The sequence below is a fragment of the Gigantopelta aegis genome, chromosome 9, assembly GCF_016097555.1.
Source record: "Gigantopelta aegis isolate Gae_Host chromosome 9, Gae_host_genome, whole genome shotgun sequence".
NCBI classification, from domain to species: domain Eukaryota; kingdom Metazoa; phylum Mollusca; class Gastropoda; order Neomphalida; family Peltospiridae; genus Gigantopelta; species Gigantopelta aegis.
In genome coordinates this window covers 22,792,488-22,864,576 of record NC_054707.1, presented here as the reverse complement: position 1 = coordinate 22,864,576, position 72,089 = coordinate 22,792,488, and the positions used below count along the sequence as shown (strand labels likewise).

At 36.9% G+C, this 72,089-nt stretch overlaps 3 protein-coding genes across 4 annotated transcripts in view; 2 read left to right on the top strand and 1 right to left on the bottom strand.

Moving 5' to 3' along the window:
- Window positions 1-16,540, top strand: part of LOC121381282 (carboxy-terminal kinesin 2-like) — a 26,076-nt gene extending 9,536 nt beyond the window's left edge. Inside the window, exons 9-18 of the mRNA XM_041510529.1 lie at window positions 299-466; window positions 2,502-2,669; window positions 4,360-4,503; window positions 6,659-6,775; window positions 9,522-9,695; window positions 10,174-10,335; window positions 11,085-11,223; window positions 11,928-12,067; window positions 13,605-13,754; window positions 14,658-16,540. Coding sequence (XP_041366463.1) covers window positions 299-466; window positions 2,502-2,669; window positions 4,360-4,503; window positions 6,659-6,775; window positions 9,522-9,695; window positions 10,174-10,335; window positions 11,085-11,223; window positions 11,928-12,067; window positions 13,605-13,754; window positions 14,658-14,672 — 1,377 coding nt within the window. The 3' untranslated portion in view covers window positions 14,673-16,540. The remainder of the gene's footprint in view (window positions 1-298; window positions 467-2,501; window positions 2,670-4,359; window positions 4,504-6,658; window positions 6,776-9,521; window positions 9,696-10,173; window positions 10,336-11,084; window positions 11,224-11,927; window positions 12,068-13,604; window positions 13,755-14,657) is intronic.
- Window positions 16,541-25,507: 8,967 nt separating this feature from the next.
- Window positions 25,508-45,587, bottom strand: LOC121381291 (KICSTOR complex protein ITFG2-like). Of its 2 annotated transcripts, none has more exons than XM_041510538.1 (12): window positions 45,379-45,587; window positions 42,640-42,735; window positions 41,612-41,653; window positions 37,372-37,443; window positions 35,418-35,508; window positions 34,769-34,908; window positions 33,120-33,232; window positions 31,547-31,704; window positions 29,427-29,515; window positions 28,202-28,319; window positions 26,937-27,113; window positions 25,508-26,266 (listed from the first exon to the last, which is right to left on the bottom strand). In XM_041510538.1, the coding sequence occupies exons 1-12, from the start codon at window positions 45,406-45,408 to the stop codon at window positions 26,199-26,201; spliced, it is 1,194 nt and encodes a 397-aa protein (XP_041366472.1). In that variant the 5' UTR covers window positions 45,409-45,587; the 3' UTR covers window positions 25,508-26,198. The 2 variants fall into 2 exon arrangements, with proteins under 2 accessions (XP_041366472.1, XP_041366471.1); XM_041510537.1 differs by lacking the exon at window positions 45,379-45,587 and adding an exon at window positions 45,060-45,224.
- A 91-nt stretch (window positions 45,588-45,678) lies between these two features.
- LOC121380613 (vesicle transport protein GOT1B-like) lies at window positions 45,679-61,706 on the top strand. Its single transcript, XM_041509512.1, has 7 exons — window positions 45,679-45,826; window positions 49,729-49,820; window positions 50,787-50,965; window positions 52,185-52,266; window positions 53,836-53,868; window positions 59,448-59,462; window positions 61,446-61,706. The coding sequence occupies exons 1-6, from the start codon at window positions 45,802-45,804 to the stop codon at window positions 59,457-59,459; spliced, it is 423 nt and encodes a 140-aa protein (XP_041365446.1). The 5' UTR covers window positions 45,679-45,801; the 3' UTR covers window positions 59,460-59,462; window positions 61,446-61,706.
- The last annotated feature ends 10,383 nt before the right edge of the window (window positions 61,707-72,089 follow it).

Below are 72,089 nucleotides of genomic sequence, written 5' to 3'. Positions count from 1 at the left end.
CTAACTTGAAAAGTGTCATCATTTTGAAACTGTTATTGCTAACTAATTAATGGTACTGTTTCTTAAACCGTAATCCTTTATTACTTTGCTGTTTTTCAAATGTGTGCATTCTGTGAAGTCATTTATTCTTGTCTTTGAAACTAACTTTGAAATGAAAATATTATCTAAAACTGGCTGATTTAGTTTGTTGTCAAGCCACAGATGAAACCGTGCAATCTACAGTATGATCTGTACTACATGAAACAACCAATCCTCAAACTAATGGTAGGATTCTTAGCATCAACTGTTTTACTTTTAGCAAAACCTGGCTAGTGCTAGTCAGCTAATAGCTACCCGGGAAGGTGAGATTTTGCAACTGAAAGCTAACATCAAATCTGTGGAGCGAGATATTGAAGAATCTAACAAAAGGGAACAAAAATTCGACTCTGAAATCCAGAAATGTAACACAAATATTGAAACACTGGAGGTATGACATATTAACGTACTTGATTGTTAAACTTCACTTTCCAAGTAGAAGTTGGATGTACATGTAGCTGTAACTTAACTCCACTGCCAGCCCAAACCCCCCTCAACCCCCCAAAAAACCCCCAACAACATTAATATCATCTTCTAATAAAATATGTAGGCCTCTTATTTTAATAATGGGATGATGCTACTTTTTAATATGCTAACAATTTAGTAATGTTGCTACAGACCACTGTTGTATTCAGCCAGTTCATTTGATACTGTAGCATTTTCAACCTTTTAAGAAGAGTTTAAGCTGTCAGTTGACAAATACAAGTTAACCTTTAAATTTCCATATATAGATATGTTTCCACACAAAAAAAAAGTTTGTTTGAGAATTAATATGCTAAAAAGAATCTGAATTTGGCTATGCACTTTCAAAACAAATTTGCCACATGTGGCTTAAACACTTTTTTAATAACTTAACGGTCAGGCATATGTTATTTGTTTGATTACACATGAGTGAGAAGGATCACAATTTAACAGTTTGGATTTCAGATACAAGTTGCTAAGTTTTCAGTTATAAAGCTTTGACATATGGTTTAATTTGATTGGTCAAAAGTACTGAGTGAGCCTCCATCATTGTGAAAAACTATTGTCTCCATGGTTGTACAATCGGTTAACACAGTTAAATTGTAGACAGGCCTCGGTGGGGCATTGGTTAAGCCATTGGTTGGTAGGTACAGGGTTCATAGCCCGATACCGGCTCCAACCCAGAGCGAGTTCTTAAGGGCTCAGTGGGTAGGTGTACGGCCACTACACCCTCTTCTCTCTCACTAACCACTAATCAACTAATCCACTGTTCTAGACAGACAGCCCAGATAGCTGAGGTGTGTGGCCAGGACAGCATACTTGAACTTTAATTGGATTTAAGCATGAAAATAAGTTTAAATGAAATGAAAAATGTGGTAATAGATAAAATAATTTATTACCCCAGCAGGCACTCGTAACGGGGGAAATAAAAATCATAATTTCTCACTGAGAAATTATCATGCATTGGTTTAACGTACACTACTATTGGACGATTTGACGTCAACAAATGCATTTCATTATAGATTTTTTTTTACAGAGTATATAGAAGTTTTAAAAATGATGTGTGAACCGTGAATAAAATACAAAGTTAAAGCAATACCCAGAACAGTAAAGTAGTTGACGTCGTTTCTATATAGTCTACTTGGACGTGTAGCTGATGTAGGCTATATTGAAAATAAAGGCTTTTAAAAATCCCAAATAGCTGGGGTAATAAATAGAATAACAAACTCGGTACCAGTTATTATCAAATTTATGTCCTGCGTGAAATAATTTTCACTAGTCATTCGTTGAAGCTCATGATAAGTGAAAATTATTTCACTTGGGACATAAATTTGATAATAACTGGTAACTCGTTTATTATCCTCTATATACTGATATACTTTTTATGAACTTGTATAATAAAAATTAAAATTAAAATTAAAACTGAAAAGAGTGTAGCATTATCTATATATAGAGAATACTACATGAGTGGCTGTTTGATACCATTTATCTCACAAGTTGTTTTAAAATGTATCTAACGAGCGAGTTTGATACGTTTTTAAACAACGAGTTGTGAGATAAATGGTATCTAACGGACACGAATGTATTATTCTATTTCTTACATGTCCTCAAAAACTAAATTTTAAGCAAATTTTAACATCTTTTTCGTCAAAAAGTTATTTACAGCCGTTGCACTTGTAGCTGATTTACGAGTAGCAGATACATGAATGTCAGGTTAACAACCATGTGTAACCAAACATAATGCATGGTGTTCTCACCAACGTGTGTGTAAGAAAAGTGTTTTATTTGGCCACATCTAATAAGCAGCAACCATTCTTCACGGTCGTGCTTATTTCATTAGGTGGTATGGCGTTCATGTTTGGGAGCAGCCAATGAGATGTCTTCAAATTGATTTCCCACCAGTGGGAGATCATTATGTCATACACTCCAATGGGTGTGTAAGAAATATTTGTTCTATTTACTAGAGGAACCTGGAAGAGGCTAAACAAACAATTGTCTCTAGGAATGATAAAATTACGGGATTGGAGGATACAGTCCAGATGATGCAAGATCAGATCAACGAATTCAAGCAGAATGAACAACTCCATGAAGTGGAGAGACGACGTCTGCATAACATGGTGCAGGAACTCAAGGTCTGTCACTGAGATACTGGGTGTGATTGGGTGTAGGGGGAAGACGGTAGCCTTCTGGCTATGTGTGTTATATGACAGACATGCTCAAATCTAGTCTTAAGCCAGTGATGTGTCCGCATCTTTCTCAGTCTATTGTCCATTTGTGATGGAGCAGTGATGGCAGACATCCCCACCCCTTTATAATTTGTGTTCTGCCTCCTTAGCCCTATTGTTATTGTTCCTTTACTGAGCAAAGGTATGAACCAGGGCCCAAATTTTCAAAGCTATCTTAGAGTTATGAAATCGTAAAACCATCCTAAGCTATGATGTGACTATCAAGGATGTGATTTTTCAGCTTTTTATCTGATTTCAAGGGTTTTTTGTGCAAACATACAGCAGGGCTAGAAATGAAAAAAAAAATCTACATGCACCAGGTGCATGCTGAAAAAAAAGTTGCATGCACCAAAAATAAGGTAAATTGGAATTATTCGGCAATACCTATATTTATTTATTAACAGCACTGGAATGTTATACAACTGCGTTTATTACTGATTCTTGATCAAATTTGAAAATTTCACCCAACGTAAACACCTTACAGAAATCTATAATAGGCCTATTACAAAAACGTACGAATATTTGTGTTTTGTATTAAGCAAGTTGTCAACTTTTTTAACTCGATAAGATCTGTTGGTATAATATAAATTAGCCTACGGAATTCAACGAGAAGTTGCGATTGAAATAATTACTGGCTGACTTCGAGTCAACTACGCGAGTAACGCACCTGCACGTTCGCAATCATCTGATCAAGTGCCCATATCTGAGGTCGAAAATGTTCAAGGCAGTTACGGTACTTTGTATTGATCACAGATCTGGCGGAGTTCAATTTGTCAGAGACGACAACAACTGTGTAATGCGCGTGGATACCCCAAAGTCGATCTCGACCACCTTCCCTAACACCGTTGACGGATATTACCGGCAATTTTCGCAAATATATTTCACGGAAATGACCGAAAGGGCGCCATTTTTGTGAGTAGTATTATGGGATACAAAATGGATGCGCCCATAAGATAAAAGTGTGGCGAACAGATTACGAAATGCATACGCAGAGTTCAACAACTTGAGTCTGAATCTGGTAGACAACAGGATAGTAGTATACGCAATACACAGTACTTGAAAAATATTAGCATGCACCGCGTGCACCCAGTTTTAAAAGTTACATGCACACGCAAAAATCAGCATGCACCGGTGCATGTACTAACACTGCATTTCGAGCCCTGTACAGTCATGTATTTTCACAAAGTAGATTGGATTTGATCTGAAATGCTGATAAATGACCTTTATTCAGGTGGAGTATAAAGGTTTCAGCTTTTTCAGAATCATTTCAGCTCATATTTCTTAATGGGTATCACATTTCTGTAGTTCAATGGACGTCAAAGCCTACGATGGTTTCTGATTTCGTAGTGCTAAGATAACTTCGGAAATCCGTAATCTGACTATTAAATATTTAAACCATACAGCCAGATATGATTTACTTTTAAAATGACTTGAGGCATATTTAGATTACAGATATTGAAAGATTGTAAAACATATGTCTATATGTAGGCAATGAAATTGTTGTAATTTTTTTCCTACCAAAGAATAAGGAAATTATAGCTAATAAATTTGAAAGAATACTGATAAAGCAAATGTGAGAATGTAATTTTTCTTTCAGGGTAACATCCGTGTGTTTTGTCGAGTGAGGCCATTGCTAGAAAATGAAACTCTAGGCAACAATGGAGTAATTCCACACATGAACTTTCCTGATGTTGACCACAAGTATTTGGAACTGGAAAAACTTGATTCTTCATTGAATGAGGTTTGTATAAACAAATGAACACCATTTAAATCTGTTTAAAATTATTGTAGTTGACTTCAGGATTAAAAAAACATTTTGGAAGTAAAAAAACCACTTTATTTTGCAATAGTAATACTGCGTGTAATTTTTAGGATTTTCGCATTTTTTTTATTTAACTGCGAAAATTACACTTAAATGAATAATTGCCAGAAAAAAACATTTTAAAAAACGAGACAAGGGTAACACTGTACATTACTCACAAATCTTGTACTTCCAATATGGCAAAATATTAAAGAAAAATAACAACCAACTGCTCTGGAGCAAATTAACAAAATGGCCAAACCCTTTTGCTCACTAGACAAACCCAGCTCCTGTTTTCTTTTCATAAATGGTACAACGATAGTATCGACATAATGTATCATTGAAGCAGCATTACTTCAATACCTTTTAGTATGATGGATGTCTCATTCATCCGGAAATTCCACTGCAGGATGACACCAATTCGTCTTGTTGCCATACAAAATTTGTGGAGGGAAAAACTCGCCCATCATTGACATGGCTAGCAGTGACGTAATTTGTTGCTTGTCGTCGGTGCCGGTTATATTCACTTGTTTACTTCCTCTTTCATCGATGGTCCATTCCCCTCCTGGTATTGGAGGGATGCCTGTCTGGTGCCAGTTGATCAACATGTTGTCGTCGGCAGTTGTTCACCCTTTTACAAAAGTTGGACTTTATGCTGTCAAATCCTCTGGCAGTTTCTTAGAATCTTTTGTTCCTTTTCTTTTCACAAATCCCATCCTGTTGAGAATTTATTTTGCCAGGGTTAGTTTGATATCAACATGACCTCCATATTTCAATAATTTGTTTCGATGCTTCCATGACAGTTCTCAAATTGACGATTCCACCTGATAAACAAACTTTTCTTATCCAGTCCTGTACTTTGCTATCTAGTTTTCACCCAACAGTGGGGGTCCAGCACATTTCCCTTTTGATAGTGACGATACAGGACTGCTGTCATCAGCTTGCTTCATCTTCTGTTGTTTCCCCACCCCCCACCCCAGCACTGCGAAAATTAAAAACTGCGAGATTGCTGTATTTTTCATATCGCGAAAGTTTACCCCTATGAATAATACCCGTTATACAATATAATATGTTTAAAAAATAACTAAAACATTTTTGTCTGAGAATAGTAATAATAATAAATTTTTGTGTTCTTTGTAAGGGACCGTGAACATGTAAACATATCATAGTCATTTATTATGACCTTTTGTCTTCATAGCTTCAATTCTAGTTGTGTCTGGATATAGCGGGTTTCCTCTCTAAGACTGTGTGTCAAAATTACCAAATGTTTGACATCCAATAGCTGATGATTAATAAATCGGTGTGCTCTAGTGGTGTCGTTAAACAAAACAAACTTATAACTTTTCAATTTTAGTTGAAAAAAAAGTCGTATGGGCTTGGAAAAGGTTGCTGAAAATTAAAGTTTAAAATCTTTAAGTATAAGCTGGAAATGAGAATCCCCTGATTATTGTAAGTATTAAAAAATTCCATAAAATACATGCTAGCTTTGTTTTTTAATCCACAGTATTAATTTTCACCTTTTACTTTGTTCCCTTGCGTTACAACAAAAGGAAATATAAATTAACATATGAACTTTGTAAAACAGAGTGTAGTTTAAATTTGAATTATTATTAAACACCTTTTGATAAGCAACATATTTTACTATTATGACGGCACATTATCAGCCACCAAAACACTGATCTGTCCAAAAACCCGATCTGTCATTTTACTCAGACCGATTCATTCATGATGTGACTCGAAAGACCCACTAACCATTGATTAGATGTGCTACAGACCCAGTAACCATTAAATAAATGTGCTACAAACCCAATAGCCATTCATACCCAGTTAATATTTTAAAAATTTTAAAAATCGAATGGTGCTTCATGTTCATGCAAGTTGGTAAGTGCATAACTAGAAAACAATGAAATTGTATGCCATGCAATCAACCCTCTACATGGCAGCCATTTTTTTCATCTGGCAGCTAAAACATTTTATACTATCAATATAAAAAAAGTAGAAGTAGGTGGCATCTGGCTCCTAGATGGAAAAGATATCGTAGATGGCTGTCTGTAACATAACACAGTATTGTTTTCACTGTTTTGTTCCTCTCCAGAGTATGCTGTCAAGCAGTCGACGAGGACAATCAAAGCATGAGTTTCAATTTGACAGAGTTTTCCAGCCCGAAGCCTCGCAGGCAGAGGTGTTCAGTGAGATATCACAGCTTGTGCAGGTAAGACCACATTTCACTGGTTATTGTACTGGTCTAAACGTGATAATTAACAGGGGTGTTCAGTGAGATATCACAGCTTGTGCAGGTAAGACCACATTTCACTGGTTATTGTACTGGTCTAAACGTGATAATTAACAGGGGTGTTCAGTGAGATATCTCAGCTTGTACAGGTAAGACCACATTTCACTGGTTATTGTACTGGTCTAAACACAATAACTAACGGATGTTCAGTGAGATATCACAGCTGGTACAGGTAAGACCACATTTCACTGGTTATTGTACTGGTCTAAACATGAAAACTAACAGAGGTGTTCAGTGTGATATCACAGCTTGTACAGGTAAGACCAAATTCACTGGCTATTGTACTGGTCTAAACATGATAACTAACAGGTGTTCAGTAAGATATCACAGCTGGTACAGGTAAGGCCACATTTTACTAGTTATTGTACTGGTCTAAACATGATAACTAACAGAGGTGTTCAGTGTGATAACACAGCTTGTACAGGTAAGACCACATTTCACTGGTTATTGTACTGGTCTAAACATGATAACTAACAGAGGTGTTCAGTGTGATATCACAGCTTGTACAGGTAAGACCACATTTCACTAGTTATTGTACTGGTCTAAACATGATAACTAACAGGTGTTCTGTGAGATATCACAGCTGGTACAGGTAAGACCACATTTCACTGGTTATTGTACTGGTCTAAACATGATAACTAACAGGTGTTCAGTGAGATATCACAGCTGGTACAGGTAAGACCACATTTCACTGGTTATTGTACTGGTCTAAACATGAAAACTAACAGGTGTGTTCTGTGAGATATCACAGCTTGTACAGGTAAGACCACATTTCACTGGTTATTAATCCCCTACCGGTCCAAATAATAGGTTTCATCTCTGTCCTTCTATCTGTCTGTCTGTCTGTCTGTCCATATGCCTCGAGTAATTGAGCTGAAACTTTGTATTTAGCTTTTTCCTATACTATTACAGATCACGATTGACTTTTATGACGATTTACCCATTTTGTTTAGCAGATACAGAAATTTGTTTTCCTGATGTTTTTTTTACCCAATTGTTTAAGATATTGAGCTGACATTTTGTGTTTTGTTTAGCTTTATCATGTACTATTACAGATCAAGTTTGACTTTCATGATGATTTACCCATTTTTGTTACAGAGTTATGGCCCTTTTTTACTAATCCTCAAGATATTGATCTGAAATTTTGTATATAGCTTTATCATTTACTATTACAGATCAAGTTTGACATTAATGATGCCATTATCCATTTGTCAGTTATGGGCCCGTGCTTATAAACCTTAAAGTCTAGACTTTAATAAAGTCCAGACTTTAACGTAATGCTATTTGAATGGTGTTGCCATGCCGTTAAAGTCTGGACTTTATTAAAGTCTAGACTTTAAGGTTTATAAGCACGGGGCCAGGTCCTTGAATTTAGGAGATACGAAAATTTGTTGGACCCTGTAGGGGACATGTATTGCTTTAACAGTACTCTCAGAATGCTTGTTGCACTGGACACTGTTTCACGAAAGGATTGTAGCTACGGTTAATTGTAGTGACTTACGGTGAAGTTTAAGGCTAGCACACGTAAGCTTTAGACCTGTTCCACAAAGCAAACTTACGGTAAACAACTAAAATCTTCTTTATGAAAAAGTGGAAATTAGTTTAATAATAAATTGGTTACCAGCTTTTTGGTGGTTTTCATTGGTATCAGACATCCATGAAGTAATTTTGTCAATTTATTTGCTAAGCGATAATTGCTGAATGCATAAGACATGAGTTATCTGCCGTATTTTCGTGTGAAGGTCATATGGCCAGAGCTTTAGATTGCATCAAAGTCGAGGTGATAAATACTGTGCCCAAAATATTCACACCCAAATTAAGTACAAACATGCTGACCGCCATATAATTTACCTGAAAAACACTGAAATGTTAAGTCTAATTACATATTAAAAATAACTTGAAATGCATTTCTGAATATTGACAACTCTATAGCTGTTAATGACAGTACTGAACTAAACCAGCCTTCAACCACTTGGAAAAGACTAAAGTCCTCGTTATGCCCAAATTAGTGAGATCTAAAGATCTGTATGGCCTAGAATGTTTTTCATCGAACGCCAAGTTTCATAAAAGATATTTTTATACAAAAAGTTAATATCCTTAGAAAAAGATCAAATCATCATCTAACTGCCAATTGACAGCTTGTACAGATAACTCTGCATTTCGCTGGTTATTATACATGATAACGACTAGAGATGTTCACAGCTTATACAAGTAACACCACGTTTCTTTGGTTTTTGTACTAGTCTTAACATAGTAATTGAAAACTGGTTTTGAGTCGTATCTCCCGGAACTAGCACAGAGCTCATTAAAACAACAATGACAACTTAACTCTCAATAACTGTTGATCACTGTCATAGACTGACAGTCCAGATAACAAATGTGTGTGCCGAGAACAGCATGCTTAAACCTCCACTGGGTATAAAGATGAAAATAAGTGAAATTAATTATTGAGGTATCTATATATATGTTGGTTATCTGGTACAACAAAAAGTTGGCACTGTTTTTACTCACATCGGACAAGCAGTTAATACCCTGTTGAAGCAGTGTATACACCACAAAATGTCACCAAACCCCTTGAGTTTCATGAAACCATTTTGTGCTCGACTCTTATTTGTTTGGGCAGAACTCTAGTAAACTAGTTGTAACCATGGTATTTTAATTTCAGAGTGCACTTGATGGCTACAATGTATGTATCTTTGCGTACGGCCAGACTGGATCGGGAAAGACGTATACGATGGAGGGGCCATCTGTTGATGACCGTATTAACTGTGGAATGATATCCCGGGCAGTCAAACAGATTTTTGAAACTGCAAGAAAACTGGAAGAAAATGGATGGCAGGCAAGTTCTGACGAGTAATTTCACAATCACTGTAATGTTTGTTGGAGGCAATGTGTTTTTGAATGTAACTATAATACCATACAGTATGTTACAACATCAAATATTTCACACCATATCAGTTTTTATGATTGCTTACAAAGTTGCTTTACATGTTAATTAATTAATCCATAATCTCCCGATAAAGTTTATAGGAAGATGTCGATGCACAAGCTATAGCCATGACCGACCACATCTCTTTTTTAAAAATCTTTTATTATACGCCCCCACTTTTAAACAATATCACAACCCTTGTAAAACATGGGACCTAACACTTAAACAGTTTGGGTGGCCCCTTCCAGTATAAAATTCTGGCTGTGCTAATGGCATATAGAAAAGTACACACCTTTAAAGCGTTGAATATAAATGCTAGTTGAGGAAAGGTGCACTAGATTACTGTCCATGCTTATGCTTTTCATGTAGTTATTTCTGTTGTTTTTAGTATGAATTCAAGGCTTCAATGCTTGAAATCTACAACGAAACAATCCGAGATCTGGTGGATTACCGTGCTGACAAGAAACACGAGATTCGACTTGTAGGAAAAGACAACACAGACACTGAGGTGACAGATCTGTCAGTGCTAACAGTCACCTCTGAACAACAGGTAACTATTACAATATACAAGGTCTATCAGAATTTAAGCTGGTCACTAAACATTAAATTATAAGCTTGACAAATTTGGTCCAATAATCTTTGGCCAAATTTAACTTTTAATTGACAAAACAAAATGTTTCAAAATAAGGCTCTTAAAGAATTGCATTTAAATGATTTTTGAATTCACTTCTTTTGTGATTTACTAATAAAATATATTTGCCAAATTCAATGTTAATTCACATTAGTTAATTTGGCAACTGACATCATAAAACTATTTTATTTTAAAACATGTAGCCACAGAGCTTTGGCCTCACTCTGGGTTGGAACCTGTATTGAGATGCTTACCAGAACCTGTGGCTTAACTATTTTATCATTTCAGGCCAGTTGACCAGGGCCCCTGTTCAACGAAGCGATCTTAGCCCTAAGATTACCTTAAGCGCATAACTACCCTATGCACTTAAGTTGATCTTAGGGCTAAGGTCGCTTCGTGGAACGGGGCCCTGGACCCTGTTCCATTGGTAAGATCACCTTAAGTGCACTTACGGTGATCTGAGTGCATTTTCGTTTGTGTTTGTAATGATGATATTTAACAGAGATAACTTTGTTCGTATAAATGGATATGGTACATGTGTGTGTACTGCAGAGTAGTCACCTGAAACTGACAGGTGTATTGCATAGCAATGTCCAGGCCAGTCCACGTTTAACAACATTGGAATTATTTTATTTCTACTAACCATAAACACTTTTAACTATGTCCAGGTACACAAACTTTTGAAGAAGGCATCGGAGAATAGAGCCGTCGCGGAAACAAAGTGTAATGAACATTCTTCACGGAGCCACTCTGTGTTCCAGCTGAAGTTGCATGGCACAAACAGCATCACCACAGAGACCTGCTCGGGTATATCTCTCATGTTGTCTTAAGTGCTTCTTGTTTTCCTAATGGCAGTTTTATGTTCTCTGTGTGGCACGCATACAAATTATATTTCTTGGTTAGAGATCTGCAGCAGGAAAAGATGTATACACTAATTCGTTTTGTAAATGAAACAAATTAATTGTAAACCTATTTTGAAGCAAATACTTTAAAATTAAATTTTTGAAACTGTTTCAAAATAAATATTTGATTTAAATTTCAGTCAATGTTGTGGTTATAAAGTAGAATAAATTAATGTTTTGTTTGTACAAAAATGTTTTTAGCATTTTGGCAAATTATTTTAAGAGTGATTTAAGTATGGTAGTAACTGAATTGTTTTTTCTCCATTGTGAAATCCAGTAGTCGATAATGAATAAATCAGTGTGTTCTAGTGGTGGCACTAACTTTAACTTTAACTCTACTGTGAAATTGTTTTTGTTATTATTTTGTATTCGCTATTAAAAAGTTCAGGGTTTTTTCAGTTTAAATAAAAATTACAATTTATCAGAAATTGAGCTTTCAAATAAATATTTAACTGCAAACTATTTAAAATATGTAATGTCATCAAAACATGATGACATCATATTCAGTACTAGCGCATAATCACAAGAGTAAAGCTGAATTTTCCTGAATCAAATGAATGTGATAATTGTTTTTAATGAGAAAACAATAACAAAAACTATTTTTTACAGGTATTCTCAGCTTGGTTGATTTAGCAGGCAGTGAAAGATTGAAAGAATCGCAGTCAGAAGGCCAGCGACTCAAGGAAACTCTGAGCATCAACAAGAGTTTGAGCAATCTTGGAAATGTCATCATGGCTCTCGGAAATAAGGTCAGCTGTCCGGCATGTTCAGCATTCATTTCCCACAGCATATCCACCTTTCTACTGCAGATTCCCTAATTGATCAAACATTATGCGGGCGTGTAAATAAATATGCCATTTCTTTCCAGCAATTTGTAAGGTGAAACTTCTTTTTTAATATTTTATTTTTTGGTTTGTTCATTTGCAACATTGTGTCTTTTGCAGCTGTAGACACTATTCTATTGTTAATTCTGGAAATTTTTATGTTAATTTTAGTTTACCTTTAAACATGCTGGGTTGCTGTTAAAATTCAATTTACATTGTAAAAACATAAAGATACTGAACGGACAAAAGGAACATGAATATGGCTTTAAGAAGTTGAAAAACACCTGAAAATTAACAATAGGTAGTTCGTAAAAAAAAATCCTGTTTTAAAAATAGTACCATATCAGAGTTCGACAAATACGCTAGCCCGACGCCCGTGGCTAGTGGTTTTTAAGTTCGGGCTAGTGAGAAACGCAAAACCACTAGCCTGCAGGGAATAATATCAACAACGCAATCAGTATATAATAATAATCCACTTGAATTAGGTCTGCAAACTGCAGTAACATGCTATCTCTACATCGCCACAGTTACAGCATGCATTGTTAAGTTTTGCCCTTTCAAATTTCTGGCACAGGAAATAAGTCTAATGACATGCATGTTTTGATTGGTTGGACACATCACATGGTAGTTAATCTCGCACATATGTTTTAGGCCAAGAACTTGGAAATCACCAATCGCGACGACAGGTTAATCTCAATCAAGTAAACCCCAGTCATGCTTTGAATTTCAGTTTGTTTTATTTACCTGTTTTCTAATTTAACACTTCGCTGACATGTGGTTATCGGCAATCAGGAAAACAATTTACTTTAATGGTAACCGCACATGCAATGACTCTGCTTGGCCTATTACGTGTAGCGGTCTGGGTAATGCGTCACAGCTGCCGATACAATATGATACCTTTTTTGTTCATCAATTAACAACGGATTAGATGTCGCCGTTATATTCTTTTGATATCGGTCTGACACAGGATAATGCCCTGTATTTGAGCAATTGGCATCACCGTCCCTGGCGACATAAATAGTAGGGCCCTAAATGTATAACCCACTACCGAATACACTGAACCATCTATTACCGTGTGTCACACTGTCGTACCCTCATTTAAATTTTATTATTTTGATAGTGGTTTTAGATATCAACCATGAGTTTGCTCAATTATTTTTCCCCAGAGGGAGGGCAAAAGCGAAAACGGAACAATGACAATGGATCACACTTGACAAAAAAACCAAACGTACAACACGACAAAAAAATGAAAGTTAAAACATGATTTAAGTGTTTGTTTTATTTTACTGTTATACTCGAAAATGTGTTATGTTAAAAAAATTATATAAAAATCCAACTATAATTGATCAGGAATTTGGGCTAGTGCTTTATCTTGGTGGGCTAGTGGTTTTCACAAACCCACTAGCCCTGTGGCTAGTGACTTTTAAAAATATTTGTCATACTCTGCATATTTTATTTGCAGGACAGTCATGTTCCATACAGAAACAGTACTCTGACGTATTTGCTGAAATCTTCGTTGGGTGGAAACAGCAAAACCCTGATGTTTGTCAATGTTTCACCAAAGGAAGAATGCTTTCCCGAAACTCTGAACTCACTCAGATTTGCTACAAAGGTATTAAAAAAGCCAATCTTGCCTCTTCATATCATTTGATAATCAACATAAGTAATTTTATTCGATTTTTAACTGTTATACATTCTTTGAATAAATTACTCCGATTAAAACAATTCTTATATATTCTGTTGTGTATGCTTTTCTTACTTATGAATAGATGAATAAACATATGACCATGTTTGCGATAGTGGGTACAGTTGAGGAAAAGTGACGATGGTTATAAGTGTGCTGACAACATATTTCAAGGGAAAGACATAAAATGTGACAGCTGAAATTTTGAATATATATTGATTATGATACAGGGTTTTATTTCAAAAATTTGACATGATACGCATGGCTTTGAAACTGGGAATTTTATTGAAATAAATGTATCTATTGTGCTTTACAAAACGTTATTGGAGAGGGAAGGTTTGTCAAGTGAATGAGATTTACATTCAGATTGGGAAATATAGCCTCTGTAGAATGATGGGGAATGGTGCCCATTATCAGTGTCTAGAAACATAGTTCACTCTCTTTTTAAAGGTTAGTGTGTCAATAGCTTTATGATTGTGTTTCAGGCAATTGAAATATAGACAAAAAGTTATTTTATAATTAAATTATACTAAACAGTTAACACAAACACTCTTTGCTTTTGAGGTTTATATCAAATGCTTACATGTTGATAACATTTTCAACAAACAGGTGCCTGAACATTTTGCTCGTTGAAATTCCACATAGCTTCATTTTGAATGGTCTTATTCTGCTGCATTGTACTCTTCTTTTCTTTTTTCACAGACGTGGTCATGTGTATATAAGAATATCATGTATGATGTTTCCAAAATAATTAAAAACAACCATTGTCATTCGCAGACTACACGGACATCTCATTTTTGCCTCTATGATTAAAATATTAATTTTCTGCAGGTGAAACCAGTGTAACATCGGCACAGCCAGGAAGAAGATGAAGTGAACAGGGTCTTCAGAGCAGATTTCACGGTTATCGAAACGAAATACGAAGGCAGCAAACGGCGACATGTTTACTTGCATGAACTCTGGGAGTAACAGGAAAAGATGAACTCATTGTTTTAGGACATGTATATACTGACATGAATTGTTTTAGCAAGTCATATCTTGAGGTTTTAAAGCTACAAAAAGGAAATGCTAATTTAATTATATTTCCACTGACATTTTAATCCATGTCTGCTCTCCCATGTTTATTCAATGGAAAATGATACAAAGCACTTTGAAAATGAGAACAATGTACCACCAAAAAATCATGGGATGTGAAAGCAAAGCCACATGCCAATTGGAAAAAACACAATTAAAGTAAGATTGTAGAAAAATGTATTAGTCTTCTAAGATAAAGAACATGTTGGCGGTGATTTCCCCCCATAGATTATTATATTTTTTGCAATTGGAAAGACACATGTAGTTTATTCCTGAGTCTTTGCCTTTGATATGCTATGCACTTAAAAAATTCAACAGTAGAGAGAGAGATGACACTCTGGCACACTATTGACCATCATTAAAGTCGTTTCATTCATTCATTCATGTATTCATGTATTCATGCATTCATTCATCTATTCATGCCTCCATCGATTCATTCATTCTTCATTAGACCCTGTAAGGACACAAGGGATGAGTGAGAGTGTAGTTTTTAAGTTGATACATAAAGTTTTGGCCTTTAGTTAAAGACAATAGTGCAGGGATCATAGGCCCTAATGCTAATGGTGGTAGTTTTTTTTCATTCGAGACACCACACATTCATTACTAAATGAGGGGTGGGATGTATCCCTGTGGTCTGCGGTCTGCTTAGGATCAATCCCCATCGATGGGCCCATTGGGCTATTTCTTGTTCTAGCCAGTACACCACGACTGGTGTATCAAAGGCCATGGTATGTGCTATCCTGTCTGTGGGATGATGCATATAAAAGATCCCTTCCTTCTAATGGAAAAATAGTGTGTTGCCGTTTGACATCCACTAGCCAATGATTAATAAATCAATGTGCTCTAGTGGTGTCATTAAACAAAACAATTTTTTTTTTACTAAATGGGTTGGGATTAACTCGGTGGTATTTTATTGGCCTGAGGTGTGATGGGCCAGAGGCTGGAACATCAAAGGCTGTGGTATGTACTACCCAGTCTCAAGATTCCCTATAAATATCACTTGCTGTGTTTCTTGGTTAGAGTAGTCTACATCACAACAGTGGGTTTCATTTCCAAACCAATTGTCGAAATGACCATTATATTGTTAGAAACCAGAGAGACTTAGTTTAAAATGTGCTGGGGTGCGAAACCGATATTCCATTCCTTGTCTTCTTTTCTTTCTAAATAGGATAGTGTGTCTCCATAATGTTAATTTATTAAATATTTAAGAGCTTTGTATACGCAATTTCATTAATTTATCCGCCCACGGCTGATAAATGAAAAGCCATAGTATGTGCTGTCCTGTCTCTGGAAGTGTACATAATAGATTAGAAGATTATGTCAAAATTACCAAATTTTCAATAGCTGATAATTAATCATTGTGCTAAATTGGTGTCGCAAACAAATGTGTTTGTCATCTGTTCATCCATCCATCCATGCATCCATGCATCCATCCATCCATCCATTCATTCATTCATTCAAATTGTAAACAGTATCCATAATAGTGTGGGTGCTAAAAGTACCCTTCATAGGAAATTTGACTGGTCTTCAGACACCTTTTCATTAACACCTGTAATAAATGGAAATATTTTTATCTTGTCATTGTTTCCTAGAATTATTATCAAAAGAACCTATATTATTAAACTTTTGTCGTGGCGGAATAATATTTCTTTTTTTATTATTTGTTTTGTATTTATGAATCCTGACATTTCAGACTGAACTTGGAAATATATTTGTTTTAGAAAGGATATCTTGATGCTTTTTAAATGTGTTTATGGTTTTCGGTTTAGAAGCTAGGTATGGGACATTTTAATCAAATTGTACAAAGATTGTCAATATTTGTAAATTATAACTCATAAAATGAGTTTCTATATTTATATCCAATGTTGTCCAACTTTTCTGAAACCATGTTGACTGCAGGCATGCAGCTCACTAAAAGATTTGTATCCTGGCATCTGGGAGACAAAATGGATGTAATGTATGTGTGAAAATTTGAAGGAAAATCAAAGATTTTTAAAGCATAGCAGAAAAGCTTTTAAAAACGTTGAGTTTAGCACTAAGTCATATCAGCATGGCAGCTTGCCAACCTGGTTACAGAGTTGGATGACACTGGGTATTGTATGCCTTGTTTTAGGAAAGAAAACATGGTCTTGTCTTATCTTTACATTGTCCTACACTGTTGGTATTCAATGTCATATCGGTGCTAGAAACTTAGGTGGTTTTTGTGGAAGAGTACTTTTGTTCACTTTTTATTTGTTCACTCACAATGACAAATAATATGATCTCTTGAGGACAGCAGTGATGCAACTTTTGAGGAGTAGTGGAGCGATGTTTGGTCTTGTTAGTTGATTAGCTAAAATTTGTGTTGGCCATGTTCTCAACAATAAACTACAGAGTAGTAAAGAGTATACTAGAGTAACTTCTTCATGAACGACCTTTGAGCTTCGATTTTTGAAGGTACCTACTCTCTTAACATTGTCAGAATCAACCATTACATTATGTAAGAAATCTTAACAGATTTCATTTCATTTCATCTGGATTTTCAATTAATGTTCAAGCACGCTGTCCTGGGCACACACCTAAGTTATCTGGGCTATCTGTCAGTGACAGTGGGTTAATGGCTAATGGTTAGTAATATTAAGAGAAAAGATGGTGGTGTGGTTTTACACATCATTAAGCTGGTAATCTCGCTCGGAATGGGAGCCAGTACCAAGATGTGAACCCAATACCTACCAGCCTAAAGTCTGATAGCTTAACCACTACATTACTGAGGCCGGTTAGCATATTTCCATTGCATCATATCTTAAATATGGTACTTGACATAACAAAAATCATATTACCAGTAGCCGATTTTATTCAAATTATTGCAAATGACACCTGCATCGGTAATTATTTAGCATCTAGAATTATTAGGTGGGTTTTTTAATAATTGTCTTCTGTCTCACAAGTAATCGGTGAAGATCTCCTACAATTATCAAAGGTTTTCATAACAAACTACTGTCTCACTCTGGTCTGTTGAAACAGGCTGGATACCACCGTGTCAGCTTCCTATACATGTACATACGTGATACATGTACCTACATCTAGCCGACTTTATTGTGGATTTTCACCCAACACTTGTATCATACATGGCCACTGTTCAAAGATGATTGGCACTAAAATCCGTGTGTATGTAGTTAGAAACTGACCTGTTACGGGCAATCAGTTAAAATCAGTAAATTGTTATGTAGTGTTGCTATGTTGTGTATATTTCAAACTTTAGGTTTGACAGGTATAGAACAAGACAATTTCTTATGACTAATGTTATAATTTAGACAGGTAAACTATGCTATCATTGTCGGCCAGTTCTTGGTTATTACATACGATGGCCATTATCTATAAAATCAGATTTATTGTTAATGCTTGGCATTTATCACAGAGTACATGGACACATAGTGTTGTGGGTTGTATTACTGTGCACTTGAATCCTGTCTGTGTGATGGTGCATTAAAAGAATCCTTCATATGTGGCCATGTGGGACAGGGCTATTCCACCCGAGGTACATAATTTGTTGTCGGGGACGAGGCTTGTCGAGTCCCTGACATCATATTATGTACCTGAGGGTGGAATAGCCCTGTCCCACATGGATACATAATGGAGGATTATTTGTCTACCATCCAGTAGATGACAAACAAGCATTTTGGGAAAACGTGAAAAACCTACATTTTTTATCAGATTCTTTTATCTTAAAATAAAATAATCATAACTATTTTGTTATTTTGTTTACGTGATGTCACCCAATGTTAATATCAGCTCAAACAATAGAAGCTACGTGGTCATGCATGGGCTGACGTCATGCTACGCCTGTCTTGCATGGCTAGGGATGGGAGAAATGAAAGATCCCTTGCTGCTGATGAAAAAATGTAGCAGGCTTCCTATCTCAGTTTATATGTAAAAATTACAAAATGTTTGACATCCAATAGCCGATGATTAATAAATCAGTGGCTCTAGTGGTGTCGTTAAACAAACAAACTTTTTTTCCTTTTCTTTTTGATGCAGATTGTCAAAACTAGCACATATGTCTTTTACTGACTCTTTTTCTTTTCTGCCTGAATCTTTCCTTTTGTATTTAATTAATTTTCATTTTCTTAATGTGTAGGGATATTGACAAATGGACCAAGAAAAACAAAATAAAAGTAAGAACCCCCCCCCCCCCTTCAACATTTAAAACAAATTCATACGGAATTGATATTGCTGAAAATGGTGAGGGTTGACATTTTTTATTGCCACCATAAAAAAGTTTCTGTATTGTTGATTATTAGTATGTGTAATTTTATATATCTACTAGTATGTTTTATTATGAACAGTGTATAATTATCTATAAATACTATTAATCATATGAAGCTTTGCTTTGTTTGTTCATGATAAATATATCAACATATAGGACTATTTTATGTATAAATCTATAATCATGATTCTTTTCATATGTGATGTTGGAACTACATATCCTATACTCCACATAGATTTACAGCAAGAATTTCTCAATTCATACCGTTTTTCCAACATTACATCAATATCCTTGTCCTTCAACAAGCTGAATTTAGGTAGAACAACGAAAAATTGAGAAATAAATATGTGGTCAAACTTTTTATTTCAAGCAAAAATATGTACCAAAAAATGTAAATTAATGAAAACCGGACGGAAAAATATTTAGTGGTTAGAAAGTTATAGCCCTTTGAAGTTTGGCGTGCTGTGAAATATGTCTGCCAAATTTGAATCGCTTTTCTAAACTTGCCGGTTAAACTCAACTACTAATCACCATGTGTATATTTCACTTTAAAATCGATCTGAAACGCGCCAAATATTATTCTGGAATATGTAATAGTGTTCTTGAAGCCACTGGAAAATGGTAACATATACCATTATAATGTTATAAACATAAAATCGGAAAATAAACAATACAAAGTGACGTTGTTGTTTTCACAACTTAATATATTTAGTTAGCCTATCAGGACAATGCAACGATACCCCATTCTTTTCCAACTTCTATTATGCATAAATAGTGAAACAATGTTACATAAAAAATAAAGGCAGTGCACATGGGCGATTGAATGAGCACGTGACGAAAGCTAGTGGCAGTGACTAGTCCATTGTAATACAATAGGGTAAAACAGTATTTAATGATAGTGAAAATATTTTGAAGAAAAATAAAGTTGGGGGATGGGGCGACGGGTCTTTTGGGGGTGGTGGTGGGGTGGGGTTTTTTTGTGTTTTTTTTGGTGGGGTGAGTTCTTGATTTAAGCCGAGTAACAAAAAATACATTTGGAAAAAAAATATAAAAGGCTGAAAAATATATTTTTTTAAATGATAATAATACAAATGTGATTAATGATAGTGAAAATATTTCGAAGAAAAATAAATGTTGGGGGTGGGTGGGTGACGTGTCTTCTTTTTTGGGGGTGGTGGTTTGGTGGGGGAGGTCTTGATAATGATAATAATAATAATAATAATACAAATGTGATTATTGCATGCCACTAAATATAGATAGAACATGTGAGTGTTCGTCTGGGTTATATGTTTGTTTTTGTTCTTGTTTTTTTGTTTGTTTTTTGGGGGGGATGTGTGTGTGTGTGTGTTTGCCGATGGGGAGGGGTATTTTGTATTTTATTTTCGAGTGGGGTTGGTGTTGTTACTGGGGTGGTTTGGGGGTGGTGGTGGATTGGGCTATTTGTTTTTGTTTTATTTATGGTTATTTATTTTGATTTGCCTGCCAGTTATGCTTACAACCATGTGTACAACAATGTCTTCATCTAACATGTTGGACATCTAGGCCCTACCTATCTTGAAAAATCGACATGCAAGACCAACATTATAAACATGTTTATACAAATACTAATGTTACAGTTACTAGGTCGATGTTTTTAGGATAAATTATTGTTGCTGTTATTACAGCAAAATTTGCAATTTAGCATGTTTATAATACAATTTAATATACATATAAAATTAATTTGAAGCATTGAAACGAAATATTTTGTAAAACTGGCGCCTGTGCAGGAAATTGTGTAGAGGTCAAGACTGTGGCTAGCAAAGGTTTTTGTGTGTGTGTTGGGATGAGGGTGGGGGTGGGGTCATGTTTCCCTGGAAAATACATTAAAAAGAACATGCAATATAGCATGTGGGGGAGGGTACTGTGTGCTGATAGGAATATTACCTAAAATATCTATAATTTTTTTTTATTTAACTATTAAAATTGTGTTACTGTCACAAACAATTCTTTATAAAAACTGTAGGTGTGTTTCTATGAAGTTATGCTAATTAATGTGAGGCGAGATGGCAGCTTTAAAAAAAGGAAGACAATTTCCATGCAAGAAACAACCAAAACAATGTAATTGTGGGTGAGAGCTCGCTAGCCATAATGTATTTGGCCTAGATTCACCTCCGATATTTGACACATGGTCAGTTATAACAAAACGCAATTTCAGCAACTTAGGCCCTGATATTTATTTTTAAAAACTAAAACACATGTAACACACTAGGCAGTGCCACCTTGAAGCGATGCATTATGGGATTGATAAAATGGCTGCCGCCATGACTGCTGAGACAACCCCAGTTAGGACGCCTTGCGCTCAAATGCGCTAGGGTGAAATAACTTGAAACTTCAAAGAAAACATAGAAATAGGTTCAATTTAACAACTGAATATGTGAACTCGATGTGCCGAAGTATAGAAATATATTCAAAATCCATTTGAAGTTCAGTGTTTTTCAAAGTACATTTAAAATATCACATTTTGTTATCAGTGACAAAATCAACCTTTTTCTATAATGAGCCACGTCTTAAATACCTCAAAACACTTCTAAAAGAAGCCATTGACGTCAGATGCCGCGTTAAGACAAAATTATCACGTGACCCTATCAGCTGTAAAAATGGCTGCGACGTCATACTTTTTACGCGACGTCATTGACAGAGCTCTCTTGAAAATCGTTATTGGTGTAGTTTTAACCGAATTACAAATTAAATAAATATATCAGCTGGAAAGACGATAAAACGCTGTGTATGTACATGTATTTAATATCACTATTTTATTGGGAAGCTGTAATATTTGTGTTGAAAAGTGAGTCATTTAAGCTGGTGGCAGATATGCAGCGCAAAGTGACGTCAAACTTTGTCATACCTACTGAATTACCAAGGTCAATACTTTTTGTTGAAAATTACCTCTGGACTGCCTCGTCATAAATGTATTGAAAGGGACACAACTCTGTACTTATAAACCTTTCAAAGTTTGATTTTCAGCTCAAACTAAGCAGTTGAGTGGTTGAGCCCTTGCCCGAGGCGTGATGGGTCATAAGGTTTGGTTACACCCCCCCCCCCCCAACACCTTTCGAATAAGTGCTCAAGAATGAATATTAAAGTTTTTATTTGTTTAACAATACCACTAGAGCACAAACGTGGTAATTTTGACTCAAAGTCATTGGAGAAAACCCGCTAAATTTTTCCATTAGAAGCAAAGGATCTTCTTAAGTTTTATATGCACTTTTTCACAGACTGGAAAGCACATACTACAACCTTTGACTGGTTGGAATGACAATGAATATATCAAAAACTTTTATATAGCTTACCATCTTTTGGAAAGAGCATATGAAATATAATATGTAATTTTCATCCTTGCATATGCAAAATAGAACTAGTTTATGAGAAAGTGTACGCTTAACAAGCTGAACTAATTCTTGTTATAGGCTCACCATTTGACTCAAATAGGATGAAGCTGATATGTTATATGATGGATTATTTTTCTCTCATCCATTTGGTAAATAAACTTATCAATTTACATAAAGAAAGATGGCAAGCCTGTTCCACCACCTTGAATGTACTTTTTAATATTTTTATAACCCACCAGCAAACATTTTATGTGTTTGTTTTTTGTTTGTTTGTACATACTTCAAGTTTGGCTTTATATAACAAGACAAAAAAAAGTTTTAGAAACCACAGTAATGTTGTACTTTTATGTGCTGTTGTAAAAACATTGGTCAAGATATATACTAAAACGCAAAAGAAACGCAGGTTCTCATTAAATTGGATATAAAATATTAAAAAAACAAAACGAAATGAAGATTTCAACATTTATTTTGGAGCTACACCAATTCGGCACACATTGGTGTTGGAAATTTTTGATTGAATTCCTTTTTGGCTATTGTTTCATGTCATAAAGTAGGGTGGGGGTCCATGTTAAAAATGTGAAAGAGACGACCTGTAGCATTGTCAAAGTCAGTATCGCGTGTGACCACCCTGGGCATTCAAACAGGCAGTGCAACGTCTCCTCATTGAGTTGACAAGCCGTTGAAAGAATGCCTGAGGGAGTGAGTTCCATTCATGGACCAATGCTGCCTCCAGCGCCTGCATATTCTGAGGTTGTCCGCGAGCCTGAAGGCGACGTCCGATTTCATCCCAGACGTGTTCGATAGGCGCCATGTCCGGTGATAAGGCTGGCCACGGCAACGTTGGGATGTTGTGCTGAGCCAGCAACGCCTGTGTTGCCCTGGCAGTGTGCGGCCTGGCATTGTCTTGCTGCAGCAAGCGCACACGTGGGTGAGCGGCAAAGAAGGGAACGACGTGATTGTTGATGACGTCATTTTGGTACACGGCGGCATTAACGCGTTGTCTGAACACATGAAGTTGTGTTCTGTGGTTGAATGAGAACCCACCCCACACCATCACACTACCCCCGCCCCATCGGTCGGCCTGCAGAACGCAGCAGTCGGAGTAACGTTCATGTCGACGTCGCCATACTCGGATTCGGCCATCAGCGTTGGAAACATTGTAACGGCTCTCATCAGTAAACAGAACTTGTTGCCACTGGCCACGTCGCCATCTTTGATGTTGTTGTGCGCCCACTGTTGACGTTGTTGGCGGTGCCGAGGGGTCAATATTGGTCCCACATAAGGACGGCGGTTACGGAGTCCTGCTGCCCTCAGACGGCGTCGGACGGTATCGGCGGACACTGGACCACGTGGACCACGCACCTGGTGAGCGGTGTTAGCTGCTGGCAGCATCCGATTCCTAAGGTGGGTCACCCGGATGTACCGGTCTAGGGCTGCGGTTGTCACCCTCGGGCGGCCGGTGTGCGTGGTCGATCGTTCACAGATCCAGTGATTTGGTGACGTTGAGAAAGGCGTGCGATTGTCGAAACATGACATCCCAATTGTCTGGCTACAGCAGTACGGGTCTGTCCGGCTTGCAACATCCCGATGGCCATCCCTCGCTGGAGTTGCGTCAGTCGCGGCATTTTTAAAATGTGATTCTGTTGTCTGTCACTACTCAAATTGAATTTATGCGATTAAATCCAGGTGTGTAGGCTTTATAAGCATTTCAATGAGTGTGTTTGCACTGGATTCATGATACGGATGATCCAGCATGTGCAAACAACGTGTTTTGAGAATTCGTGACGTCACACAGGTAATGAAATTGACACGCAGGTGGGACTGCAGTGTGGGTGTGTGCCATGTCCTTTAACACAGTTGAGGTTCAATTCCACCAAAGATACTGCTTTACAAAGTGCAATTCTTTCGCATTTTCAGGACCTGCGTTTCTTTTGCGTTTTAGTATATGAACATTGTCTGTTCATGGAATTTAAAATTCTATTTTCTTGATTTATCCTACTGAACTTTAAATTGTTGGTCTTTTTCTACTAGATTAGTGATTTCCCTAGAAATTTGGCAAAGCATGGTAGACCAAACACTTTTGGGGCATTTTTACCATTTTCAGGGCACTTGTTTTTCATTAAAAATACACAAAAATTAATTGAAATAAACATTAATGTAATTTATGTGCTTGCTTTAATACATGAATGGCAAAAGATATAAAAGGCATATTTTATTAATTAGTAATACCTTTTTGGGTGTTTTATAAAGGCAATGTTTTAGAATTAATAAGTGAAAAAGTCTCATTTAATCTCAGAGCAGCATGGTGCTGATTAAGGCAAGATGGTGCTAGACTATTGAGGCATGGTGCTGCACCATGCTAAAACCAGCTAGGGAAAACACTATAGATGGATATTCATTTTGTATAATTTCAAATTCTGTAACTAAAACATTTCTCGTTATGAACAAGTATTACTGTTTTATTTATATCTTGACCAATGTTTTTTCAAATTGCACATAAATATAGAACATTTTTGTAAAGCCAGAAAACTATTACTGACAAAAAAAAACCCACTTAGTTTAGCTGGGAATGTATATCCGATAGTTTTGTAGCAATAGGTTTCTTTTGTTCTTTTCACCAAGCTTTGAAGTTACCACTTAAGAGCCCCTTTTCATGTGCAGTTTTTGGCATGGAATGTGGATGGGGTGGTGGAATTGATTCTATGTTTACCGATTTCAGAGTTAGCAGAGTTTCCATATGTATGGTGTGGTTTTTGGTTGCTATGCTTTCACGGCATCAAGGGACAGGATTTAGCTCAGTCATATGAGTACTCGCCTGAGGGGCTTCGTCGCAGGACCCATTCAACTGATTGGGCTTTTTCTCGTTCCAACCAGTGCATCACAATTGGTCAAAGGCTATGGTACTGGTATGTGCTTTTCTGTCTGTGGGAAAGTGCATATAAGAGACCCCTTGCTGCATTAGGAAAAATGTAGCAGGTTTCCTCTGATGACTGTCAAAATTACCAACTGTTTGACATCCAATAGCCGATGATTAATTAATCTAGTAGTGTTGTTAAACAAAACAAACTTTATACAAATTTTTCACTGCATCAAAAACTACACAAGAAAAACGGCCCTTAAATATAATGTCAGCTGATTAAATACTGGGTTCCAGTTAAACATTCTTCTCCTCGTCATTTGTGGAGGATTTTAATAGCTGTTGGGTAGAGTAGAGTATCATTTACATGGGTAGTAACTACACGTATGCAAATGAATGAGTAGTTTTTGATTATTCATTGAATAATAACAAAACTCATGAATTTACATGTATTGCACTGAGAAATTATTGATTAAAATGGATTTTTCACTAACAAACATTTCTCAACAACAAATAAAACAGTATGGTTACAGCAGCTTCCTCCTGCTCTCAATGAGAGGGTTTTTGTATCGGGGAATGGCCAACTGTCTTCCCAATTGTTTCTGATGGCCATTTTGTATCCTGTATTCTGCTACTCTTGTTTTATTTCACCTGGACTGGTGACACTGCTCTAGACAGCAATTACCTGGATCATGTGTTTGTCACCCAATGACCACTGACAGTGTGTGCTTTCATACACAACCAGTTTCAGCCCTTAGCTTGTTGGCTACAGTTCGTCTTGTAAACAGAATCCAGAAGATTTTTCAAGTATTATTTTCAAAATGTCTTCAAGATTTATTCTGCCAACCATACAGACACCACTGGTAAAACCTTCGAAGACTTTCTTTATTCTGGGCTGTGAATAAAATAGGAACAAAAACTTGTTTATACATGTATTTATATTGTTCAAGCAGAAATGCTAAACCAGAATTCTTATAGCTGTTATAAAGGCTATTTGTATTTAATAGTAAAATTGGTACCAGACCACATTAAAATGTCAACCCCAACCCCAAAACCCTCCCCCACCCAAAAAAACCCACCCCCAACCCCAAAACCCCACTCACAAAAAAATAGGTACCTGGTACTTCATTTACATTAGTTAATTTTTTGCTTGTATCCCAGTTATGGGCCCAGTGGTAAAGCGTTCGTTTGATATGCAGTCGATCTAGGATCGATCTCCATCGGTGGATCCATTGGGCTATTTCTCGTTTCAGCCAGTGCTCCACAAATGGCATAACAAAGGCCGTAGTATGTACTATCCTGTCTGTGGAATGGGCATATAAAAGATCCCTTGCTGCTAATCGAAAAGAGAAGCCCATAAAGTGGTGACAGCGAGTTTCCTCTCTCAATATCAAGTAAAATGTGTTGAGTGTTGTTGAATAAAACATGTCCTTCCTTCCCAGTTATGGACAAAGCATGTTATCAGGCACAGACCAACTGTGAAGCTAAATAAGTTTTTCTTCTTCAATTCAACTTTGACAAAATATACAGAAAGGCTAAAATGTCGAGCGATGTGCAGTACTCACGGTCAATATTGAGTTTGGTGAGCACATGCTGCATCTCTTCTCTCTTGTTGATCACCTGCAGTAGATTGATCGACTCCACCTGGGGTAGACTGATGTTGTAGTAGATGAATATTCGGTTGTGGAATGTTGCAAAGATAAAACATGGCACATCACCCTCACTCGTCAGACAGTAGTGACCTACGAGAAAAAAGGATTACACTAAAAAACACCCTGCTATTGGAGTGTCAATTTGACGGTTATTTGAAATAAAATGATTCAGACTGGATTTGATACAGATATGGGTTTTATATAATATATAAAGCAAAGGGTCATATATATATATTATATATATAATTAAATTTTCTTTGCGTCTATACACTTTACGGCAATCTGATTGGTCCAGAGGTGCTTACTTTTTTTTGTTCATATCTTGATGAACCGAATAAATTTAAGCCTTGTCTACTACCCCCAATAGTAGTTACTGCAATCCAACTGAACGATCCGTAAAAATGCACAGCAGCTAGAGGAAATGAGGTCATTTACAAAAAAAACACCTGATTCAAATGATAGTGAATGAATGTTCGCATTCTTACGCGACATAAGTATCAATGAAGTTTACACAAACAATACTACAGGCATATTTAAAGCTAAACAAAATAAATTCAGTTATGTATTGTTAAAGTATGCATATAAATTTAATTATAAGATTTGACCGCAATTATTTTTTTGTTCATGCAAATATGAACCGAAAAAACGATGTGCACATTGTATGAGCCCGCGTAGAGGGTCGTACAAAAGTGTGCACATTGTTTTTTCGGAAATAATTTTATTATAGAAATAGTTATATAATATAGGGCACACCCAAAAGCCAAATCATTGATCTGCAATTATTTCTTATACAAAGTGAATAAAACATTTAGTGTCTGCTCATTCAATTCTGCATGAATTAGCTATTTCAAATAATCTTCAATAAAATACTAATTTTGTTTCTAAATTGATTAGTTTGATCCCTGAGTGATTTAATGGGTTTTAAGAACAAAAATACTTTAGGTGATACAAGTGTCTCGTACGAGAATAGTGATTGTATAGCAACCGATGAAATTATAACATCTTGTCACAAATGGCTATTTTTGTGGCTATTCTCGTATGAAACGTGGTGTTGCCATTAGGAATATTGTAGTAAACTGCTTAATCAGTGCCAGCTATTTCCACACACAGAACAGCACATACCATGGTGTTTAATATACAGCCAGATATTGTGAACTATATAAGCTATAATAACTGACCAGCCGTGAATCCTGCCACATTCTCCTCAAAGTGGTAGCGCACCACTTCCTTACTGTGGTTCACGATGTAGATCTGGCCGTCCCACGAACAACACACCACTTCCTCTTTACCATTCCCCTGTAATAAAAATTTGTTAGTAATGATATATCTCAAGCAAGTGCTTAATGAATGAAAAATAATAAAAAATGTTTTATTATGTACTGTTGTGTGATGGTGATGTTTCTTAATGAATACCTATCCACTACATTGTCTCAAGTGTGCTGGGTGACATCCTCTGGTAGATGAGGTTTCCATACCAAAGAAAGGGATGCATTATTTAATGACAGACTCAACACATTTTTATTTACAGTTATATGATGGCAGACATGGGCTGCTTCTCCATGGGCTAGTATTCTTTTTAAAACATTTTTTTTTCTTAGCAGTAAAGGGATCTTTTATACGCACCATCCCACTGGCTTTTTACATCAGATGTGAAACATTGGCTAGGTTAAGAAATGGCCCAACATAACCAACATTAAGGCGAACATCGTACCACTAGGCTACGTCTTGACCCATCTTACTTTGGGTTTTGCCCTAGTTTAATGAAATATAACATGGCTAATATTTCCATTTTAATTTATGTTTTATTCTCCAAATAAGGTTCAACAACTCTGTCCTGGTCACAGCTTTTTTAGGCTGTTCAGTACAGAGGTTAATGGTTAGTGGTCATTTAGGTGTCATAGTCTTAAACCTTGCAAACTTTGATAACATTTTGTTTTTAAATTTATCCCTGATGACATTTGCTAATCAATTGGAAGTTGATTAACAACAACTATTTAATGGGTATAATTGTATAGAAATCTTTTAAACTTGTGTATCAAATTGTGATGTGATACTTAACAAAATGTTCCTTGCAACTAGCTAACTGCCAAGGCTTACGATTACATTAGTCATACTATTTACAACTATTCAGCAGCTGTTAATAACATTACTCCACTAAAAGGACCTTACTGTGCTCATAATGGACAAAAAATCTGCTGAGCTAACATTTTGGAGATCTAAAGTCCAGGTACTTGTTCCATGAAGTGATTTTTGAGCAAAGATCATTTCAAGTGTATAACTACCATACGCACTTAAGGTGATCTTAGCACTAATATTGCGTTGTGGAACAGGTCCCTGGACTGGACACTCATTGGGATATGAACCCAACAGCTGCACCTACAAAGAAGATGCTATATATCTTACTGTGACATCCATCTTGTGCATGGAGAAAAGCTGATGATCAACTTGCAGGGACCACAAGATCTTATCAGACTCCACCAGGGACAGTGTACCTGGAACAAAGAAAAGAAAAAGAGAATTACATGCACTTCCAGTTTCTAAATGGTGCCCCAGATTCCATGACTAAATTTGTAGTTCTAAAGCCTACAATAACCCATTGTTTTTTCAGACCTTTTGTCCACAATGACTTTCATCTCTGAATCGTGGAGCACTAACTGTAAAGAGCACAGACCATGTTCAAAACAGATGCTAAATGTTTGTGCATGGTTACCGGTGATGAGTTAGTATTGTGGTCTTACACCTGCCTAGTGACAAATGTATGTGGTAATTTGTGGGTGGGGGGAGGAGGGGGGGGGGGGGGGGAGATCCAATATTGGGAAATGAATCAAGTACCCAGCTTTAAGCTGGATGAGCTCACCAGTTGATGCACCTCAGTCTGATGCTGTATTACTGAACTCAAACCAGTGATTATCATTATTAACTAAAACCTTGTATCACGTCAGGATTCAGCATATGAGTAATGAAGAGCCATTCTTTTACACAATGAAAATACACGGGAAAAACAACCAGTCAGATCTGTAGTAACTAATATTAAAAAACAGGGAAACAAGTATGGATGTTGTAGGCAATAAATAAACACAAAACTGTATTTTATAGCAACTTTACAAATGCAATTCATCGCAGTAATAACAGTGGTGCATTTTTATTGGAGTTCAGTATAGTTGTCTTTCTCTGGTTTTAATCACTGTACTTTGTACACATAAAGCGGGACATAGCCCAGTGGTAAAGTACTCGCTTGATGTGTGGTCTGTTTTCGGATCGATCCCCATTGGTGGTGGGCCCATTGGGCTATTTCTCGTTCAAACCAGTGCACCACGACTGGTATATCAAAGGCCGTGGTATGTGCTATCCTGTCTGTGGGATGGTGCATATAAAAGATCCCTGCTAATAATGGAAAAATGTAACAGATTTCCTCTGATGATTAGAAGTCATAATTGCCAAATGTATAATATCCAACAGCTGATGATTAATTAATCAATGTGCTCTAGTGGTGTTATTAAACAAAACAATTTTTTTACATACAAAACCACAAGTGTGCCATCACTTTTCTAAACTAGAAGGAATGCTGACATAATGGAGACCGGGCTCAAAGATTATAATGCATCAATCAGCCGCCATCTTAGATTGAGTCATCCGGCCGCCGCCATCTTGGAATGAGTCATATACACATGAGTGAGGGTATTACTATTTATTTCTTTAAAAATTTCTACCTTGATTCGGTATCTCATTTATAAAAAGAGAAAGTTCATTTTAAAGAACACTACTTACTGGTAATAAAATTGCAAGCCAAAATGGGTGGTTCTCACCACACCAATCCCATACAGACTTTCTGCATTAAAATAATTTGAGGGTACCGAGTATGTAATAAAAACAAAACAGATAATATGTGCCCCAATTTTGTCTCCATAACACATTATTAACCAACAGAAAAGATGAAAATAATTAAATGGTTATGGGTTTGAAATCTTTTGAAATTGGATACTGCTATTAAAGGGACATTCCTGAGTTTGCTGCAATTTGTAAGATGTTATCGACTAACAAAGACTTTTTAACGATTGTAATTACATATCAAATATATTTTTCTCCATAAAATATTAGTGGCTGTATACTGAATGTGTTTTTCATCGTTCTAATATTTGTACTAGGTTAAATTTCATTTTATTTCCTAAAATATAATTTAAGACAAAATCCAGTTTGGGTTTCATACAAATATTAAGATGACCAGAAAGACACTGAATATACAGACACTGATATTCTCAAAAAGAAAATATTTTTAATATGTAAGTTTAATCGTAGAAATATTTTATTAGTAGGAAACATCTTACAATGCAGCAAACTCAGGAATGTCCCTTTAAAGTACTTTGACATATTTCAAACATTAGTTCTCTTACTATAATCTTTCTAAAAATTGTAAATATATATCCATTAATTTCAAAGATTTTAGGTACATAAATTTTACCATTGGTACCCTCTGGCAGAAAACTTGCCATAAATATTTATGGTGAAAATTGATCAGGACATACCATCGAGTGTAGCCAGTGCGTAATATGTTGAGCTTGGTTCAGATTTGTCTTTCTTGTCTCGACTGATGCCTCCTATAATAATGGTGGAAACATCTTTGTTCCTGGCTCGACTTGACCCGAGTGGATGATAGATCAGACACTGCTGCTTGGGTTCATCGCTGGAACAGAAATACAGCAATACAAAATATTAAAAGGACAGACCCTAGTTTTTAAACACTACGGCATATTTTTCACTACTAGAACCGTTTATGATCACTGAAATCAAACATTGCTTATATTTTAATGTTTATATTATCCATTTCCATACAACCAAAGTGTTTCGGGTCATCCTGGTGTTTCCAATACCACAAAATGCATTTTTCATATTTTTAAAAACGCACATGCATCTGAAAAATAACAGTTATGGAGTCAAGTTTTAGTCTACATGTGTATGTTTACCATATTTTACCGTTTCAATGTCACAGACTATAGTTATACAAATGTGTTACATGTTTGTAACTTAACCAAACTTAGTGTGCATTTTTACGGGTTGAATCTAGGGTGTGCGCCTTTAAAGGAGGGAAAATACAGGAATTTTAACCAGTGGTTAGGGGTCAAATATATATTTGTATGAGACAATTTTAGAATCAAAGGGATCTCCCAAAACATGACAGCACATACCATAAACATTGACTGATAAAACCTACCTACCTAATATTTTCAAATTAACTTCTTACATTATTCTAGAACATAAAAGTACAAATCAATCTAAGATTAGTGTTTTTCCTAAACTTGTTTTATCATGGTGAAGCACCATGCCTCAATAGTGGAGCAAACAAGCCTTTTTCAATAATTAATTCTAAAATTGCCTTTATAAAATACTCAGAAAATGTATTATTAATTAATAAAATACCCCTGTTATATATTTTGCCATTCATTTGTTAAAGCAAGAACATTAATTACATTTATTTTTATTTCAATTATTTTTAGTCTTTAATAAAACAAAGTGTCCTGAAAATGGTGAAAATGCCTCCAAAGTGTTTTAGTCTACCATGCCTTACCACATTTCTAAGGAAAACACTATCACCTTTCTACCTAAAGATATATGGCGTCAGACATATGGTTAAGGACCACACAGATATAGAGAGGAAACCCGCTGTCGCCACTTCATGAGCTTACTATCTTAACTGAAGATTATTCTTTAAGCACCTAGCCAATAAGAAAGGAGGAAGGAAATGGTTTATTTAACGACGCACTCAACACATTTTATTTACGGTTATATGACGTCGGACATATGGTTAAGGACCACACAGATACTGAGGGAGAATACCCGCTGTCGCCACTTCATGGGCTAATCTTTTCGATTAGCAGCAAGAGATCTTTTATATGCACCATCCCACAGACAGGATAACACATACCACGACCAGTCGTGGTGCACTGGCAGGAGCGATAAATAGCCCAATGGGCCCACCAATGGGGATCGATCCCAGACCGACTGTGCATCAAGCGAATGTTTTACCACTGGACTACGTCCCGCCCCCAGCTACTATGAAGACATTCTGATGTAATTAATACATTCACATCTTGTGCTAACCTGTCTGAGTGGGAGCCCTGATCATGCAGTAACGTCACAAATGTCCCGCCTGGCTGCGACGCCATCAGCTCACACTGTCCATCCTGACTGTGGTTCACGGTTATCGAGCCAATCTAAAACATACCAGTAGTCATTCAATAAAGCTACATCATATGTACGACTGTACTAAATGTCCATAACTCAAAATAGTTATGCACAAGCATTCTGTGAGTACTGCTAAAGCAATACATATCCCCTACCAGGCCCAATTTTTTTTCGTATCTCCCAAATTCAAGATGGGTCAATCACCATGAAAATTCAACTCGGTCTGTCACAGTACATGATAAAGCTACACACAAAATTCCATCTTAATATATGGAGGCATTGCAAAATAAAATCTGGAAAACAGATTTTCATATCTACTATGTTCAAGGGCCATAACTCTGTGCAAAATAGCTAAATTGTTTAAAAATAGGTAAAGCTATATACAAAATTCCTTCTCAATAGCTTCAGGCATTGCAAAAAAAGAGTCTGGAAAACTAATATTTATATATCTCTTAATTTTTAAGTCAAGGGCCGTAACTGTGAAAAATAGGTAAATCGCCACGCCAGACAAACTTGATCAGTAACAGTACACGTTAAAGCTATACACAAAATATCAGCTAAATATCTCAAGGCATTGTGAAAAAACCATCTGGAAAACTATATGTGGGACAGACGGATGAACAGACAGACAGACAGACAGACAGATGTGTATATTTATGACACCAGTACAGGAATGAACTTCGTTTCCTGCTCTTAATATTGTAGGCAATTGTTTTTCTTTAAAGGTATGCCCTGACTATCCGAGTTCTTTCTTCTTATATTCTCAGGCAGTAATTTTATTCAAAATGTGTATACAAGGTATTCCCAGTTATGTTTACAGTCAGATTAAAATGATAAACTTGGACAAACCCCACTGTGTTTGTGGCCAACCTGGTGTTTTACTTAGCTCAAAATACATTTTATCAGGGCTTCTAGATTATGGTAGCCCCACTCCCATGGGTAGTGATATTCAATGTTAGGCTAGTAAATAACTACTATCGCCATGCCTGATGGCTAGTGAAAAACATTAGTCAAATGTTGCAGTTGTCTATTTTGTAAATATGAATATTCTACCCCCACCCCAACCTCTCAATGTTAGTGTTTTTAAGCTCTATCTCCCCTTTTAGGTGACATATCTGATTATTACTATTTAATAAAATTGTATTAACTTAAAGTAAAGTAGGGCTAGTAAATGTTTTAAATCACCGATCCTATGGCTAGTGGATTTGATAAAAATTCTAGAGGCCCTGATTTTATGCACATAAAAGAAATGTACCTTGCAAACCAAAGACAGTGGCTTTAAGAGTTTTAATTTTGTGTGGTGATAAATGGAGAATAACTGGTTACTGCCTTAAGATATCAGCTTTATCCTGCGAAGGTTAGAATGGCAAATGTTACGAGGCTCTGTCAAGCAACATTGCCATTCGACCAGAGCAGGATAAAAGCCAATATCTAAAGGCAGTAACGGTTAAACTGGTTATTTCTTTTATCCTGCAATCTTACAGGAATAGTCAAAAAATCATTATTTATTCCATCTTTGTGTATGCAAATTGAGTATCGTCAACCTGTCAAATAATTGTGTGTACCTGTCCTGCAAGTTGCCACTGCTGCAGCTGAATGATCCTGCCAGATGTGTAGGGTTCCCCCTCAGGGGCCGACACCCATCGGAATATCCTTACCACTCGGTCGGAGTAACCAACCACCATTTCGGTCTGGCTGTCATTATCTGGAAAATAAAATGTACAGGTAACAGATAACATAATAATGTTCACTTGCAGGGCTTGAAATTCTCACTGGCAGTGGCATATAGGAAAAGTGATTTTTTAGTTGTAGAAAATAACTGGTAAACGGTAATTGCACTTGCTCTATTGGTATAGTAACTAGGTATATACGCATTTCGCCCAGTAGATAAAGATGTACATTAAAAAATATAGTAAAACTCATCACCAACATAAGTGTTGCACAAGTGACATATTCTGTTTTCTCTCTCAATATTAAACCATCTACCGGTTTCAATAGGAAGTCTGACATTACCAGTTCTAAATTTACAAAGAATTCTAGCATTTTTTGTTGAGAGTTTCAACAAATAATTTTCTAATTTAAATTCATGCTCGAACATTATGTAGTTAATACCTTTTGATGAGTCAAATTTATCACTATTCCATTTTTGTAAGTACTGGTCACATAGTATTCGTTTAACTGCATGTTTTAACAGAATCAAGAAGACGAGTTTACCTGTATCAGCGATGAGCATAACCTTGCCATTAGCAGGAAGATGTTGTGTGTAAGCTGGCTTCACACTTCGATCTCCATCACACTCATCATCCTGCAGAAACAATTAAACAACTGTTACAGTAAATAAATCTTCCAACCAACCACGACTGGTATATCAACGGCTGTGGTATGTGTTATTCGCTCTTTGGGATGCTGCATATAAAAGATCCCTTGTTACTAATGGAAAAATGTAGAGGGTTTCCTCTCTAAGACTATGTTAGAATTACCAAATATTGACATCCAATAGCCGATGATTAATAAATGTGATCAAGTGGTGTCGTTAACAAAATAAACTTTAACCAAACACCAGCACATTGTTTACTAACTACTGTTGTTAAGAGACTAACACATAGTAATTCAGCGACATTTGGTTTACGGGAGAGCTGAAACCCATTGCTAAGATCCAGTTACTCTTACCGGTATATTTATTGAAACACTGGACACCCAAAGAACTGTGATGCGACTCGATGCATCATCAGTGCAGTTACTTCCAGCAAAACAATTTGGATACAAATTGCTATGATTTGCTTTGAACCCATTTCATATCTGTATGTGGAAGTTGGGATTCACATCTAGTTCTGTTTGGTTGTATTTTTTTTATGTATCACTGGTCAATGGCAGAATGTGCACGATAACAGTTCCAGTTACATGTATGTAATGTCATATTAAAGCAACTGGACACTCCTGTTATGTCATAACAGCAGCCGTTGTGTCCATAGAATCCACCCCAGTACAAAGTGCATCAATGTGCATTGGGGAAATTGAAGTTAGTGTGCCAAGAGCTTTATTATTTAAAATTTTATTATTTTTATTATTATTATTATTATCATTCAACAACAAGATAAAGTTTGTTGTGTTTAATGACACCACTAGAGCACATTGATTTATTAATCATTGGCTACTGGATGTCAAACATTTGGTAATTTTGACATACCTTTATAGTTTTAGAGGAAACCCGCTACATTTTTCCATTAGTAGCAAGGGATCTTTTATATGCACCATCCCTGCAGACAGGATAGCACATACCATGGCATTTGATATACCAGTTGTGGTGCACTGTCTGAAATGAGAAATAGCCCAATGAGGCACAGATGGGGATTGATCCCAGACCGACGCACATCAAGCGAGCACTTTACCACTGGGCTACGTTCCACCCTTTAATAACAATTTTATCACATGCACTTGCCGACAGACATGACAGCACATACCATGCCTGTTGATATAGCATGTGTGGAACACTAGTTAGAATGAGAATATCCCACAATTGATGTTTTTAAAAAGGATCGACCTTACGACCCTCAGAACATCAGCCGAACACTCTTCCACCGAGATGCACCACACTTCCTCTACATATATAAATACATTGTTACGGTTGTTAATATCATTAGTTGTAAAATACTACAGTGACTTAAGTATCCCCAAACTCATAAAGACATGCTGGTTTGTCAGGTCACAGGGCTCAATGTGCACATTCAGAGCAACCTGTTGAAGTGCATGCCTGTCATGGGTGCAGGTGTTGGCCCATGTCCATCCAGGACAGGTACATTTACAGGTCAGGTCAGGTCATAGGTTTTAATGTGCACATTCAGAGCAACCTGTTGTAGTGCATGCCTGTCATGGGCACAGGTGTCAACTTACGTCGGCTCCTTTGTCCAGGTCATGAAAGAGTTTGGGGTGGGTGAGAGAAGGGAACATCCATGCTATTCCAGTGCAAGAGAGCTGGTTTGTTACTTGATGTACCATATAGTGTTTTTGTTTTGTTTACATTGGTGGTGTCTCGTTGGTAGACACAACATCCTGCGAGAGATATTACGAGCTAGACCGACTCGGTGGCGAATACCATCATCATTGGATGGGTTTCTTGGGCTGTACCAAACTTTAAAAGTGACATGTCAAATAAAAACATTCTGATTACCTCTGGTATACCATCTGGTTTGATATCGAAAATATAACACCATCCTTCAGCAGTGAGACAAATCAAGTTGTTCTGAAATGAAACAAGTACGGTTAATTCAACACCATCCTTCAGCAGTGAGACAAATCAAGTTGTTCTGAAATGAAACATGTACAGTTAATTCAACACCATCCTTCAGCAGTGAGACAAATCAAGTTGTTCTGAAATGAAACATGTACAGTTAATTCAACACCATCCTTCAGCAGTGAGACAATTCAAGTTGTTCTGAAATGAAACATGTACAGTTAATTCAACACCATCCTTCAGCAGTGAGACAAATCAAGTTGTTCTGAAATGAAACATGTACAGTTAATTCAACACCATCCTTCAGCAGTGAGACAATTCAAGTTGTTCTGAAATGAAACATGTACAGTTAATTCAACACCATCCTTCAGCAGTGAGACAATTCAAGTTGTTCTGAAATGAAACATGTACAGTTAATTCAACACCATCCTTCAGCAGTGAGACAATTCAAGTTGTTCTGAAATGAAACATGTACAGTTAATTCAACACCATCCTTCAGCAGTGAGACAATTCAAGTTGTTCTGAAATGAAACATGTACAGTTAATTCAACACCATCCTTCAGCAGTGAGACAATTCAAGTTGTTCTGAAATGAAACATGTACAGTTAATTCAACACCATCCTTCAGCAGTGAGACAATTCAAGTTGTTCTGAAATGAAACATGTACAGTTAATTCAACACCATCCTTCAGGAGTGAGACAATTCAAGTTGTTCTGAAATGAAACATGTACAGTTAATTCAACACCACCCTTTAGCAGTGAGACAATTCAAGTTGTTCTGAAATGAAACATGTACAGTTAATTCAACACCATCCTTCAGCAGTGAGACAATTCAAGTTGTTCTGAAATGAAACATGTACAGTTAATTCAACACCATCCTTCAGCAGTGAGACAAATCAAGTTGTTCTGAAATGAAACATGTACAGTTAATTCAACACCATCCTTCAGCAGTGAGACAATTCAAGTTGTTCTGAAATGAAACATGTACAGTTAATTCAACACCATCCTTCAGCAGTGAGACAATTCAAGTTGTTCTGAAATGAAACATGTACAGTTAATTCAACACCATCCTTCAGCAGTGAGACAATTCAAGTTGTTCTGAAATGAAACATGTACAGTTAATTCAACACCATCCTTCAGCAGTGAGACAATTCAAGTTGTTCTGAAATGAAACATGTACAGTTAATTCAACACCATCCTTCAGCAGTGAGACAATTCAAGTTGTTCTGAAATGAAACATGTACAGTTAATTCAACACCATCCTTCAGCAGTGAGACAATTCAAGTTGTTCTGAAATGAAACATGTACAGTTAATTCAACACCATCCTTCAGCAGTGAGACAATTCAAGTTGAAATCATGTTAAAACACCATCCTTCAGCAGAGACAAATCATTGTTCTGAAATGAAACATGTACAGTTAATTCAACACCATCCTTCAGCAGTGAGACAAATCAAGTTGTTCTGAAATTAAACATGTACAGTTAACTCAACACCATCCTTCAGCAGTGAGACAAATCAAGTTGTTCTGAAATGAAACAAGTACAGTTAATTCAACACCATCCGTCAGCAGTGAGACAAATCAAGTTGTTCTGAAATTAAACAAGTACAGTTAACTCAACACCATCCTTCAGCAGTGAGACAAATCAAGTTGTTCTGAAATGAAACAAGTACAGTTAATTCAACACCATCCGTCAGCAGTGAGACAAATCAAGTTGTTCTGAAATGAAACATCTACAGTTAATATAGCTTCCCTTCTACCATGATTGCAATCTAATTAAAATTAGCTCCACTATTACATGTTGATCTAACAGCATCCTGTTGGAGCTCATATCCAGCTGACCTTTCATTTGACCAATCAAAACCTTACTTGCAAAATCATGCCAGGGATTTGAAAAGAATTTGAAAACATTTGGGATTATGCCGAGGGTATACGAAATGATTTGGGTGAATTACGAAGTATACTGGAAACTAATTTCAATATAAAATTTTATATACAATTCATTTCAAGACGGAAAAAAACCTGTGATGGTATAGCCGTAAAATCTGTTTATACCAGTATACAATCCAGAGTTTATTACTGCACTTTTCCCCCCATTTTTTCAATGTTGAAATAGACCAACAAGTTCGCCTATTGCATAAATAGTCTCGCCCAATATTTTTAGAATTTGTATGCTCTCGAATAACGCTATAAAAGGCAAAGTGTAATTGGTCGATATTTAAATTGTTATTTATATATACTACTCAAAAGAATTTAAGAGTCAGACAATATTTTCGACATTATTTTCTGAATGTCAATTATATTAGCTAGACCATAATGTCACGCATGGTATTGTTCCATTTTAACGAAAGTGGGTCTAAGCAACCCATAAATGAATTAAAATCCACTGTCATTGACACTGTCGACTAGTTCTAATGGCGAAAACATGCTTACATTTGCACGTAAATTAGGGCGAAAGGTCTGCTAAGTGCCCATAACTTGCTTTTTCACAAAGCGCTTCATTTGCACGCTTTGCACGTGTATTCCATGTTCCCAATGCTGAATTTCCGTATAATTGGAGCTTGCGTTCATGTACGGTGCACACTCCAAATTCGACAATGGTACGACTTCAACTGACTATCGAAGATCGAGGAAGGGCTATTGCTTGACTTCAGGATGGCAATACGCAAAGAAATGTTGCTCTGAGACTTGGTGTCAGTCAGAGTGTCGTTGGCCGACTGTGGCAACGGTACCAAGCAACGAATTCTGTTTGAAATCGTCCACGTTCGGGAAGACCCCGAAGCACTACAAATAGAGAGGACCGCTACATCACCAATATGGCTCTACGTCAACGCACAACCACTGCACGCCGATTACGTGACAATCTGCGGACTGCGACTGGAACTCGAGTGTCTGATCAAACCATACGCAATCGTCTGAGAGCCAATAATACACGCTGCCGTCGCCAGGCTGTTCGACAACCACTCCTACCACGTCACAGAACGGCCAGACGTCACTGGTGCACGCTTCATCTGCGGTGGCAACATGTTCAGTGGGGTCGAGTGATGTTCACTGATGAGTCCAGGTTTAGTCTCCAGTTCAACGACGGTCGGGTTCGTGTCTACAGACGTCCTGGGGAGCGCTTCGCTGACGTTAACGTTAGACAACGTCACCGGTTCGGTGGTGGCAGCGTCATGGTGTGGGGCGGCATCTCTATCCACCACAGGACCCCCCTCTATGTGGTGGATGGCAATCTGAATGGAATCCGCTATCTGAATGAGATTATCCGGCCGTTGGTTCTCCCAGGCCTTCAGCAGATTGGCGGCGGGGCAGTTCTGCAGGATGACAATGCCAGACCCCACCGCGCCAGGGTGGTAACAGACTTTCTCAGGTATCGCCAGGATGGATTGGCCAGCATATTCGCCTGACTTGGCCCCAATAGAGAACGCCTGGGACGAATTAGGCAGGAGAGTTCGGGATAACCATGCCCCTCCGGCCAACCTTCATTATCTGGGTCAACTTCTTATGGCAGAGTGGCAGGCCATTCCCCAAGAGTTCTTCTGACGTCTGATCAACAGCATGAGGCAACGATGTGTCGAGTGTATTCGCGCCAGGGGTGGATTCACACACTATTAAATGAATGTTCTAATGTGTAAAAGCCATGTTTGACAACCTTCAACTTTGACAGCATGTCATGTGACTTTCTTGTATACAGTGACGTTTATTTGTGGTTTTTTGTAAATATGGAACAATAAATACATTTTTTGGTGTAGTTTACATCATCAATCTAATACACTCTGAAACTTATTTGGTTATAAATTTTTGACCCTTAAATTCTTTTGAGTAGTATATATAGATGAAATGTCACCTGGACATGGCAGTACACGCAATGCTGTGAGACCAGTAGAGCTAATTTTAATCAGATTGCCATGCTTGTCACAATATGGGCCATTCAACAATTACGTAAAGCTCTAAATGGGGAGAGGGAATCATGAGATACGTTACAAAATGTTATGAGATGGGAGAAGGAAGGTTTTCAAAAGCATGCATCACTTTTATTTATATTTAAAGTACTTTATACATTATAAGTATGTTATATAATTATCATATCCCACTTTTGGTATGTAACTGAATTATGGAATTATACAATGCATATTTCAAGTCATGTAATCTATGTAACCCTGCTACTATTTATACAAACCTTTCCTCTGTTGCAAAAATCTCCAGCTCGTATACAAGTTATCTGAAAGCAAGTAAAGAAAACACTGAAGAGTGAAACCATCAACAGGCATATATATATATATATATATATATCATGACATAAATTTAGCTGCCCTAAATTGATATATCATATCGCTGACATGGTACAATATATGTTGATACTGTCTTGTGTGTACTAGTACACCTCAAATATAGATTATATTCAATCGTCTACAACACTTAACTAGTGACATTTTTCTCCATTAAACATTGTATGGATCTTCCAGCTAACACTGTACAAGTGACTTATATGCATGTTCAAAATTTGGGGACATAATATTCTCAATAAAATATTAATTTTTACATCTACTTTTGCAATACTAATATTTGTAGGAACCTAAAACCACCTTGGTTCTCATGATGCAAAAATATATTAAGTCACACACTCATCCACATATTTATTTACATGTAGCTGAGATAGAAGTAGAAAATCACAGACAAATAACTATATTAATTTGTGTCAAATAATAGGGGGTGGGATTTAGCTGTCGGTGGAGTGCTCGATTGAGGTGCTTGTGTCGCACGATCAAACCACCTCTATAAATCCATTCAACTGATTGGATTTTTTCTCATTCCAACCAGTGCACCACAACTGGACAAAGGCCGTGGTATGTACTTTCTTGTGGGAAAATGCATATAAAAGATCACTTTCTGCATTAGGAAAATGTAGCGGTTTTCCTCTGATGACTATGTGTCAGAATTACCAAATGTATGACATCCAATAGCCGATGATTATTAGTCAATGTGATCTAGTGGTGTCATTAAACAAAACAAACTTTGTTTAAATACTAGTACATTGTACAGTGAAACCTCTCAAAACCGGACCCTCAGTAAACCGGAATTCCCTCAAACCCTTTTTAAAAACCAAGACAGAACTAAACCTCTCTAAACCGGATCCCTCTTAAAACCGGACATTTGTCTTGGTTCCATGGGTGTCCGGTTTAGAGGGTTTTCACTGTATGTATATACCATTCCCAAATCGGAGCCTTTCCTCCAGGCAGATGGTCCATCACCCTTGAATATGAAAAGGTCACCCTCAATGTTTCCGAGAATGAGTTCTTCTTTCTAAAACAAAAAAACAAACAGCACTGTAAGGTTCTGAAGAAAAGATTTGTTTTTGTTTTATTAAAGCCTCAACACATCATAAAGCTACAATGTGGAGCTGTCTACATGTGGTTATTGTAACACTTGATTTAGAGACCTGTGAGAAGAAAAGCTGCTGTCAAACTAGATCTGTAACAGTAAATGATAAAGCCATACCTAAAATTTCAGCTCATTATCCTGAGGCATTGCAAAAAAAAAAAAAAAAAAAAAAAAAGTCTGGAAAATGATATGTGGGACAGACGGACAGACCTAGACAGATGGATGGAGATGAAACCCATAGCCCCCCCTCCCCCCCCCCCAAGTTGGACTGGTACTGTACTAAAAACAAGAGGCCCATGATGGGGCCTGAATTGCTCACCTGGTATTAATTAAACAAACTATACCTCTGAAAAGTGATCATTTGTTGAAATCTACAATGTGTGGGACTTAAAGGTAGGGTCAACTCAAACAAGAGCCTTATGTGTTGGAAAGATGCATACCCGGACCACCAACACATACTGACACTTTAGCAAATGAAAAACACGTAATTGTAGAGTTAATAAAAAACCATGATTATTCCTGCTAACTAAGGGCAGCCATTTTGTTTCGTTTTTGTGATGTCCGGTGGGATAGCTTGGGACAAAGTGACGTCAGCTCCTGACCATCTCCTGTATGTACAGTGTAAACAAAAGCAGTAATTTTCGACAAGGCACTTCTCTTTGATCAACCTGACTTGTAAAACAGCATAAATGACGTAATAATATAATAAACTATTTAACTAAATATATTTCAAGTTGCATTAATGGAACAAAATGGCGTTATAGTATTTTTCTGTTAAATAATCCAAAGAAAAATGTACACTATTAGGCCTATTGATATGCTACGTTGGAGCAAAAACGACAACCCACGATACCCAAGTGATAATTTTCTTTTCTTTGGGACTACGTAATTGGTCAGTTCTGTGGTTTTAGATGGAAAAGTCTACTTAATCAATAGTTTTACAGAACTATTTACAGTAATAAACCATGTCCATTACAATTTTAGGGGTGACAGGTAATATTCCACAATACTTGTATGTATTTTTGTCTAGACAGCGTCAATTATTGGCTCGTCTGGTTACCAATCAAATACACACCTGCCAATCAGGAATCACAGGTAGAAGCAACTAACAGCATAGACCAATTAACTAAGAAAACACTCTGTGTATCATTTCAGTACGTAGGTTAATGCATGGGCAAAACATTGTTAATTGTTTCGACTTGTTGTGTAGCCACTTTGACAATGGTATTTTATTTTGTATTGAAAAATAATATATATAGTGCTGGATATACTTATTGCTGGCTTACTGGGATGTGTATTATTACAGAATATTGCAATGTATGACTATTTATCATCCCGCAAAAACCAGGTAGATTGTGTTTCTCTAGTTCTAAGGCTCATTCCTGATGTTACGCTTTAAGTATTACGTAACCACCAGCTTGCCAGAGGGCGTACTCACTGAGATGGTACAAAATGGCTGTGCCCGTTATATATAATAGCCGTCACATTTAACCGTTTTATTAATTAACTATACGATTATACGTGTTGATATTAAACAATAATGTGCATTATATATCGTTGAATATGCATACCAGGCCAAATGCCTTAATTATCCTCTCCTTTAAGGACAAATTGAAAATCTCTCAGCCAATCAGAGATTAGAGTGGCCATTTTGAATTTTGAATCTGCCCCAAAAATAAAAACACATGGTCAGAGTAATTGAGAGGATCATTTATACTAAGTTTAGTTTATATCTGCCTGAGGGAACATGATAAGAAGTTAAAAAATGTCTTGGGCAACCAGAGGCCAAAGTAGCCATCTTGGATTTCAAAGCAGCCAGAAAAATAATAACACTTGGTCAGAGTCATGAAAGGATCATTTGTACCAAGTTTGGTTAAAACCTGCTTGGTGGAACTTGATAAGTCGAAAATGTGAAAAGACAGATGCTGCACCATCATATATCATCCCATGGCAGTGTTCAACAAATGTTTGCGAAAGTCACTAACCCTTACCGAAGATTTGGCAAGTGCCCTATGTTACGTATGTATTATTGTAATACAGTTTATAATTTCCACTATGGCCTAGACTGAAAATTCACTAGCTGAGACTGAGGGATTGAGGATTTGTCGAACCCTGTCCCACGAGAATAACAAAAAAACAAAATTAATATAGCAATAATAATTTTAAATATCTGGAACGCCGATACAGTGCCTTTAATAAGTATAGTTATATGCCAAATAGTTTTTAAGAACTTTGTTACAATGTACCTGGTCATTATCAACATCTCCCAAAATCAAAGCTTGATTGATCAAGTTGCCCGAAAATTCTACCTCTACATGTTCTACAAAAGCCAGAGTTCTCCACATAATTATGTAAAAATAACTAAAATCAAACTACATAACAGTACTTGTAACCAAGAGCAAATAACTCTGAACTGTTTAATTTTGTTTGAATAAAAATACCCCCCCCCCCCCATATCGTTGAACAGATGCGACTAATGAATAATTAACACTAATTTATTTCAGACTAGTAGAAATATACTCTCGGAATAAATAGTGCATGAAGCTTCAACAAAAATAAACTCACACTGACTTGGAATGTGAATCGACAGAACATCGGTAACTGTCATAAACAATCGTACTAAATTAATAAACTCAAAACCAGTTGACATTAATGACAGACAATCCGAAGACTTATACATATTACAAAATTGTTTTACTATTTATAGATAATACAAACACTGTAGGACAGGGAAGGCAAATTTACAAGTACAAATGGTTTTAAAATAGTTTTCAAGTCGGAATGAGGGTTGGGACTTTATACCATTATTAAGTTATTTCCCCTTGTAAATCTTCTTTTTTTAAAAACAACAAAAATGAGAAAATGAGAAAATGCAAAAAGTGACAACGTGACAGAAATGTTTTCTTAGAGTTAACACAGTTAGATTTGATTCAGTTTTATATATTTTACTATAGATTTAATAAGAGTAATAATTAGTAGTTTTTCAAGATGATGCAAATTACTGATTTTCAGAGTGAGTAAATAATCGGTTCATAAACGATAAAACAAAAAACAAAACTGGCAAAAGCATTCAAATGTTCCACATGGATGATGGCACATGTTGAATGTTCATGTTGACCGAATATTACTGTCACTGTAAAGCTACATTTCGTATTTTATATTTATTTTAAAAATTATTTGTCTATTTTATATTTATAACTTTCCATTCTGAAAGTAAAATACTCTGTCAACAAGATGGTTGTGCTTGATTTTCTTATCACAAATTCCACTCAACAAACACATAATAATCATTTGGTAATAATTTAACTCCCATGGAATCGACACCATCACCAAATGTAAGCAAGACATGTTTTGAATCAAAATTTTGCTTTTAAGCAAAGAACTCCCAAGTGACATTGCCATAAATCATGGAACAATATTGATTGTGAATTTTACGTCCCACTCTCCTTTTCGGTTGCCGTCAGTAATGTGTAAACTGATAAAATTACTTGGCGATGATGGTGTATTAATATTTAAATTGAACTGCACAAATAATCGAGTGTCAAACCTGCTCCAGTTCCTTTTCTTAACCTTTAGACTACTGGATTAATTTTTGACAAAAACCACGTTGAGTGGGTACAAGTTTATGATTTTTACTCACATATATTCACTTAAATGTTTTATAAATACATAAAATAAAGTTCATATTTAAATCGGTTTTTAAATATTATTTTTGTGTATTTTTCTAATTTTTATGATATTTTAGATCAGTTATTGTTGATTAAAATTAGGCAAACATTTTAAAAAGTCACGTTTACTTATGGGCATTTGTGGCCAGCTGTCCAGTATTTATGTCCACTATTCCCAAAAAACAGTGGCTTTCTGACCAGAATTAAACCCCTCCCCCCAAAAAAAACACCCCCCAACAAACTACAATTCATATCCCAATATATGGTGATTTTCGTTGTTGGTAAAACAATCAAATTTATTATCAGTTGAGCTGTCACAATCAGCCATCAATCCCTGAAAATGACCACGATGTGCCCCCATTGTTGTCAAGTGAAAATACATGCTGAAAACAAGGAAGCTGAGTTGTCTTTCATTTCCTGTTAATAAATCACTTAATATGAATTGGGGAATGCACTGTATACAGTGTACAGTATGTCGGATGGCGTGACGTTGCCTGCTGTAGTCAGAAGGTTAATTATTACACACACCGGCCTCGGTGGCATCGTAGTTAGGCCATTGGTCTGCAGGCTGGTAGGTACTGGGTTCGGATCCCAGTCGAGGCATGGGATTTTTAATCCAGATGCTGACTCCAAACTCTGAGTGAGTGCTCCGCAAGGCTCAATGGGTAGGTGTAAACCACTTGCACCGACCAGTGATCCATAACTGGTTCAACAAAGGCCATGGTTTGTGCTATCCTGCCTGTGGGAAGCACAAATAAAAGATCCCTTGCTGCCTGTTGTAAAAGAGTAGCCTATGTGGCGACAGCGGGTTTCCTCTAAAAAACAGTGTCACAATGACCGTATGTTTGACGTCCAATAGCCGATGATAAGAAAAAAAATCAATGTGCTCCAGTGTAAATAAAACAAACTTCAACTTTTAATTATAACACAATAAAGATTAACAGCTGTCTGGGCAAATGACACTCTCCCGACGTTTTAGGATGTCCACTGCCCAAAGGTAATACAAACATGTGAATTCTGTCTCACTTGACTGATTGCAGCTAATCTGCACATTTGTTGTCAGTTTCTGTTGAAAAATAAAGTACTATGATGGTATAGCATTTGTTTTCATAAAAAAAACCCCATTAGTATGTGCTGGTTATACAATAAAATGACTGTGCGCCATGCCTTCCAGAAATTAACTATGACTTCCTAGTTCAAAAGTAATACCTTTGTATTTCGAACTAAATCAATATACATGTATAAGACTATTTAATTGCTAGCTTGAAAAAACCCCATATACTTGCAATTAACCATAGTGTGGATAAGTAGCAAGATTTTACCGCTTTATTATTTTTAAAAATGTTTTTTATTTATTTTTTAATTTCCCCCCCCCCCCCCCCCCCCACTGTCGCCTTTCCTTTTACGCCTTTGAATTCCATCTCATTTCTTCCCGATCTGGAAACTCCTATATTTCAACTAATTTCGCTATCCACCTCCACATCCCAGTCCTTCTTTCTCCAACTGCGACATGTGCTTGTCTCTTGTGGCTATCTGTGCCACAGCTTTTAGCTGTGGACTTGGTCTGACCACTTCGGAGAGTGTTCAGTAGCTACGTCTGGTATTGTTACGAGGCACTTGTAATGACCTACTATGCTCCCTTACTACCAGCGGTCGTTAGTTAAACCGCATTATTTATTGTTTGTCGTGTCTGCGACGTGACAAGTAAATGCTGTGGTCGCATTTGTGGGGTCCAAATGCTCTAAAAACAACCAGTTGGTCTGACTTTACTGGTCGTAATCCGTAATAGCGGGGTGGTCTTAATACCAAGGTAGTTTTACTATAAAATAATAAGGAAATATTCCTGTCTTTAACATATTGGTCTTTATACTGGGGTGGTCGTTAGGTGGGGTTTCACTGTACCAGATGCATGTATTTCTCCTTCACTTTTACTAATTGCTGTCATTTGTTTACAAGTGATTGTCAATAGAAAATGTTCATAAATTTCATTACAGTTAATAGATTACGCATTTGGTCTGACTTTACTGGTTGTAATCTGTAATAGCGGGGTGGCCTCCCTAAAATTACTATGATTTTTGTCATGTCCAAAAAGCGTCTGTGGTGCTTAAGCAGCCTACATGTTGTTATATCATAAATTGGGATTTTACAAAATAGTTCTAAACTGCAAAAATCATTTTAGATACAAGGAACTGAGCCCCAATCTTAAATACACCAGTTGGGTATATATATGTATTGCCGTGGTGAAAGTTTCAATACACTAAAAAGTTGCACACAACAGCAGTTTTGATTGTGGTTTTAACTTGCGTCTCTGTTATACAAAGATGAAATAGGGTGATTGACTTGTGTTTTTAAAGACATAATCAAACTGAATGTGTTGTTTTAACTTGATATTTATGTCATGTGGTTCCAGATTTAGCAGGGCTAGCTCTGGCAGTCGTCAGATTCGCCAGTTGTGAATTTTAAAAACAATTGGCAAATTTAATTTTAATTTGGCGAAATAATTTTACTATATTTTATTAGAAAATAACTGATTTTTGAAGTTTGATAGATAATTTGGCGAAACTTTATGTTCACCCAGAGCTAGCCCTGTTTAGTCAAAAATAAAGTTTCTTGTTACACCACCACTAGAGCACTTTGATTAAAGAATCATATTCCTAGTAAAATTTATGTTCCTAAAAGAAAAACATTTTCTTTATGGCAAAAAGAAAATCCAATTTGGTTATTTGTTTGCTAGTACAGCTAATTTTGATGCAAGCTGAGCCCTAAAACTTTATTTTATTTCCTATATTTTTTTGTAAGTATGAAATAATTGGATTGTAATTCGGTCCAATTAGGTCTACTACAAATATAACAAATATTAGGATGACCGGAAACACGTATTTGATATCCGAAAATTAATAGTAGTAATACATGTATTCTAAACAATAACTACTATTTTTAATATGTAATTTTAGTCAACACTAGCTCTACCACTATCCAAATATGGCAAGTTTGAGTGGGATCATGGGAAATTGGTTGAAAAATAAAATTAGACAATGTTAATGATCACCGAAAATTATTGAAAATTCTTCAAAACACGTCATGATAACAATACACTGTGATACATGTATGTATGGACTCTGATTTTGGGTTTAAATTTTTTTCATTTAAACTAAATTATTTGGTGCTTTCTATGACTTAATATATATTATACAGGTACTGGTACACATAGGTACATTCACATGATGAAATGTTTTCTTTATTTCAGAAATTGGTGTTGGTTTGGCAGGATTTGGAATAGCTTTCCTCTTTCTTGGTATTTTGTTTTTCTTTGACAAGGGTTTACTCGCTATTGGCAATGTAAGTAATTAGATTTATCATGCTGTGCAGTTTACACTGATATTATGTAGTTACTATCACATTTATGGAAAACTTACTTTGCATGCATGTACAAGGCAATTGTAAATTGGCATCTGAAAATGTTTAAATTCACATAAAAGCTAAACTAAGAATTGCATGCTGAATTCGGTCAAAACCAGAGGTTTTTAACAGTCCCATTTTAATATCAACTGGTACAGGAACATAAGCTCTCTATACCAGATACCCCTTAAAATTAAAATAGTATATTTCACTAGTTAATTCAATAATTCAAAATTGAAATTGACAACAAATAAGCAAATTTGTCAAAAGTATTCAGGGCTTGCTCTGGATCAGCAGAAAATGTCGCAAAATTATCTATTAAACTTCAAAAAAAGGCAAAAACCCAGTTATTTTGTATCAAAATATAAATTATTACATAAAATTATTTCGCCAAATCAAAATAAAATTTGCCAGTTGTTTTTGAAATTTGCAATTGGTGAATTTGGCAAGTGCCAGAGCTAGCCCTGATTCTTTATTGTCTTTATTCAGTAATAAACTTAAACACTGAAAGATTTACTTTGTAAGCAGGAAAATAACACAAGAATTATATACATGCATATATACCAAATATACTGTATCAAGTAAATATGAAAGTAAATCCCAATGAATTATGTATGTCTAAGAATTATACTATAATTTCCATTATAAAATATTTCTGTTATATAAATACATGTACCGTAAAGGAACATAAATATTGCAAAGAATAATATATATTTTAAATTTATAATAAGTTTTAATTCCCAACACATTCAACTATTATCAAATCTACAGGAAATGGAAGTAACTAATTTATTATTATGAAATATATTCATCAACTTCAGCTTTAATCCAAATTCAATATGATGATTGATTAATGGCATTTTGATAGCCCAGACCTAATACCTTTAATGTTTCATTACTTTTCAGATACTCTTTGTTTCTGGGTTAGCATTTGTTATAGGACTAGAAAGGACATTCAGGTTTTTCTTCCAAAAACACAAAATAAAAGCCACAGGTTTCTTCGCTGGAGGAATAATAATCGTGCTGATTGGCTGGCCAGTTATAGGCATGTGTCTAGAAATGTATGGATTTTTTCTTTTATTCAGGTAAGTGCCTGTTAGTGTATTTATGACTAGATTGCTCAGTGACCATTATGGGGTTCATGTGGGTCATGAAAATCTTGAGTAATAGTGGAATTTGAAAATATAATTTTTCAGGCCTGGAATTTCGAAAATGGTCATGCAAGTCATAGGAAATAAAAATTTAATAATATATATATATATATATATATATATATATATATATATATATATATATATATACAGTGGACTGTGTAATCCGGATCTCTGCGTAAACCGGTCCATTTCTAAAGCCCCGTCCAGCTACTGTTTATTTCTTAGGTATAAATATCTGCCTAATCCGTACTCTGTCTACTCCGGACTCCGGATCAAAAATCAAGAATGAAAGAACCGTTCATGCATTAATTACCTCTGTCTACACCGGATTGGGATTTGACTGAACGACGGGCTGCTTAATTAGTTGAACAATGATCTTCACTTGCCGAGTAATCAGGACGCCGTCGCAAGATCAAATACAAAATGTAATCACACTCGTGTGAAGTTTACTCTTATTGTGGTAGGCCGTTAGATCTGGATTTTGTATTCAAATAATTTCGTACGTACGAATAAATAATGTTTTAGGAAATAAAATGAAATTTAACCTAGTACAAATATTAGAACGAACAGAAACACGTGTAATTACAATCGTTAAAAAGTCTCTGTTAGTGGATAACATCTTAAAAATTGCAGCAAATATTCAGGAATGTCCCTTTAGGTATATTTTTTATATCGATTGCAAGTCTGGCTTGCATGTCAGTGTTTCCCAACCATCCATGGGTTCAAATGTCATTGTTGATCGCGAGTTGTCGATCATTCAAGAACCATAACTCTGGATGAACTCTGTCTAAACCGGTCCTCTATGTAAACCAGACTATTTTGACGGTACGAAGTGAGTCCGCTTTAGTCCACTGTGTATATATATATATAATTTTTTTTTTGAATAATCCATTAAAGATCAACAGTTAATATCAACACATTGTATGTGTGTGTGTGATAAACACAGAAAAATACTTTAAAATTCTCAGAAAGGTTAAGAAAATGCCTTTTAGAAAGACATCAGATTTGACTCATCAAAAGTTACAAAGACTATAAAGGAACAAAACAGGACTAGATCTGTATAATGTATGTCTCAAAATTAAATTATGTATGTTACATTGGCTTATATTGTTGAGATCAAATTTAATTTGTTGGTTGATTTGTTTTTCAGTGGGTTTTTCCCAGTAGCAGTGAATTTCCTGAGACGAGTACCTGTTGTGGGCACAATATTGAATTTACCTGGAATACGCACTGTGAGTATCTCGTACAAAAGAACGCCCCCATGTTATACATGTACTTAGTACTTGTTAAATGTGTGTATGTGGGGGTTTTTTCAGTTCTCTACCAATCCAAATGGACATAAATGTACAGGCTCCCATTTTTATAAGGGGGGAGTGGGTAGGCTGATTTTTGCCTGAATTAAACAGAAGTGCTTGAATCTAGATTACAGTGTTTATTCATATTAAAACAGCTATGTAGGATTGCAAACAAATTGCCACACATTTTTACATGATTACTGGTAATATTGTTGGTAGAATAATGAAAAAAAATATGGTGAAACGTGTTCAGGGCAGCTCATTTTGTCCGAATTTCTCTATTGTTTTTGCCCAAATTTGAGGATTTTCTCTGGGACTGGGACTGTCTCATATGCTTATGCAAATTGAAGGGACTATAGATTTCATTTCTGTCAGTCTGTCTGTCCCACACATATAGTTTTCCTGATGCTTTTTCACAATGTCTTGTAAATATCTTTATCATATACTATTACACATCAAGTTTGACTTTCATGGCGTATTACCCATTTTTGTCACATTTATGGCTCTTGAACTTAGAAGATAAAACCCCCAAAACATTCTGATTTTTTTTCCACAATGCCTCGAACTATTGAGCTGAAATGTATACAGCTTTATCATGTACTATTACAGACCAAGTTTGATTTTCATGAAGATTTAACCATATATGAAAATGTGTTGTTCCGGTTGAGGGCATGTATTGCTTTAGCAGTACTCTCAGAATGCTGGTTTACTTTGTATAACAACAACGCTAATTAATACTATAATAGTATAGAGCTGACTTTAATGAGAGTTTACACCAATTTTGTTTTAGCTTTAAAAAGGATATAATGTGAAAAACGTCAGTTTCTTTGTTATTATAACTGCAGTGTACAGGTCTTGATGCAATGTAATGTATTTTATACAATGCTGTTGATGTTGTTGGTGAATAACATTCCTGACAAGATATACTGACGTCCAAAAGAAACTACAAGGCTTGAAATTGTATTATAGAAAAATAACAAATGGTACAGTGCGATATTAAAGTATCGTGAAGCTCGACATCTTAATATCACAATGAATGCACTTCAGGGCTCGAAACTCGCCAAAAAATATGGTGGCCCAAAAAATAATAATGGATGTTGTCAAATTATGGTAAGTGAACCATGAACCACAAGCAAGATTTTAATGTGGAATAAATATATACAATACAAATATTAATAGTGGCTCATGTGTTACAGCTCTTATGAAGATCGCCCAAATAATATTATTTTGGCAATTAATGTCATTATTTTTAATATTTAAGTCACCCAAATGGGACATTGATCACATTTGGTGAGTTGGCCACAGGTCGTTTCGAGCCCTGGCACCTTGTGATACGTGTAAGGTGGTTGCTAAATTGAATCTTCAGTTAGCAACAATATTTATCAAATTATTCAAATTTTATGTATATAGTTTCTTTTGGATGTCAGTATATTTAATATTATTGTGTAGTAATTATAAAATGTTCTGCACAGTGCTTCAGTTTGTTTTTTCGTTTATTTATTTCAGGTAGCGGACAAAGTGGGAGAGTCTAATTCAATGGTATAACAATTAGACATCTTTGTGGAACTAAACATGCTCATGACTGATCAATTATAGAACAAAACATTCGACAGCATTTTGTGGTGCAGACAGGTGTAGTGCCTCATTAAGCTAGGAGTCCGTCCGTCCGTCCTGAACATCGTTCATTACAAACCCATGGGCCAAATTTACGGAGCCTGTTTTTCTTAAACTCAGGTGTTCAAGCATTGTAAATATATATGTAGTTACACGTGTCTAAGACATGAACAGGCTTTGTAAATTAGGCCCAGTGTAGCTAGCCTGCATGTACATGTCTAATAAGTAAGGGGCAGGAGACTTAGAAAAGAGTCGGGGGAACAGTAACGTAGGATTTTTCTCCCATCTAAACCAAAAAGAGCACTACTGAACTAAAAAGTCACTTCTTAACTAAAGATTGCTTTTTGTGTTTGTGTGCTTTTTTTGGGTTCCGACATCCTGTTATGGCCATGCTTGTAGTGTAGCTGACATCTTCTGCCTTGCACTTGTCTAGCTAATGGATTTGTTTGTGTTACCAGTGTATCACTGCAGGACTTTTGGTATGGACATCAGTCAAGTGTTCTCTTTAAAAAACAACAACTTCTATTCTCTATCCAAGCCTTCCTGTCTCACCCTTGAGACCACCATTGGTGCCCTTTATTCCTTCTTGTCTAACAATTTCTTTTTCATCCAACTGGACATCCCAGTTCTTGTTATACCTGGTTATCAGCCTTGCCGAGTGCCAATCTTGTGGCCGGTTGTACCACAGCTCTCGTTAGGTTGAACCTTAAGAAATTGATTGTTTTCTGTTACATATTGAGAAGAAATAGAGTAAGTACATGTAGGTACATGTAAGTACTAACAATATGTACAGGGGTGGGGATTCTCCTCGGATCAGCTGTTTTTCTCTCATGGAACATTGCGTTTCCTCGCATTTTAATCATCCTTTCCTCCAAAATGTGTTAGGTAGCACAGGTTTTAACCTAGGATTTCGAGAATTTCCAGGACCCCTCTAGATTTCCTCTTTTTTACAGTTCACCAATTCCCACCCCTGTATGTAATTTGGGAACACTATTTTCTGTCTGCAAATTTAGCAGGATTTCATACATGATTACGAGTGTGACATTATGTGATGCAATCCCAAAATGTTAACATCACTCCATTTTTACAGTTGTTTTAGTATTCTAAACCCATCCTCCCAAGTTCAGTGGCTGAGTTTATACATGGTAAATTGATCACCATGATACCAAATTGTTTAGCATAATTTTCGTGGTAATCATTTAAGGAAAGATTAAGTTCGGCAGTTTAAAAATAGGATTGGATGTGTAACTGGAAAGTCAAGCAATGGAATTCTTAAAGACCGTTGTTATCTTGAGGGTTGAGTGTCTTTAAATAGTGGACTAGTGGAATGCAGAAACTGCATTTTAGGTGACAATACTTCTAGAAAATCTAGGCAATAAATTGCTCTCCTAAAATTATGTAGGAGAGCAATTTCTCTGTATCAAATTCACAGAAATATTAAGTAAAATAAAGTAGCGATATCAGTGTGTGATGAGACCAGCAGTTTTTTGCAATTGCTTGTGTTAAAGCATAAGGACTGTAATGTGCAGTTTTTTAAGTCCACAGTCTTAGGCCTGATTTCTAGTTTACATTTCAACCATGATTTCCTGATTCAAATAAAAATCGACCACTTTCATGTTTTAGTTCATGGAAGTATGAACCGAAAATAATGTTAGCCACACTTTTTTTATAATTCGGCAAAACCTGTCTTCAATTTCTTATTTGCATTCCTAGTGCTTTAGATTTCCCTTGAATGCCGAGTCATGGTTGAAACCGGGCTTTAGTCACAAAGACTGGATTCACTTTAGCGCTATTACAATGTTTTTTTGGTGCAATTGAGTTTTTCAAGCTGTGTGTGTTGATGATGGTTGAAGTTTTTATTTTATTTTAAATACTCTGCCATAAACTACAGGTACACAAGACTATAATGGGAATTTTGTTTGTTGTACATTACATGCATAAAATTCAATGAATAGTCTTGATACATGAACTTTTGTTGAATATGCTATTATGAAATTCAATTTAAAAAACCCCTAAAAATTCAGTAAAACCCACCCAAAATATTTGTAATAAATTTGGAAGTGGCCAATGCTAGTGGGTTTTTTCTGGGCAGCATTAAGCAAAGAGTTAAGCTAATATAAAAATAAGAACCTCTGTGTTTTGTTATTAGTTCTTTGTTAGATCATTCACAGTTGAAATATTACTCTTTGTTTTTTTTTTTGGTTGGTTTGTTTTAGCAACAATTAAAAAGAAATTCCTGTTTAGTGACACCGTAGCATATTGTTTGATCGGTACCTGTTAAGTACCAAACATATGGTAATGCATCACTGGGTCGAGAGAATTTTTTATATATTTTGTTTGTTCTTTTTACTGTTTGTATTTTTTTCTATTTCTGTGTGTATGTGTGAGGGTGATTTGGTTATTTTTAAAGATCATTTTTCATGAGTATGTGAACCACGGTAATTCTGGAACTTTCTCTCTCTCAGAAGGGAAAACTAGATTAAAGATCATTAATATAAAATGTACATATATGGTTAATGGGCTACACTTTCCAGTTTATTTCATATTTAAAGCTCCATCTCGCCACCTTATCGTATAACACAAAGTGATGCACAGGCCTTTAGAAACGGGGTGAGTAGGCACACCCCATTTAAAGACCACAAAATTAACTTTTGAAAATAAAAATGGCTCTCCAAAACTATTGTGTCCTTCAGGTCTTAGGAAATGGCGCATGAGGCTATCCAGAGATATAAATTTCTTGGGAATGTATGTCCTTGCACGTACTTCAAAATTATTCCTACTGTCCTGTTTGAGTGCCTGAGTCAGTTCAATGTCTGGGTAAGAGAGTGTCCGTGTGTGAGTGGATGGACGGGTGGTGGATCTTTTGACTTGTATATCCGATGGTTACTCGACCTCTAATCCAAATAGTCCTCGACGTTTAAGAGGAGCTATCACTGTCGCTCCCCATTGCCCCCCCCCCCCCCCCCGAGAGTAATTTTAGCTACCCTTGGCATTTAGCATTTGAATTTGTATGATAGCAATAGGGTAATATCTTAAATGGGTCCTCATAATCTAAGTAATAGAAAATCAGTTAATTACTTTCCTGTTTGTTTTTTACGGCGATGTCTAAAATATGTGGATCATTAATTAAGTGGCAAACTATTGAAATCGTCTGTTACGAAGAAACACTAACTAGTACCTGTATTAACGATATTGACATTATTCTGGGAGAACAGCTATTTCACGAAAACTATTTCACGAAAACTATTTGATAAATATTTCTTATTTTCAAGAGTTAATTGTTAGCAACGTTTTGTATCGGAATTATATTATGTACTATAAAACATGGTTGCTAACCATCTCGGTGTAAGCGTCTAATGTTTCATAGACGGCAATTTTATAAACATCGACATCACCAGGAAGTTTCGAAAGGGGTTTGTTGTTGTAAAGAATATTACTAATGTTTAAGTTTGCAAAGAACAACAACAACAATAATAACAAAACAAAAGAAAAAACCCAGCGCCAAAATCATTCCCTCGGTGATGTGTTCGATTTCAAACTTATTTTTCGTATACATTTGTTCATAAAGGCTAACGACAACCAAACAAAAACCAAAGAACCTTGTTCAGAAGTAAATTTCACACTTTTATCAGCCAAAATGTTTTAATTTCTTCTCCATGCCACAAAACCCAAACCCCTACCATAAAATACACCTCGAACTTGTTTCTTTTCAAAACAAAAATGGACCAAATATGGACGTTTGCAAGGTTTCATTCCAACAGGGAATATAAGTGATGTTTGTTACCAGTTTGTGCTACTAACATGTTCCTAAGGATGCCAAATCTTTGTTCTACATGTTGGGTAGTCTTTGTAGCCTACAGTCATTTGTAAATACGATTGCCTTTCAGTGTATTTGTTTGTCTTTGAAGAGTGTCCGTGTCTTCTGCCATATTATGTACAGAAACTGTTATTATGTATATATGCAATAAATATAATAAATGTTGGTGCATATTTGTTCTTGGAATTCGATCCTATTATTGATGGACGGAACATTGAAATCATCACAGTCACGCCGGACCAATGTTTAGCCAAAAAATAGTAGTAAATATATGAACACCAGACTTGCAAAATCTCCAGGCTTGAACTACGTTCAGTTTATATGGGCGAGACAAAACCATTTTTACATCTCACAATTTTTGTTCTGCAACTGTTGGTATCGTGTGCGAATACAGTGTGCCCCATAACAGAGGCGGATCCAGGAAATATTTTGAGTGTGGGTGTGGTAACTGGAAAAGGTCACACATGAACCAACTTTCCAAAGGGCATCCCACTGAGGAAAGAAATTAAGGGAAACTGGAGGCACTTGAATATTTTACGGGAGGGGACAACTCTCCTGCATGTCCAAGATCCACCTCTGCATCCTTGTGGACAAATTGAATATCCCGTTTGATGTATTTGGTCGAGACATATCTCAACAATTGCCACGATGTGGTACTGGGAAGGGGCGACAATGACAGGCCCGTCAAAGGGAGGTTGATCGTACAAACAATTAACTTCTGATGAGCGCTCAACATCCGTTGCATCCCACCCGCACTGTGGGTGGGGTGGCGGTTTGGCTGGACTCACCTTGTGCGGTTGTCTCGTCACAATGTTTAATCAACATTTTAAAATTATTAATCACATATGTTAATTGTGACAGTTGGTCATGGAAGATGCAGACGATTATCCAATGCAATCTACGTTCTATATATATAGAACGTAGATTGCATTGGATAATCGTCTGCATCCAATTTTCTACAAGCAGGATACCAAACATCACGGCCGTTAGTTAACATTCTGTTTGTGTAGAACACTTTATCAAATGTGAAATATTCCAGTGGATACACCATTCGAATAAAGTTCCCCCGTCCCATCCAGTGCCTCACACACTGTGTGAGAAAGTGCTTATGAAATATACCACTTCCCTCTTTCCTTCACCTCCTTTGAATTCCATCTCATTTCGTTTCGATCTACCACCACCTATCTTTCGACTTCTTTCGCTGTCCACCTCCACATCCCAGTCCTTATCTCTCAACCGTGACAGGTGGCTATGAAAGATAACTTGCTGACCATGTGCTGAAGCAGGTTTCTGTGTGTTAATTAACCATATGCTGGACACCAAACAGCCGTAGTTGGGGTGTCATTAAAGATCGTGAACCGCATTAAAGAAGCCTGTTTATTTTAACGACACGTCTTATAACATTGTAAATGTATGTAGTAAAAATAAAAGGAAAAGCGAGCTTTGTAAATTGTTTCCATGCGATAATGTTCCTATCAGCCGTTTGTGTATGTATGTATGTATATATATATATATATATATATATATATATATATATATATATATATATATATATATATATATATATATATAGAATGTGTTAGTTTCAATTGCTTTCTTTGTTTAAGTAATATACACTTATGTTTGTTTATTTTTTTTAATATCCGTGATGTTATTTTCTCTATTTGGATTGGTTTCCTTCTTACAGGACAAAGTCTGACACGTAAGTATCTCGGTTATTCTGGTAACGGTTATTCTTTTGGTGGTGGTGATTTAACGAAGTGTCTCACCCATAACTATTAATAACACCTTTTATTTGTGTAATGCCACCAGTTACACCACAAGAAAGAGACCTAACTTCATACTGCCATTTTATTTTTGGGGTGTCTTCCATTCTTGCTCGCATCGGCCATTCACTTTTAACAATTATTTTAAAGAAAGAACCTCCTCAATGTGAATATTACCGGTGTAAACTGACTGTGCCACATTTTGGTGGAGTGTAATCGCCTAAAGCTGACGAAAAAAAGTTATATTTGGAAACCAAAATACATTAGAATCTTTTAAATTCCATCCAGAATTTATGTTGAAGTTTTTAAAATGTTTTGATTTCTGTATAAAGTTTTAAAATTTACTTACCGTGATTATTGTATTGTACTTGTCCCACACATCTCTTTACACTGTGGTTTTACATAATTATATACACTTTATTTTTAATATAAATAATCATATTTATGCACTGACCTCTGACCCATATGGCCGATGCGTTGTTTTTGTGCTGGGTGTCGTTTAACATTCATTCATTCATTCTATTATAGCATTGGAACACTTCCTCCCTTTCCTCCGTTAGGATTTATTTTTACTTTTTTCAAGTGTAAAGTGCGTTTTCCTACATGATCAGACATGACAATTTATGGACCTACCCTGTTGGATTGGGACATGGTTCAATTGGATTACAGCGGTTGATCTAATACAGCATCTACTCTCTTTCTGACGCTACACCCCGCTAGGACCCGCGAAATGTATTCAAAAGTGAGGCATGCAGTCTGTGTGAGGGCCCGGAGGATGGAAATGTGAGGGCCGAACCTGTTCGGTGTGTGTGTGTGTGTGTGTGTTCGGTGACATACTCCCCCCTAGAACATTTTGAAATTTGGGTGTTCGAATAAGGTATTTCCAGCCTTCTGAGTACCTTCCCTGTTCCACGGCCCATGGTTAAAAATACTAAAGCCAGTATGAATTGAAAACGGTTGGCCTACTAACACGTATCTAACATACTGAGGACTTGGGGGGGGGGGGGGGGGGGGGGGGGGGGGGGGGGGGGGGGGGATTATTCACGATCCATGTCACTAAGTCGTCCCATTGAACACGCTGCAGGTTGAGACATTTCAGAAATGGTCATGTACTGGATCTTCTGGAAAAAACCATAATAAAAGTAAAATCTGGTTTTCGTAAAAATCTAGCAAATCGCCGACCGACGCAGACTGTTCCAAAAAACAATTGCTTTGGTCTGCGTCGATCTGAATCGGAAGGCGACGTGTAAACTATAGCAAGGAAACCAGGCTTAATGCTACAGTGGCGCCTGTCCTTGTCGAGATCTTTGATGAAAAACTCACAATAACCTCCTTGCTTTTCAATCTGCAACACCGTAAGTCCTTCATTATCTTATTTAAAAGGTGATCTTGTGCAACTAGAAATGACAATCATAAAGCGCTCACCTGATGCGCGGTCGGTCTAGGATCGATCGTCATCGGTGGACCCATTGTGCTATTTATCGTTACAGCCAGTGCACCACGACTGGTATATCAAAGGCCATGGTGTGTACTTTCCTGTCTGGGATGGTGCACATAAACTTTAGAACTGAAATTGGAAATTGGGCCCCACCTAAATCCTCGCCTGGTAAAAGTTGGTCGGTCGTCTCCGGCAGACAAAAAGAACCCCAAGTGGAATAATAAATGGATTTTTTTATTTTTCATGAGGTGCCATTTCCCCCTTGTATTCCCATTGTTTGGTACGTCCCTAATCAGCATTGCACGAATTATATACTGTGTGTGGTGCGTGTGCGTGCGTGTGCGTGGATATGTGCCTCTGAGCCAGTGTGTTATTAAGTTTGTGTGTGCGTCTGTATGTAATATAGAAAATAAAACCTATTATAGTAACCGATCTGCATGTATAACATATTAACTTGAATACACATGTTTTTATTTTTCAGAATACATATCCTCCTGCAACAGAAAAACTACGATCCTAAAAAAATATATATGCATGTATTGACCGTTATATGCTCGGAAAATAACTCGACGGCATCAAAGTGAAACACTCATCATAATGTTGACAGTACATCAGCAACCATACACTTTATAATGAGCAGTCTGTGAAACTGTTGAGAATGAAATGTGATCATCAACACCTCGAATAATACTATCATCTGTAGTTAAAATATTTAATGAATAAACTTTTTTTCTTTCGAAAACGACAGTGTTAAGTTAGCTTCCGGCGCGCGTGTGTGTGAGAGTGTGGGGGGGGGGGGGGGGGGGGGGAGAGACAGAGAGAGTTGTTTAACAACACCACTAGAGCATATTGAGTTTTTTCATCGACTATTGGATGTGAAGCACTTGGTAATGTGAGAGAGAGAGAGAGAGAGAGAGAGACGGAGAGATAAAAGGGGAACTGCAGTATGTGTTGTGGACACCAAGCCACTTAAAAGAAGGAAATAATATTAAATACCAGTTTACCGAGTTTGCTGCCATTGTGACATGCTTTAGGCCAACGTAGCCTTTCTGGCGACTAAAGTTACACATAACTATAAAAATGTTCTATAGAATACCAGTGTCCGGACATTACGCAGTGCCGGGGCGGGTCATAACCCAATGGTGTAGCGCGGTCGGTTTGGGATCGACCCTCGTCGATGGACCCATTGGGCTATTTCTTGTTCCAGCCAGCGAACCACGACTGCTACATCAAATGCCGTGGTATGTACTACCCTGTCTGTGGGATGGTGCATATAAAAGATCCCTTGCTGCTAATCGAAAAGAGTAGCCCATGAAGTGGCGACAGCGGGTTTCCTCTCTCAATATCTGTATGGTCCATAACCATATGTCTGACGCCATATAACCGTAAATAAAATGTGGGTCATCAGTTTATACTTTGGGTGGTGTTATTACATCTTATGTCTTAATATAGCCGGAGCGGGACATAGCTCAGTGGTACAGCGCTCGCCTGATGCGCGATTGATCTAGGATCGATCCCTGTCGGTGGGCCCATTGGGCTATTTCTTGTCCCAGCCAGTGCTCCACAACTGTAACTGTGTAACAAAGATCGTGGTATGTACTATCCTTTCTGTGGGATGGTGCATATAAAAGATCCCTTGCTGCTAATCGGAAAGTAAAGTTTGTTTGTTTTATTTAACGACGCCGCTAGAGCACATTGATTTTTTATCTTATCATCGGCTATTGGACGTCAAACATATGGTCATTCTGACACTGTTTTTAGAGGAAACCCGCTGTCGCCACATAGGCTACTCTTTTTACGACAGGCAGCAAGGGATCTTTTATTTGTGCTTCCCACAGGCAGGATAGCACAAACCATGGCCTTTGTTGAACCAGTTATGGATCACTGGTCGGTGCAAGTGGTTTACACCTACCCACTGAGCCTTGCGGAGCACTCACTCAGGGTTTGGAGTCGGTATCTGGATTAAAAATCCCATGCCTCGACTGGGATCCGAACCCAGTACCTACCAGCCTGTAGACCGATGGCCTGCCACGACGCCACCGAGGCCGGTCCGCTAATCGGAAAGAGTAGCTCTTGAAGTGGCGAGAGCGGGTTTCCTCTCTCAATATCTGTATAGTCGTTAATCATATGTCCGACCTCATATAACCGTAAATAAAATGTGTTGAGTGCGTCGTTAAATAAAACATTTCCTTCCTTCCTTTCTTCAAAAATGTTCCGTACATAATTTGTCAGATCTGTTGATTGTGATATTAATGTCACTGTAGGGGGCGGGACGTAGCCCAGCGGTAAAACGCTCGCCTGATGCGCGGTCAGTTTGGGATCAATCCCAGTCGGTGGGCCCATTGGGCTATTTCTCGTTCCAGCCAGTGCATTACGACTGGTATTTCAAAAGCTGTAATTTGTGCTATCCTGTCTGTAAATATAAAATATCCCTTGCTACTAATGGAAAAATGTAGCGGGTTTCCTCTCTAAGACTATGCCAAAATCATCAAATGTTTGACATCCAATAGCCGATGATTAATAAAATCGGTGTGTTCTAGTGGTGTCGTTAAACAAAACAAAGTTTAACTTTAACTTTAGTAGGTGCTGGGTTCAAAACATTGTTTAACTCTCTGTCACTCTCTCTTTCTTGTTTCCCCTCTCTCTATCTCTGTCTCTTTGTCTTGCGCTAATTGGCACGTTAAATATTTATGTTTACCTTGACCATAGGGTTCAGGTATTCCTCTGAAAGGATTTTGAATAAACCTTCGTGTTTTATGTGCCAGGAAGGCAACAGCTCGCTTCTGCCCGGCTCTGTCAGTCTTGTAAAAGTATTAACTTATCATTCAACTGCTCTTATCACAAAACGTGTTTCTGCCTACCAATTTGTTGTTGGGCAAGTGTGATACTGAGAGGTGAACTATGAAGTGAAAAGGTCAGAAATAGAATGTTATCAAATTGATATAGAAAATGAATACATAGCACTATCTTTTTATGTCTACCACGTTGACTTATATGCACTCTATATTATATTAAGAAATGGCATTGGTTTCTAGCCACCTGCCTTTAAACTTGGGACAATAATTGTCTGTTCAGAATTTATGTCGCAGACCTTAATTTCAACTGTGAAAATTAACACTAAATTTGGTTAATCTACAATCTTGTAACGCTTTGAATAAAGTTACAGTATAGTTAAAAAAAGAAGTTTGTTTTGTTTAACGACACCACTAGATCACATTGATTTATTAATCATTGGCTATTGGCTATCAAACATTTGGTATTTCTGACTCGTAGTAATCAGAGGAAACCCGCTACATTTTTATTAATGCAGCAAGGGATCTTTTATATGCACTTTTCCACAGACAGGAAAGCACATGCCACGGCCTTTGATCAGTTGTGATGCACTGGTTGGAACGAGAAAAACCCCAATCAGCTGAATGGATCTATCAAGGTGATTTAATCCTGCGACACAAGCACCTCAAGCGAGCATTCAACCGACTGATCTAAATCCCGCCCCCTTACAGTATAGCGAAACAAGAGTCTGTGACGTTAACAAACACTTACCGGCCTCGGTGGCGTCGTGGCAAGCCATCGGTCTACAGGCTGGTAGGTACTGGGTTCGGATCCCAGTCGAGGCATGGGATTTTTAATCCAGATACCGACTCCAAACCGTGAGTGAGTGCTCCGCAAGGCTCAATGGGTAGGTGTAAACCACTTGCACCGACCAGTGATCCATAACTGGTTCAACAAAGGCCATGGTTTGTGCTATCCTGCCTGTGGGAAGCGCAAATAAAAGACCCCTTGCTGCTAATCGGAAGCGTAGCCCATGTAATGGCGACAGCGGGTTTCCTCTCAAAATCTGTGTGGTCCTTAATCATATGTCTGACGCCATATAACCGTAAATAAAATGTGTTGAGTGCGTCGTTAAATAAAACATTTCTTTCTTTCTTTAACAAACACTCTGTAGGTAGTACTAAACCAAATAACTTCCGGCTGGGTCAAAGTTCGAGGTGCACCCAACTTTTGATAGAGAAGTGAACACCACATGTCCTATGATTGGTTATAAATGTGAGTGTGTTGGTTGTAAAAAATAATAGTTTCATCTGGGTAAAAAAATATATGCAATTTTAGTTCATCTAGTACCAATGTGTCAAGTAGCCGTGTGCTTGAAACATGTATGGGGTACCTGTAAAAAAAAGTACTCGAATTTTGTGCGGAAGTAGGGTACTCATAGACGCTACCCGTTATCTCAGAAACGAGCAGCTTGACCCCCAATTTTTTCTGATTCACTTTAAGTGTGAGGGGTGGTAGTATTTATATCCGTGGAGTTTATGTCGATTGATACGCTGCAGGTAGGAGTTTTAGCCACATATGTTACTATTGTCGTCTATGGGATTTGATTTGGTAGTATACACCTGTAGTGTATGAAAACTAGAGTAGTTTGTCACTACCCACAAAATCCCCCCCCCCCCCCCCCAAAAAAAAAGCACACAAAAAAACCCCCAACAAACCAACCAACCAACCAACCAGAAAACCAAATTTCTTTTAAAAAATCAATAAACCAACCCCCCCCAAAAAAAACAAACAAACAAAACAAACCCCACAACAACAAAACAACAAAAAACCCAACTGCTCCCCCCCCCCCAAACCACCCAAAAATAAAATAAAATAAAATAAAATATTTAAAAAATGCACTGTAGTTCTATAAATTACAATTTAATTTAATTTATGTACATTTTAAAATTTAATTTATGTACATGTTATAATAATGTTTTGTTATTATTCAGTTCTTTAATCAATCAATCATATAACATCTACAGATGAAATTTAATTCTCCACAATCCAAATAGGCCTATACAAGAATGAAAAGACACATTTCTCAAATATACATTATACATATGTACATATATATCTATGAAGGAGATTCTCCCCAGTTTGATGCGATTGTTAAGACGTTACCGAGTAAAGGCTCGTGCAGATTGGATGCGGTGCGTGCGTGCGTGCCGATACAAACATAATTTAAACAAATCGAAACGCATTACTTTTAATGAGAGCGTCTAGACTGGATACGCGCGTCTGCAAAACGCGGGTAATAATCGTATATGGTTTATATGCCCCATACGCTAGCCTCCTACGAATCGGAAGCATCCAATCTTAAAGGCATTAAAGGCATATTGTCACGGATTTAAGGACCTTATTTCTGTAAAAATGGATAATAACTAAAAATTACATTAATTGTTGGAAACCAAATCTAGCTATTGCATAACCTTAACTGAACCATGATGGAGTGAAATCCATGTCAACCCTCTCGGCAATTTTAGTTTTTGAAATATGGACCATTGCCATAATTCAATTATTTTACAAAATATCATTAATAAATGGAGTATGGTGGTTATGAAGATGGTTGAATAAAGTACATTTAAGTACAAATCAAATTATATTGGTTCAGGTAATACTTTGTTAGACCGTTAAATAGGTCAGTGTTCTGTGACAATGTGCCTTTAATAGAACCTTAAAAGGACTAAAATTACAAATTAAAGCATAAGCAGGGTGAGGGGGGGGGGGGGGATGTGGATGTGGATGTGGATGAGATTACCCAAACCTTTACCCCCCCCCCCCCCCCCCCCCCCACACACACACGCAGATACCACATTTTTGACGACTATGTAAACATATTTGTTTTGTTTAGAATATCAGTGTCTATACCCTAGCGTGTTACGGAGCGGCCTTCATTTTATGGAAAGCATAAAGAAAATACATAGGCTAACACAGGCTGTAGATTATTATTTAAAACAAAAAATATATGAATCACTTCAGTGAACAAAAGTTTATTTAAATAATAATGTCAGGCCTTCCCTTTTATCGCATCTTTAAACACTTGAATCTGTCAGGGGCGGGACGTAGCCCAGTGGTAAAGCGCTCGCTTGATGCGCGGTCAGTTTGGGATCAATCCCCGTCGGTGGGCCCATTGGGCTATTTCTCGTTCCATCCAGTGCACCACGACTGGTATATCAAAGGCCGTGGTATGTGCTTTCCTGTCTGTGGGATGGTGCATATCAAAGATCCCTTGTTACTAATGGAAAACATGTAGCGGGTTTCCTCTCTAAGACTATACATGTTAAAATTATCAAATGTTTGACATCCAATAGCCGATGATTAATTAATCAATGTGCTCTAGTGTTGTGTCGTTAAACAAAACAAATTCTATGAGATCGGGCTTTCCGACTGACAACGAACATGAAATACGGAAATTACCGATTGTATCGGTAGAGGAAGGGTGTATCGTAAAGCGTGTTATTTAGGCTACGATGTGATGCATAATATACCAGTATTCCAAGATAATACCGCGCATCCCTTTTCAAAATGCAGACACTGATATTCTGAACAAGAAAACGTATTTAATGTGTAAATTTTAGTCGTTAAAAAGTCTCGGTTAGTCAAGAATATGTTAAATGGCAGCAAACTCAGAACAAACAGAATAAAACAAGAAAGCTGTATACACCTACACAGGTCCATAGGAAACAAGGGGGGGGGGGGGGGGGGTTCCGCCCTTGAGGACGAACATACATTTTATGGGTCCCATTTTTAGTATGCTTTTAACGATACTACTAGAGCACAATCATCGGCTATTGGATGTCAATTTTTTTGTAATTTTGACATAGTCTAAGAAAGGAATCTGTGTAAATAATGATACAAATGTGATTCCACTAAAGACTGCCCCCCCCCCCCCCCCCCCCCGACATCCAACAACACTTATTGGAGACATTTGTGAATTATTGCTTATCACGAAATAAAAAATATTTGGTTGTTAACGCCCGACAAACCATCGGTTCGGATTTGTACGCAATAAATATCGGATATAGGCTGAAATAATATTAACGAGTGCGCGCGTGTATGTATGCAGATATTTATTGTAACATGACAAATATTTATAAAGCATTATACAGATAAATACATTCAGGATTCAAGTTATTTAAAATTTTGTTCGGTATTTGGAATAAAATTAAATGATACATATGAAATATGAGCTATGGTATATAAAACATTAGAATCAGGCCCGTAGGAACGATATCTGGAGTTGGGGGAGGGGAGGGGGCACAATCTGTAGTGGAGGGACACAGTCTAGTTGGTGGGGTGGGGGTGGGCGGCAAAAGCCATATTTTAAACCGGGTTTATAAAAGTGGGGCTATAAGTCCCCCCTCCTACGTCTCGGTTGCTACCGACCTAAGAATGGTCAGAAATGTAACTGTATTGCATATACAGCTATTTAAATTCGAAGCAAGATTATTTAACCTAAGAAAGATGTAAGTTTTATTTAGCCTATAACATATTAGACTAGCCGACAGCCTGATAATATAGCTACAAACTCAGGAATGTCTCTTTATTATAAACTCATGAGGGTTTATTATGCGCAGTCATAAGGTACCAGTCATAAGATACTTCGTTTGAATGTTTGAAGCAAACATATTAAGTACCATGTCAGGCCCGTCAGGCCTGAAATTATATACACTATTCATAAGTTAGACCAAACATCAAATTAGGATCGTATCGGGTTGCATGGGTCTACCACTTTGGTAAACGTGCTGAACTTTATGTTATGTATAATCATGTACGTTATAAAAACGTGTGATACTTGCATACCATATCGTTATATAGGACTTCGCCCTATGATTGTAAATGAGTATCAAAGTACTGATGGTATCGCTAACGATCTCAACCAATGTTCTCTGGTACAAAATACAAAATAGTAACCAAATACTATTGTACATACAAATATATGTTTACTTCAAACTGATCTTCATGTAAAGAAGAAAATGTCATCTTCTAAATTCTTCAAAACAAACAACGCAAAACAGCCAAATTTACTCGGTTTCTAACGTCATGTAAGTTGTATGTTTTCGCGTGTGACAGCTCATATGTTTTAAAACTTCGTAAATATCAGATATTATTTCAAGTGAAGTTGTATGTATCTGATATAAATTATAGTGAAAATAAAATAAAATAAAATAATAAATAAAATAAGATAAATAAATAAATAAGTAAATAAATAAATACATAAATAAATAATTTGTGGATAGACATGTAACATTGATTAGTACTTGTACGACTGTCTTTTTTTTAATGAAACGATAAGGGGAAAATGGAGCTGTGATAAAGGTCTATGTGAGTTAGGGGTTGTGTTGGGGTTTTTTTTTAGGTGGAAGGGGAGGCATATTTTATTAAATTTTAAATACTGATACATGTGGATAATTAAACATCACTGGTAAATCCGCGTGAATATTTAATTATAATTCTAATTGTTAAAAGTAGCAAACACATTCCACTAAAGTTAATTTTATTGTATGAATCTTTTAATTTTGCGCTGTTAAAATATCCTTGATAGGCGGTTCCAGAGACTTCGTCTAAGTTAATGTTTCACTGCTTTTGGTCTTAAACCATTTCGATGTAAACTTTAGTAGACCGTTTTTCGCAGCCATTTTAACATCTTATACGAAATATGTACGTTAGTCGCTAGAGATTCACAGCTCCTACGAAGCTACTCACGACGCTCACGACAACTGTCGATAATTTTTTGATTTGATTTTTATCTAACGGACACGAATGTATTATTCTATTTCTTACATAACCTCAAAAACTAGGTTTTAAGCAAATTTTAACATCTTTTTCGACTAAAATGTATACTCTGTCAAAAAAGAAATGCATAGGTGATAGGGAAAGAAGACAAGTGTTTGATTTTACAAAATATCGTGTGTTTTTTTACAATGTTGCTGAATGACCATGTTTGTTAATGTTCCTGGAATGGGACAGCATGCCCAAATCACCCTAAAGCAAATTTAACGCACGTTGTGGCACCTTGTACGACAACTGCAAGAAATCGGCGTGAAATGGTCAGTTTTTGGCGAAAGCACGTGAAAAGATTGGGGTAGTGATGGGTATTTAAAGCTGCAATGCTCGCAATGATATCTCATTTCCATTTCGACGTAGACGAGTTACAAGATGCCAAGACTAAGCCTGCCGAATCGAAACATTGCAATAGGCCGCCTCGTTAAATAAATCGCAGTCAGCAGTCGCACGTCCACCAGAGCACCATTTCACGTCTCTGGAACAGGTACCAGCAGTTTCAATTAGCTGAAGACCGGCCCAGAAGTGGAAGACCTCGGATAACAACTGCAGCACAAGATCGCTATATCCAGGTTCTGCACTTGCGTCACCGAACTGCCACAGCAACGAACACTGCTGGACGCATACCTGGTTTGAGAAGGTTGTCTGCACAAATCATTCGGAACCGACTTCGAGAAGCTGGTTTACGGGCTAGGAGACCGTATGTTGGCCCCGTCCTGCGACATCAACATCGACATTTACATGTTCGCTGGTGCACGAATGTACAGAGGTGGAACTTGGGAAAGTGGCGATTATGGTTCAGCGACGAATCACGTTTTCTTCTACAGCGACTTGATGGACGACAACGTGTTTACAGACGCCGCAATGAACGTTTTGCCAACTGCGTCGCCCAAGTTGACAGATTCGGTGGAGGGAGTGTCACGACGTGGGGAGCCATCTCATACACCGGCAGAAGTGAACTTGTGTTCGTACAAGGCAACATGACAGCTGTACGCTACCGGGATGAAATTCTTCGCCGTCACATATTTCCCATTTTGGATCGACAGAGAGAACTCTTTCAGGAGGACAATGCCAGGCCGCATACGGCAAGTGTAACAATGGATTTCCTACATAATGAGAACATTAATGTGCTGCAATGGCCATCAAGATTGCCAGATCTCAACCCCATTAAACATATATGGGACGAACTGGTCAGACGTGTACCCCAGCGTGACCCGGAGCCTCAGAAGCTTCGGCAAATGTCACATGCACTGCAGGAAGAATGGGCTAGGATTCCACGTGCCCGGATTCAGAGACTCATTCAGTCTGTGCCAAGGAGATGTCGCGCAGTGACTTCTGCTGCTGGTGGCCACACAAGGTACTTATTTCAGCGCCCTTGTGCGACGCTGTTTGGTGACGAAAACGCCTCCACTGCCGTCTGTCCATAGCAACAACATTGTCACACACTCATGTCAAATTTAACTGTGATACGATCATAAATAACGAAATTATGCCACTTTGTATTAAAGAGATAATTCCATGAATATTTCGCCTATACGTTTCTTTTTTTAACAGAGTATATTTACAGCGGTTGCACTTGAAGCTAACTTACGCGTCACAGACACATGATTGTCATGTTAACTATACGTCACAGTGTAATCGATTTCGATCGTGCTGTTTGTTCATTGGATACATGACACTGGTGACATGGTCATCGCCTAGGAGCAGCTAGTCGTACGTTTTTAAGTTGTTAACACCACGTACATGTGTAAACAAGTATGTGTTATCAATAATAACGAATGACGTTCTCACTAACGGGTGTGTAAGAAAACATCTTTAGAGTCTAGCTATTCTACTGATGTTTGTCTCACTAACCATTAACCTCTGTCACACAGATCAGAGCCGAGGTACAAGCATTGACAGTGTACTTGAACCTTAACAACGGGTGTGTAAGAAAACACTGTTAGAGTCTGGCTATTCTACTGATGTTTGTCTCACTAACTATTAACCTCTGTCACACAGATCAGAGCCGAGGTACAAGCATTGACAGTGTACTTGAACCTTAACAATGGGTATGTAAGAAAACACTTTTAGAGTCTAGCTATTCTACTGATGTTTGTCTCACTAACTATTAACCTCTGTCACACAGATCAGAGCCGAGGTACAAGCATTGACAGTGTACTTGAACCTTAACAAAAACCCGAAAATCAAATTAACATGAATGATTTAAACAAAAACTCGGGTTGCTGGTATGGGATGCAGATGATTCGTCCCTTGGACATTTCGTCCACTACAAATTAGGCGAAAAACGCTGGTATTGCTTTTCTGGGTTAGGTCAGAGGAAAGAGAGCTTGTTAGTTGACATTTTAAGGACATTCAAAATATGGGGCCAGACCCACCCATGTCCTCCCATTCGTCATTGTAATCCGCAAAACCCCCACAAAACTGCATCTTTAGTAAGGGAGACAGGACAAGGAATGAAGGGCAGTGGTAGAACATCCAGAAGTGGATTATTGGGAGATTTCCCATTCCAACCGATTCTTCA

Excerpts from the sequence above, each read along its gene's own strand:
- LOC121380613 (XM_041509512.1), top strand. The coding sequence starts at position 45,802 with ATGATGCAAATTACTGATTTTCAGA. Across the intron at positions 49,821-50,786 it reads GTTTACTCGCTATTGGCAAT|ATACTCTTTGTTTCTGGGTT; the intron begins GTAAGTAATTAG and ends ATTACTTTTCAG. Across the intron at positions 50,966-52,184 it reads GGATTTTTTCTTTTATTCAG|TGGGTTTTTCCCAGTAGCAG; the intron begins GTAAGTGCCTGT and ends TTTGTTTTTCAG.
- LOC121381291 (XM_041510537.1), bottom strand. The coding sequence starts at position 45,158 with ATGTGGAGAACTCTGGCTTTTGTAGAACATGTAGAGGTAGAATTTTCG. Across the intron at positions 33,233-34,768 it reads AGTGGCAACTTGCAGGACAG|ATTGGCTCGATAACCGTGAA; the intron begins GTACACACAATT and ends GGTATGTTTTAG. Across the intron at positions 29,516-31,546 it reads CGCACTGGCTACACTCGATG|GTACACTGTCCCTGGTGGAG; the intron begins GTATGTCCTGAT and ends TCTTTGTTCCAG.